This window comes from Helianthus annuus, chromosome 7, assembly GCF_002127325.2.
Source record: "Helianthus annuus cultivar XRQ/B chromosome 7, HanXRQr2.0-SUNRISE, whole genome shotgun sequence".
NCBI classification, from domain to species: domain Eukaryota; kingdom Viridiplantae; phylum Streptophyta; class Magnoliopsida; order Asterales; family Asteraceae; genus Helianthus; species Helianthus annuus.
In genome coordinates, this window is record NC_035439.2 from 105822167 (window position 1) to 105894255 (window position 72089).

Here is a 72089-nt window from a genome sequence, read left to right on the forward strand (position 1 = left end):
AGGACGGATCGATGCGGTTGTGCATCGACTATCGAGAACTAAATAAAGTTACCATAAAGAATAGATATCCTTTACCAAGGATCGATGATCTATTCGATCAGCTGCAAGGAGCAAGCTACTTCTCCAAGATCGACTTGAGGTCGGGTTATCATCAGCTAAGGGTCAGAGATGAAGATGTACATAAGACAGCATTTAGGACTCGCTATGGTCATTACGAGTTCCTAGTGATGCCTTTTGGGCTCACAAATGCACCGGCTGCGTTCATGGATCTCATGAATCGCGTCTGCAAGCCGTACTTGGACAAATTTGTCATAGTCTTCATCGACGATATCCTTATATATTCCAAGAACCAAGCAGACCACGAGAAGCACCTTCGTTGCATTCTCGAATTATTACAGCGTGAGAAACTCTACGCCAAATTCTCGAAATGTGAATTCTGGCTAAGAGAGGTTCAGTTTTTAGGTCACGTTGTGAGTGAGCGTGGTATCCAAGTAGATCCCGCTAAGGTAGAGGCAGTCATGAACTGGCAAGAGCCAAAGACGCCTACCGAAATCCGTAGTTTCCTGGGGTTAGCAGGATACTACCGGAGGTTTATTGAAAATTTTTCAAGGATTGCTGCGCCCTTGACTTCCTTGACCAAGAAGAAAGAAAAATATATTTGGGGCCCAAAGCAGCAAGAGTCCTTCGAAATACTGAAGCAAAAGCTAAGCAACGCACCTGTGCTGACACTACCTGAAGGTACAGATGAATTCATAGTTTACTGCGATGCATCACACACGGGCATGGGGTGTGTGCTTATGCAGAAGGGCAAGGTGATTGCCTATGCTTCAAGGCAATTAAAGGTGCATGAAAAGAATTACACCACCCATGATTTGGAGTTGGGTGCCGTTGTATTTGCACTGAAATTATGGAGGCACTACCTTTATGGTATTAAATTTGTGATTTATTCTGATCACAAAAGCCTCCAGCACCTGTTCAACCAGAAGGAGTTGAACATGAGGCAGCGCCGTTGGATGGAAACCCTGAATGATTATGACTGCGAAATCAGGTACCATCCCGGCAAGGCGAATGTAGTCGCCGATGCCTTGAGCAGAAAGGAAAGGGTAAAACCCATTCGAATCAATGCCAAGAGCATTGAAGTCAAGAACAATCTAATTGAAAGGATATTAGCTGCACAGCGAGAGGCTGTGTTGGAAGCTAATTACCCTAATGAAAAGCTAGGAGTAACTGAGGAGCAGTTGACTCTTAGCAAGGATGGAATCTTGAGGCTGAACGGACGTATATGGGTTCCGATTTATGGAGGACTACGAGATGTTGTTCTCCAGGAAGCCCATAGTTCCAAATACTCAGTCCATCCTGGTGCGGACAAAATGTACCAAGATTTGAAGGCGAATTATTGGTGGATAGGCTTGAAAAAGTCTGTAGCCGCCCACGTAGCAAAGTGCTTGACTTGTGCTCAAGTCAAAGCCGAGCACCAAAAGCCGTCTGGCTTGCTACAACAGCCTGAACTTCCCGAGTGGAAGTGGGAATGCGTAACTATGGACTTCATAACCAAGTTACCCAAAACCAGGAAAGGAAACGATACAATATGGGTCATAGTCGATAGGCTGACTAAATCAGCTCATTTTCTACCCATCAAGGAGACGTATAGCTCCGATATGTTAGCCCAACTTTATGTCGATAAGATTGTAGCCTTACACGGCATACCTGTGTCTATTATCTCCGACAGGGATACTAGATACACATCTCACTTCTGGAAAAGTTTCCAGCAATCTCTGGGCACGCGTTTAAACTTTAGTACGGCTTACCATCCACAGACGGACGGTCAAAGTGAGCGTACTATCCAAACGCTAGAAGACATGCTTCGTGCATGTGCGATCGATTTAGGTGGTAACTGGGATAAAAACCTACCCCTGATCGAATTCTCCTACAATAATAGCTACCACACCAGCATAAAGGCTGCGCCTTTTGAGGCACTATACGGTAGGAAATGTAGATCGCCTGTTTGTTGGGCGGAAGTAGGAGAGGTCCAATTATCCGGACCAGAGATTGTTTTCCAGACAACGGACAAGATTGTCCAGATCCGGGAACGTCTCAAGGCTGCCCGCGATAGGCAGAAGAGCTACGCTGATCCAAAGCGTAAGGATTTTCACTTCGAAGTGGTGAAAAGGTATTACTTAAGGTGTCACCCTGGAAGGGGGTGATGCGTTTCGGCAAGAAAGGCAAACTGAGTCCAAGATACATAGGACCTTTTGAGGTCATTGAACGTGTCGGATCAGTTGCCTATAAATTAAACTTGCCTGAAGAGCTCAATGGAATTCACAATGTGTTCCACATCTGCAATCTCAAAAAGTGCTTCGCCGATTAATCATTGGTGATTCCACACACAGATGTGCACATAGATGAGAGCTTAAAGTTCATAGAAAAACCTTTGTCGGTTGAAGATCGACAGGTAAAGAAACTTCGAAGAAAGCACGTACCGATTGTAAAAGTCAAATGGGATGCTCGTAGAGGTCCCGAATATACGTGGGAAGTCGAAGACACAATGAAAGAAAAATACCCCTATTTATTTGAGTAAATCTCGGGTCGAGATTTATTTTAAGGGGGTGAGGATGTAACACCTCGAATTTTTGCGTCCAATAATGTGTTAACACGTGTCATTTGATTACACGTGGCGTTTATATTAAATAAAGGACAAATTTTGACAAACCTTGAAAGTATATAAATTCGAGGGTTATAAATGTCAAACAAGGGTAAATATACTGTATAGTAACCCTAAATGGTGCTTGTACCTTCAAACGAATAAATGATGGATCGTACGGAAGCGAGACACGAAAGGAAGTGAGAGATTACAAGCTACAGGGGTTAACTGTGTCAACATGTTTAATTATACCTCTGAGTGACCCTTTAACGTTCCCAAAGCTTTGTAACAGTGTTATACACTCACTAAAATATAATATATAAATTTCGCGAAGTTTCGTTATGAAACAGGAAAGTTACGATCAAATTCGTATAAGAAGGGTTAAAAGCGTCAATCATGAAAGTTAAGACTTTCTGAATAAATTAATAAACTAACCGGGGACTTAACAACGCGGATAAATAACACGAGGTCCTTGGTTGTAATTAACCGAGGGCCAAACCGCAAAGTTACCCCTTCAAACCCGAAAGGTCAGGTAAATCATTACGAAAGATTTCGTTATTAATTACCAGGATTTCGTAATCATTTCAAAAGATTTTAAAAATCTGAAAAACAGGCCCCACGCGACCCGCATTGCATTTGTGGTTAAGTTGAGGCGGGCCGCGAGCCTCCTCTTTTACTCGCCTGGTATTTAAATCCCAGGCGGCCCGCATTAGAAACGCATGGAACTCCCATGCGGGCCGCATTAGACGCCCAGATGCAGAAAGTTGTAACTACTTGCCTTTTGGAGCATTTGAACGACCAAACATCAATCAATGAGGCATGGGTGCCCCCTACTCGACCCATACACCTTAGGGACACCTGCCCATGATCCATGATCAAATGTAGGCTGAGTTGTGATGATCTTGAGGTCCTTTGAGCACTATAAATAGCAATGTTGAGGTTACAACATTCACACAACTCAAACACTTCCATCTGATCATTCCAAGAGCTCCCTAGCATTCTCTTCTGTTCCATAATCAAGATACAACTTCTGTAAGTCGTTCATAACCATTTTGGTCATACACTTCCATAGTTTTAGCCTATAAACACAACCGTCGTAACTAACGGTTGTCATTACAATAACTCAGTGATGGTTCAGTCTTATGACGAATCAAAAGTGGTTATAAATTGGTATCAATGAGGGTAATAAACCCCTAAAAGGGTTCCCCCTGATCACCACTCTAACTATGTCAAATATCGAGTCAAACGTGCGGTTAAAAAGTCAACAGAAAGCTATTTTAGCGATTTATGCATAATCTATAATGTATATGCTATGGAACCTGTTTTGACAATCATAAAACATGATAATAAGTATATAAACTTGTTTGCGCTCATTTGAATCGACCATTTGCTATATTGACCCGGTTCGGAGCCGAATGTCGCAAAAGTTTGACTTTTGCTTTGACTTCAGTTCTGACCCGTTTTAGTGAGGTATAGATATACCTTAGGACTCTCTTAGGACCAGGTCACATGTCGGTATAAACCTCTGTGATCGGTTCATGAATTATACGAGTCTTTTGCGCATTTCCGTTAATCGCCTAAAAGTTGACCGTAACGCCACTTTAAAAAAATAAAACGAACATTTCGGACACATGAACGGACCAGAACCTTGCTTATTAAATTATAAGCATGTCCTTAAAGTTTCACGTCAATCCGAGGTCTAGAATGAGAGTTATGCTAAATGGCGCATTTAAAATAAACTTTAGTAATTAACGGCGCAATTAGCATAACACCTATCTAAACCAAGATTTCGTCACCAAAACTTTTACCCACTGTATTAAGATAATATTTTGGGAATTTTAAAGATTTTTAATAATTTTTACCTCGCTCATAACCTGCGGTAATGGCTACGGTTCGGTAAATACCGAATATGCCCTTTTCGGCCAAAACGTGAGTTCTACAAGGTCTTTTGACCCGATTCCAGTTGCTACTGATTTTAAATAATAAATAAAGTATTTTAAGCTTTATAAGCTGTTCGGGAAACTCAGATTTCCTGTAGAACTCGAAAAGCCCTTTTAAAGCCTTTAAAATGACCGAAAAGCCCCTACGGGGCATAATATTAACTTAAACTCGTTACGGGCGTCACGGAAGGTATCCTACTGATACCACAACCCATTTAAGGCATATTGACTTAGGAAATAAGCGTACGACTCTCATGGTTAACCGTTTCGCCTATTGCGCGCACGGTTCGGCTTATGAAACTAGTTTTCATAAATTAGCCGATACGGGTCAAATTATATTATTTGAACCCCAAAATCCAGAGTGTGAACCATTAACCCATGTAAAACAAAGTCTCTGAACTTGTTGGGTCAGAATCACGCTCCATTCTCGGTTTTCGCCTTTCGCGCGATTAAACCATATCTATATATATCGGAACCAACCAGTCTAGGCTACGGCCATTATAAAGACTCGTTAGGATTCTAAGAGGTTAATTAAAACCTTCGTTCCAGATTAGGAGCCCCAGTAAAAGCTATCGGTGACTTAATCCAAATTAAGGAAATATACTTGCAAAGGTAAATACTTTAACTTATTTCCCCTATATGGGCTTGGGTTACGGTATATTAATACCGCTTGATTGAGCATTATATTCTTCCATCGCTTAGGTGGTTAATTAAATAATATGATCGGCTCATTTAAACAGTTTTGTTGCTTAAAAGCCTTTGGGGGGTTTAATGACCGTTGTCCCGGATATCCTTGGCATCATTTTACGAAATGGCCACGACCATCGACATCCCGGTGTAGGCGTACACCCGGTATAAAGTGTCGACATTAAATTAAAAGACGTAGCCGTTGGTTTTTATACTACGGTTTTACGCAATGTGGTGTGTCTATAAATCTTTAACCCGGCACGACCCGGGCTACTGAACGCATAAAAGAACATGTAAAACGTTCACAAGATTTTATTATAATTTTCCCAAGTTATAAAAGAGTTTGTGCCTTGTGCATTCAAATCAATTTTAACAAACATTTTCAAATGTGTCAGTTGAATGTATTTACCAGTGTAAACTGACGTATTTTCCCCAAAAAGATTAAGTGCAGGTACTGTACGAAATTGGCTGGTATTAGCTGCCTAAGCATCATGAATAGTCTCGCAAACTCGATGCCGTATCTGAATGAACAACATTTTATTATTTTGATCCGCTGTGGATATATTCAACTTCTGTAATACATTTGATATTACAACCAGAGGTTGAAGTTTATATATTTATCTTAAGCTTCCGCTGTGCATTATATAATTATGTGGTTTGACTATATTGTTGCCAACATCGTCACGGTAATCCCCCACCGGGCCCACCGGTGAGACACGTGGAAATCGGGGTGTGACACTTTATTTACAAAATATCGGAGGTGGGATTTTCACAAAATAAAACGGGGTAAATGTATATTTTATATATATATTTTTCATGGCGTCACTTGTATAAATGTTTATGATTATTTTGTGAACTATACAAATATTATTTTTAGGGTAAAAATAATATTACCAAATGTTAACGATTCCAAAATAACACGAACGCCTTTACGATAAATATTTAAGTTACAACGGTATAGTTAATACCACCCGACCTTTAAAACGTAACTTACGCATTTTAAGGAAATATTTATGAACGCGTATTTTTGTCAAGGTATTATTTTAGGAAAATAATATGTATTAAAATATAATATTTTTGGGAAAAATATTTATATTTTGGAGTTAGAAATAAAATATATTTTAAGTGAGACTTAATGATATATTTCAAATTTTACGAACGCACATGTATTAAATCCCCCATCCTTGGGAAGGAGTCTATTTACCAAATAATTACAAAGTGTAATTACGAAATAGTTGTCTAAGTATTTCCCAAAAACTTAAACCTTAAAGCACGGCCGTCCGTCTAATAGATTTAGTACGTGTAGGTCGTCGCTCAGCGGTTTGATCAGGAGATCTTCTTATTAGAGACGCACCACTGTGAGTTCATGTCCCCCTTTTCTCTTAACTGTTTTCAGTTTTCTAAACTGCGGGGGTGAAATACATGTTACTATATTTATGAGTACATTATACATGGTATGGTTAGCGTAAGGAGGTTTACTACTTAGATCATGTGAGTGGGTAGGCGGAAACTTGAGGCCATTAATCCTCAGGGTAGGACCGAGGGACAGGAGCGGTAGATCTATCTGGGTGTAGCGAGCCCAGCCCCAGGCCCAGCATAACGGACCTCGGGGTGACTTTGTGCCCAACGCATAAATCCGCTAGGTTTGAGTCTTCCTACTTGCACTTCACACATATCAATGGCCTTGCAAACCATTGGTGATCTCTTTTTCCTTATTTGCTACATACCAGGATTTTATACATCGAACGGTTTTTATTACTCACTTACACATGAACTCGCTCAACATTATTGTTGATTTTTCCAACTTACATGTATTTCAGGAAATTAAAGATCTGGCGCGGTATGTTATGTTTTCCCGCTGCGTAGGAGTTACGAGGTCATCCGGGTTTAGGGGATGTGACTTTTTCCTGGACGAGTCACAGTCCTTAAACTGTGTTTGTTTCATGTCGATGTTTGTGTTTTCTGAACAATGATATATGTTATCAGGTTGTAGTTTCTGTTGCTTGAGTCAACGTCCTAAGACAATGTTGTTGTATTTGGTTTTTAAAACTTAATTTAATCGATGATCTTGCATGGTTTTTATTTCATATAGCTTGTTATGGTTAAGCTATGGTATTAAGAAGTCACACCAAAATTAACCACGCCTCCGCAAAGCCAGGGTGTGACATGGTAACCCACTCTCGGTACAATATTATGACTCATTTCAACCATCCACTTCATACACCTATTATGAGGAGCCTAGGTACGATCCATCAACTTCATACACATCCTATGAAGACCAAAGGTATGAACCTTCTCCCTCATACTCATATTTTGATGAACCAAGGTATGAGCCTTCATACTCATACTTTGAGGAACCAAGATATGAGCCACCACCTTCATATGCTTATTATGAGGAACCATGGCGTGAACAACCCACCTCATATGAATATTATGACGAACAAAATTACGACCCTTATCCATCATATACTTACAATGAAGAACAATGGTGCGAACCATCTACTTCATATGAGTACTATGAGGAACCAAGGATCGAACATCCGGATTCAAGCTTTGAAAATCCTGATCCTTACTCTATCACCGAAGTAACCGATAGGATACTAGAACACCTTAAAACAATCGAGCGCTATATAAAAGAATCTCGCGCAAGGGAAGAGGAGTCCCGCGCAAGAGAAGATTTAACTAAAAAAGAAATAGTTGAAAGTGTAAAAATGGAAGAACAAATAAGTGAAAAACCGACACATGAGTTAAACAACGAAAAAGGTGAGTCCGACAACGTTATAATTCAGGAAGAGTCTAATTTTGAAGAAATTAACCTCTTGTCACATTCGTTTGAAAATCATTGTTTAGTACCCACTCATGCTAAGTTTTTAAAAGAGTAAAACACTAACACTAAAATTGACGAAACGGTAAGTATTAAGTTAACAAACGATCAAACTTCGCTAATAAAAGAAGACCCATTTGAAATCGACATTACACCGGTTCAATGTTTTTTTTTCAAAACTCCTTTTTTAGTAATATAACAATTGACAAAGATCTTTGTGTTAATATAATGCTGAACTACATTTTCGAAAAATTAAGTATTAGTGATTTTTCTCCACTTCAAATACCCATTTTTCTATCCAATCAGAAAATAATAAAATCAGTCGGTATAGTTGAGGATGTCTTGGTTCAAAGAAATCAAATTGTAGTCCCGACCGACTTTGTCATCCTCGATGACGCTCCTCTAGGGTTGAGACGACCTTTTGTAAAAACCCACGAAGCTTTGAAAAATCGGAAGTACAACAATCTATCTATTCAATTAGGGGCATTTAAAAGAGTGTCAATCTTGAGCGTTCAATGAAATATCCATTCGGCAATAATGACCCCCTAATTAAAGATGAGCCAAAACCACCCGATAAGGTGGGTCTAGCCAAGGACCCTTATAAACATGGCGCACCATGGAGGCATTCCACGGAACTATCCTTTGTTTTAGTTTAGATTAACTTTTATGTTTTCTAGTTTAGTTTTACCTTTCAGGAATAAAACACACTCGAAATGGTGGAGGTTACTAAGGGAAACTTGAACCCACACCCTATGCACAAAAACAGAGCCTCCCGACAATTTTTCTTCATTACAGCAAGTTCAGCACGGGGCCGTGCTCACCCCAATACGCCCCCGTGCCCGAGGTTCTACAGAAAACGCCCAGTTCAGGTAACTGGACACGGTGCCATGCTCACTGAACACGCCCCCGTGCCCAGCCTTCTGTTTAAATTTGACACTGGCAGTTTGACCACGGGGTCGTGCTGAGCCCAACACACCCCGTGTTCAGCTACCCAGTAACATAAAATCTTGTTTTTAACCCACTTTTACACATTTTAATCAACCGAAAAACTTATTTTTGGGACACATTGAGGACAATGTGTAATTTAAGTGTGTGGGGTGGGGGGGGGAATGCTAAAACCTTGAATTTTGCAAGTCCTAATAACAAGCCTTACACAAAACTCTATTGGAACCGCTAATCACCCCAAATTTTTTCAAAAACTTTTCATTTTTTTACTTGTCTTGGTTTAATTTGAGAATAACAAGTTCTAAAAATGTTATATTTTTACAAATTTACAACCGATAACGTCATGATAAAAAAACCAACATAAGAAAATTATGAAACGGCATGACAAATCTAGTTAAAATTTGATTATATATATACTTGATCACATTAAAAACTGATGTGCGTTAGGTGTAATATATTTTAGGTGTATATTTTAAGCCCTTTTTACACTTTTTAGCCAAGTTTTAAATTTATAAACACGATATTTACTAACACTAAACACACAAGTGCACCCATCGTGGACGTAGTATAGTGTTGGTAAGATACCGAGGTCGTCTAAGGACACAAGAGCTTTTAATACCGGTTTATCCTCAACGTCTAATCAAATCAAAATGTTAGAAAAAGGTTTTTAAACTAGAAAAATAAAACTAACTAAAATGCTGAAAAGTAAAATAAAAGTAAAAACAGATAGACAAGATGAATCACTTGGATCCGACTCGTGTGTAGTGTAACCTTTGATTATTTTCGCACTTTTGCACTTGTTTAAGAGATTATCTTAGTTATTGTAGTAGGCCGCTCTTTTGAAGGTGACGTTACCCTCAACCCAGTAGTTTGAGTCAGCAAGGATACAATCCTAAAGGGTCGGATTATTGAAAGATAATTAATTAAGTTATTAATGCATAATGTGGTAGGCCCCTCTTTTGAAGGCGACGTTACCCTCGGCTAAGTAGTCTGAGTCAGCAAGGATACAGTCCTAAGTAGCCGGGTTAAAGTTTTAATAGTAGTTTAACTTATGAGGGGATCAAAGAGTTTGGACCCCCGCCATCCAATACCGTTGGGTATTGAAGGAGGTCCTACTAAATTTGACCCAGGTCCTTTGCAGGATCTATACACTGAACAATGGCAAGACTCTTACCAAACCGTTCCCTTAACCCCCGACTAGGTAGCCAGCATACCTCCATATAGACCGTGGAGATATGAATGGTGAAAATCTTTTATTTTATATAGACAGTAAAATAATGCCAAGACACCACAGACAAACGATAAGGAAGAATCACCTTCAACATAAGAAACTAGTAATTAAAGTCATTAATACAAAACCAATTAAAAAGTGCAAAAGATTAAAAATAAAAAGTATTACACTAAACACTTGTCTTCACCAAGTGATGTAAGAGACTTAGGCAAACATGGCCTTTGATTGTCAAGAACTCTTACGATCAATCTTGGATCCCGAGACGACTCACACACTCTATGATGGACAATGGATGATGGTGGTGGATGATGGTGTTGTGATGGTGGTGGGTGGTGGGTGAAGTGTGAGAGAGGTGGTGTGCCAAGGGATGAGTTGCAAGAGCTCCAAGCACTCCTATTTATAGGCTGAACAGAAGCTCGGGCATGGCCCCGTGTCCGCTGGACACGACCTTGTGTCCATCCTCCTCTCTTTCTTCATTAAATGCAGTTTGTCTGCATTAGTTGACCACGCCCCCGTGTCCGCTGAGCACGACCCCGTGTGTAGAAGCATATCTGTACTATCAAGATTTGCCTGGATTCCGCGAATCTTATAGTTGACCACGGCCCCGTGTCCACTGAGCACGGCCCCGTGGTGGGCAACGGAAGCTTCTACCACTTTGTCTTTTCAGCTGACACTTGGGCACGCCCCCATTCTCACTGAGCGCGGGGCGTGTTCAGTATTCTGTCTTCTTGTTTTGCTTGGGAAGATGCTGTCGGAAGGTCGGGCATGCCACGTCTGTTCCTTTTCTTGTATTTATGTTAGATTTTGCTGCCTTTTTGTTTCTTTTGTTTATTTGAGCTCATTTAATCCTGAAAATACAAAAGGAAGACAAAAGCACACTTTTTTCCAACATTAGTCCTAAAAAAGGTTAGTTTTATGCCACAATTGATGTAATTTATATGTTGCATTTTGTGCACATCAAATACCCCCACATTTGAATCTTTGCTTGTCCTCAAGCAAAACTCTTTATAATGTGGCTTTTTTCACTCCCAAATGGAATAGGTAGAAGAGAAGGTTTTTTTTTTTGGGCTTGTCATAGAGTGTCGGGATTTCCAAGATTCTTTATTAAGTTTTACTTTTATTTATTTACAAACCTATTCGTCATGATTTATTAAAAACATTTCATAAGATAAATTGCTTATTAGGGCATAACATGCCTTTTTAAAATTCCATTTATATACAAGTTCACATACCTCACGGGGAATCACTCAACACTCTGCCGAAGGTGTATTTTTAGTGAATCACTCGAGAGCGCCATGTAACTTACTTCTACCATAAGTTTGCCAAGCAATCAATCATCCTCCTTTTTAACTATATACCTTTGTAAATATCAAGAGGACTTTTTGGGTGAAAGGTTAGGCTTGGGCTAAAGGTGGGTGGTTGGGTTAGTGGTTAGTGAAAGGGCGAAAAGCGTAAAAAGCGTCGGTTTTTGAAAGACTTTTTATTTTTCAAAATTTATTTTATTTTGATGAATCATTTCTTTCAAACGAAGTTATTTTTGATGAACTTGCTGTTTATTTGGTTTCATCATCATTTTTTTTCAAGTCATAAGAAAAACCGAGCTTTGTTACTAAAAAAGGGTTAAAATAAAAAAAAAGTTTTTGTGGGTAAAAAGGGTGTTTGTTTTTTGGTTAAGAAATGAAAAGGTTTAGGCTAAAAGGGGTTAACTAGGGGGATTTTGGGTAGGTGGTAAAAAATGAAAAATAATGGTGTAGAAAGAAAAAGGGGTTAGTTCTAATGTCTCCATCATTTACTTACTCGGGTTTAAGTTGGTAAGGACCAGGAATGTATTGTCGTGGCAAGTTCTAGAGTCGTAAGAACCAAGCGGCTATTCACACAAGAAACGAAAAATGAGCATTTAGTGTAAAGATATGTATTTGTATGCTCAATAAAGGCTCAAAACTCACTTTTGTGGGAATGAGTTTTTATGTGATCAAATATATATAATCAAATTTTAACTAAGCTTGTCATGCCGTTTCATAATTTTCTTATGTTGGTTCTTTTTATCACGACGCTATCGGTTGTAAATTTGTAAAAATATAACCTTGTTAGAACTTGAAATTCCCAACTTAAACCTAGACAAGTTAAAAGAAAATGAAAATTTTTGAAAAAAATTTGGGGTGATTAGCGGTTCCAATAGAGTTTTGTGTAAGGCTTGTTAATTAGGACTTGCAAGATTCAAATTTTTAGCACCCCCCCCCCCACACTTAAATTACACATTGTCCTCAATATGTCCCAAAAATAAGTTTTTAGGTTGATTGAATGTGTAAAAGGGTGTTAAAAGCAAAATTTTATATTACTGGTACTCTGGACACGGCCCCGTGGTGACCGGGCACGGCCCCGTGTTCAAGTGCCAGTAACAAAAGTTTGTAAAAAGAAACAGAAGCCTGGACACGGGGGCGTGTTCAGTGAACACGGCCCGTGTCCAGTTACCTGAACTAGGCGTTTTCTGCAGATTGTGCAGCACGGTTCCGTGTCGGGTGGACACGGGCCGTGCCGAACTTGCTGTAATGAAGAAATTTTTTTCGGATGGCCCTGTTTTCGTGCATGGGGTGATGTTTCTCGTTTTCCTTGTTGTCCTTCACCATCCCGAGTGTGTTTTATTCCTGAAAATTAAAATTAAACTAAAATTAATCTAAGCTAAACTAAGGATAGTTCCTCGGAATGCCTTCGTGGTGCGCCACGTTTATAAGGGTCCTTGGCTAGACCCAAAGTCAGGTCACATGTTATCCGAGCGGGACGTTTTGCATCCCATGTTGCACCGTCGGAGAGCATCATCCAAACTCGAATCAATGACCTTCATGTAATTGACCGGGTCATCGTCCTGTACTTTCTCCCCAACCCCAAACTTCACTTCCTCATCCCCAAACTTCAAAGTAAGTGTTCCATCATTCGGTGTCTTCTTCCATATCTAATATGACAAAGTCGGCCGGGTAGACGAAATTGTCGACTTTGACCAATAGATTTTCAGCGACACCTTGCGGGTATTTGACGGATCTATCGCCAAGTTGTATACTCATCTTTGTAGGGCTAGTTTTTCCTAGGCCGAGTCGTTTGAACATTGATGCAGGCATGAGGTTAATGCTAGCCCCAAGGTCGGCTAGTGCATTACGAATGGGGGATTCCCCGATCGAGCAAGGAATCGTGAAGCTTCCAAGATCAATCTTCTTTTGTGGGAGTTTCTTGAGTACAAGGGCGGAGCATTCTTCGCCTAAGTTAACTAATTGCAATGATTCGATTTTCCTTTTATGAGTGAGGAAGTCTCTCATGAATTTTGAGTATTTAGGCATTTGAGTTAGGACTTCGATAAATGGAATATTAACATGCAATTGTTTTAGTAAATTTTCGAATTTTGAGAATTGCTCATTGGCCTTTTGGCGAATTAACCTACCGGGGTATGGAACCAGAGGAGCCTTGATAGGCTCTTGAATTGGAGGAGAAGCCTTCTCTTGTTGGGGTGATGTTGTGCTTCCCTCAGTGGGCGGTGGCAGAGCCTCTTCGGAACCCACGGTGCAATTTCTCAATGTTATGAGATGGACTTATGCTTTTGGGTTTGTTTCGGTATTACTAGGTAACGCGCCTTGTGGTCTCTCAGAGAAATTTTGAGCTAATTGATTTATCTGTTTTTCAATGTTTTGTATACTAGCTTGTTGATTTCTAAAATTCGATTCCAATTGTTGAAATCGATTCGAGTTTTTCTTTTCAGTATCGGAGATGAGGCGAGATACAGTATCTTCAAGCCTTTCTCGTCCACCTTGTTGTTGAGAGAAATTTTGTGACTCATTTCTTGGTTGTTGAAAGTTTGTTCATTGGTTTAGGTTTTGTTGGTTACTACTATTGTCGGGTTCTCTCCAACCAAGGTTAGGGTGGTTATGCCATCCTTGGTTGTAGGTACCCATAGGAGGACCCGGCGGCCTAGGTCTGTTATCAATGTAGTTTACCGACTCTTGTTGATCATCTGTTTCTTTCATACAACTCCAACTTTCATGTGGCCCACCACACCCTTCACAAGCCATAACCGAGACCGTTTTTGTCATTTCTAGCTTTTTGATTTTTGAAGAAAGGGCCTCGATTTGGGCTTGTAAAGAAGTGCTTTCATCAAGCTTATGGGTGCCCGGGGCAATAGATTTACTGCCTCGGGGAGTGTGCCACTAAATTGGTTTGAGCAATTTCCTCAATTTGATTGTATATTTCATGTGGGCGGTGATTACCTAAAAGTCCCCCGGAGCTAGAGTCAAGTGTTTGTCTTGTGTGTGGCAACAACCCATTGTAGAAAGTGGATACTTGTTTCCATACCGCAAGACCGTGATGAGGACACTTTTGCAATAGCTCCTTTAACCTTTCCCAAGTTTCATACAAGGATTCCCCATCCTCTTGTGAATATGTATTAATTTCAGTCATTAATTTAGCCGTTTTAGCGGGAGGGAAATACTTATATAGGAACTTATGGGCTAGTTCATCCCAGGTGTTTACCGAGCCAACTGGGAGGGCATTGAGCCAAGCCTTTGCTCGGTCTTTTAGTGAAAATGGAAACATCCGAAGGCGGATGGCATCGTTTGATGCTCCATTGATCCGGAAGGTATCACATATTTCTAAGAAATTAGTAATATGTAGATGGGGATCCTCGTCCGCAAGCCCATGGAAGGTTGCGGAGTTCTGAAGCATCTGTATCAAATGTGGCCGAAGATCGAAGTTGTTGGCTTCGACATTCGGTGCATTGATAGCGGCGCCGAGATTACCCACGGTGGGTCGTAGGTAATCCATGAGGGTACGTTGGTCCGCCATTGGAAGTGGGTCCCCTGAAACTTTCTCTTGGTTTTTAGCTTTAAGTCTTTTTCTGAGAAAGCGTTCGGGTTCTTTTAGAGGTTCTTTTATGTCTCTACTAGAACTGGAGCTCATACACTACGTAGAAAGTTCAGATGTGGTGCCTGGGTTCCAAGTCCTGCAACAAAAACAGAAAAGAATGTTGGTCAGAAAGTTCACCACGGCCCCGTGCTCAGTGAACACGGCCAGTGGTCAGAGATACAGTGATTGTTTTTCGGATCCCTTTTACTGGGAAGTTGGACACGGCCCCGTGTTGCACCGACACGGCCCAGTGCTCAGCTCTCTGTAACTCGGAAAATAAAAACTGCCAGTAACACTGCTGGGCACGGCCCGTGTCCGACCAGGCACGGCCCGTGCTGAGCTCTGCAGAAGCTGAAAAATTTAGAAAATCCTAAAAAATAAAAATAAAATAGAAAAAAATGATTAGGCCGCTGATTCCTAACTTTCTTAAAATCCTTGTGTCCCCGTCAACGGCGCCAAAAACTTGATGTGCGTTAGGTGTAATATATTTTAGGTAAATATTTTAAGCCCTCTTTACACTTTTTAGCCAAGTTTTAAATTTATAAACACGATATTTACTAACACTAAACACACATATGGGCAAGTGCACCCATCGTGGACGTAGTATAGTGTTGGTATGATACCGAGGTCGTCCAAGGACACAAGAGCTTTTAATACCGGTTTATCCTCAACATCTAATAAAATCAAAATGTTAGAAAAAGGTTTTTAAACTAGAAAAATAAAACTAACTAAAATGCTGAAAAATAAAATAAAAGTAAAAACAGATATACAAGATGAATCACTTGGATCTGACTCGTGTGTAGTGTAACTTTTGATTATTTTCACACTTTTGCACTTGTTTAAGAGATTATCTTAGTTATTGTAGTAGGCCGCTCTTTTGAAGGTGACGTTACCCTCAACCTAGTAGTTTGAGTCAGCAAGGATACAATCCTAAAGGGTTGGATTATTGAAAGATAATTAATTAAGTTATTAATGCATAATGTGGTAGGCCGCTCTTTTGAAGGCGATGTTACCCTCGGCTAAGTAGTCTGAGTCAGCAAGGATACAGTCCTACGCAGCCGGGTTAAAGTTTTAATAGTAGTTTAACTTATGAGGGGATCAAAGAGTTTGGACCCCCGCCATCCAATACCGTTGGGTATTGAAGGAGGTCCTACTAAATTTGACCCAGGTCCTTTGCAGGATCTAATACACTGAACAATGGCAAGACTCTTACCAAACCATTCCCTTAAACCCCGACCAGGTATCCAACATACCTCCATATAGACTGTGGAGATATGAATGGTGAAAATCTTTTATTTTATATAGACAGTAAAATAATGCCAAGACACCACGGACAAACGATAAGGAGGAATCACCTTCAACATATGAAACTAGTAATTAAAGTCATTAATACAAAACCAATTAAAAAGTGCAAAAGATTAAAAATAAAAAGTATTACACTAAACACTTGTCTTCACCAAGTGATGTAAGAGACTTAGGCAAACATGGCCTTTGATTGTCAAGAACTCTTACGATCAATCTTGGATCCCGAGACGACTCACACACTCTATGATGGACAATGGATGATGGTGGTGGATGATGGTGTTGTGATGGTGGTGGATGGTGGGTGAAGTGTGAGAGAGGTGGTGTGCCAAGGGATGAGTTGCAAGAGCTCCAAGCACTCCTATTTATGGGCTGAACAGAAGCTCGGGCACGACCCCGTGTCCATCCTCCTCTCTTTCTTCATTAAATGCAGTTTGTATGTATTAGTTAACCACGCCCCCGTGTCCGCTGAGCATGACCCCGTGTGCGGAAGCATATCTGTACTATCAAGATTTGCCTGGATTCCGCGAATCTTATAGTTGACCACGGCCCCGTGTCCGCTGAGCACGGCCCCGTGGTGGGCGATGGAAGCTTCTACCACTTTGTCTTTTCTACTGACACATGGGCACGCCCCTGTGGTGTTCAGTCTTCTATCTTCGTGTTTTGCTTGGGAAGATGCTGTCGGGAGGTCGGAAGGTGGGTGGTTGGGTTAGTGGTTAGTGAAAGGGGAAAAGCGTAAAAAGCGTCGGTTTTTGAAAGACTTTTTATTTTTCAAAATTTATTTTATTTTGATGAACCAAGTAAGTAACTTAAACCCAACTAAGTAAATGATGGAGGCATTAGGACTAACCCTTTTTATTTCTACACCATTATTTTTCTTTTTTTAACACCTACCCAAAATCCCCCTAGTTAACCCCTTTGAGCCTAAACCTTTTCATTTCTTAACCGAAAACAAACACCTTTTTACGCACCAAAACCTTTTTATTTTAAACCCTTTGTTTTAGTAACAAGCTCAGTTTTTCTTATGACTTCCCTATAAAAAATGATTCATCAAAATAAAAAGTTATGAAAAATAAAAAGTATTACAAAAACCGATGCTTTTTACGACTTTCGCCCTTTTTCTACTAACCACTAACCCAACCACCTACCTAACCCAAGGCTAACCCTTCACCCCAAAAGTCCTCTTAATATTTACAAAGGTATATAGTTAAAAATGAGGAGGATTGATTACTTGGCAAACTTATGGTAGGAGTAAGTTCCATGCCACTCTCGAGTGATTCACTAAAATACATCTTCGGCCGAGTGTTGAGTGATCCCCCGTGAGGTATGTGGTATATAAATGGAATTTTAAAAAGGCACGTTATGCCTTAATAAGTAATTTATCTTATATAATGTTTTAAATAAATCATGACGAATAGGATTGTAAACAAAATAAAAACAAAACCTAATAAAAATCTTGGAATCCCGACACTCTATGACAAGCCCAAAAACCTTCTCTTCTACCCATTCCATTTGGGAGTGAAAAGCCACATTATAAAGAGTTTTGCTTGTGGACAAGCAAATATTCAAGTGTGGGGGTATTTGATGTGCACAAAATGCAACATATAAATTACATCAAATGTGGCATAAAACTAACCCTTTTTTAGTACTAATGTTGGGAAAAGTGTGTTTTTGTCTTCCTTTTGTATTTTAAGGATTAAATGAGTTCAAATGAAAAAAAAGAAGCAAAAAGGCAGCTAAATCTAACATAAATACAAGAAAAGGAACAAACGTGGCATGGCCGACCCCCCGACAGCATCTTCCCAAGAAAAAACAAGAGAACAGAAGGCTGAACACGCCCCGTGCTCAATGAGCACGGGGGCGTGCCCAAGTGTCAGCAGAAAAGACAAAGTTGTAGAAGCTTCTATCACCCACCACGGGGCATGCCCACTGGACACGAGGCCGTGGTCAACTCTAAGATTCGCAGAATCCAAGCAAATCTTGATAGTACAGATACGCTTCTGCACACGGGGCCGTGCCCAGCGGAAACTGGGGCGTGCGGAGCTAATGCAGACAAATTGCAATTAATGAAGAAAGAGAAAGTGGATGGACACGAGGTCGTGCCCAATTAACAGGGGGCCGTGTCCGGGCTTCTGTGCAGGCTATAAATAGGGGTGCTTGGTTCACTTCAAAGGCATCCCTTGGAAAACCACATCTCTCCCGCTTCACCCACACTCCGCCACCATTAAAACACCCACATCCACCACCATCATCCATCATCCATCTTAGAGTGTGTGTAGTAGTCTCACAATCCAAGATTGATAGTAAGAGTTCTTGAAAATCAAATGTCATGTTTGCCTAAGTCTCTTACATCACTTGGTGAAGACAAGAATTTAGTGTAATACTTTTGTTTTTTAATCTTTTCGCACTTTTTATTTGGTTTTGTATTAATGACTTTAATAACTAGTTTCTTATGTTGAACGTGAAACTTCCTTATCATTTGTCCGTGGTGTCTTGGCATTATTTTATTGTCTATATAAAATAAAAGATTTACACCATTCATATCTCTACGGTCTATATAGAGATATGTTGGCTACCTGGTCGGGGGTTTAGGGAATGGTTTGGTAAGGTTCTTGCATCGTTCAGTGTATAGATCCTGTAAGGACCTGGGTCAAGTTTACTAGGACCTCCTTCAATACCCACTGGTGTTGGATGGCGGGGGTGCGAATAGCTTGATCCCCTCATATGTAAACTACTATTAATACATTAACCCGGCTACCTGGGATTGTATCCCTGCTGACTCAAACCACTTAACTGAGGGTAACGTCACCTTTAAAAGAGGGGTGTACCACATTACGCATTAATAACTTAATTAATTATCTTTCAATATTCCGGCCCTTTAGGATTGTATCTTTGCGGACTCAAACTACTGGGTTGAGGGTAACGTCACCTTCAAAAGAGGGGCCTACTACTATAACTAAGATAATCTCTTAAAACGTGCAAAAGTGCGGAAATCATCAAAGGTTACACTAAAGGCGAGTCGGATCCAAGTGATTCATCTTGTTTATCTGTTTTATTTTTATTTTATTTTTCAGCATTTTTAGTTTTTATTTTCATGTTTAAAACTTTTTCTAAACTTTTTGATTTGATTAGACGTTGAGGATAAACCGGTACTAAAAGCTCTTGTATCCTTGGACGACCTCGGTATCTTACCAATGCTATACTACGCTCACGATGGGTGCACTTGCCCATATGTGTGTTTTGTGTTAGTAAAATATCGTGTTTTATAGATTTAAAACTTGACTAAAGTGTTAAAAAAGGGCTTAAACATAACTAAAAATATATTCACACCGACACACATCACTCACTTCACCATGTTCCCATTGTAGATCAGCTAGCAGATGTATTCACAAAAGCCTTGGATATTTTTTTACTATTGAAAACCTGATCTCCAGAATTGGGATGCTAAACATGGATTAGTGATATGCACAAAATGCAACATATAAATTACATCAATTGTGGTATAAAACTAACCCTTTTTTAGTACTAATGTTGGAAAAAGTGTGTTTTTGTCTTCCTTTTGTATTTTCAGGATTAAATAAGTTCAAATGAACAAAAGAAGCAAAAAGGCAGCTAAATCTAACATAAATACAAGAAAAGGAACAAACGTGGCATGCCCGACCCCCCGATAGCATCTTCCCAAGCAAAATAAGAGAACAGAAGGCTGAACACGCCCCGTGCTCAGTGAGCACGGGGGTGTGCCCAAGTGTCAGCAGAAAAGACAAAGTTGTAGAAGCTTCCATCGCCCACCACGGGGCCGTGCTCAGCGGACATGGGGCCGTGGTCAACTATAAGATTCGCGAAATCCAGGCAAATCTTGATAGTACAGATATGCTTCTGCACACGGGGTCGTGCTCAGCGGACATAGGGGCGTGGTCAACTAATGCAGATAAACTTCAATTAATGAAGAAAGAGAGAAGGATGGACACGGGGTAGTGCCCAACAGACACGGGGCCGTGCCCGAGCTTTTATTCAGCCTATAAATAGGAGTGCTTGGCTCACTTGCAACTCATCCCTTGACACACCACCTCTCTCACACTTCACCTACCACCCACCACCATCACAACACCATCATCCACCACCATTATCCATTGTCCATCATAGAGTGTGCGAGTCGTCTCGGGATCCAAGATTGATCGTAAGAGTTCTTGACAATCAAAGGCCATGTTTGCCTAAGTCTCTTACATCACTTGGTGAAGACAAGTGTTTAGTGTAATACTTTTTATTTTTAATCTTTTCGCACTTTTTATTTGATTATGTATTAATGACTTTAATAACTAGTTTCTTATGTTGAAGGTGACTCTTCCTTATCGTTTGTCCGTGGTGTCTTGGCATTATTTTACTGTCTATATAAAATAAAAGATTTTCACCATTCATATCTCCACGGTCTATATGGAGATATGTTGGCTACCTGGTCGGGGGTTAAGGAACGGTTTGGTAAGAGTCTTGTCATTGTTTAGTGTATAGATCCTGCAAAGGACCTGGGTCAAATTTAGTAGGACCTCCTTCAATACCACCGGTATTGGATGGCGGGGGTCCAAACTCTTTGACCCCCTCATAAGTTAAACTACTATTAAAACTTTAACCCGGCTACTTAGGACTGTATCCCTGCTGACTCAGACTACTTAGCCGAGGGTAACGTCGCCTTCAAAAGAGGGGCCTACCACATTATGCACTAATAACTTAATTAATTATCTTTCAATAATCTGACCCTTTAGGATTGTATCCTTGTTGACTCAAACTACTGGGTTGAGGGTAACGTCACCTTCAAAAGAGGGGCCTACTACAATAACTAAGATAATCTCTTAAAATGTGCAAAAGTGCGGAAATAATCAAAGGTTACACTACACACGAGTCGGATCCAAGTGATTCATCTTGTCTATCTGTTTTTATTTTTATTTTATTTTTCAGCATTTTAGTTAGTTTTATTTTTCTAGTTTAAAAACCTTTTTCTAAACTTTTTGATTTGGTTAGACGTTGAGGATAAACCGGTATTAAAAGCTCTTGTGTCCTTGGACGACCTCGGTATCTTACCAACACAATACTACGTCCACGATGGGTGCACTTGCCCATATGTGTGTTTAGTGTTAGTAAATATCGTGTTTTATAAATTTAAAACTTGGCTAAAAAGTGTAAAACGGGCTTAAAATATATTACACCTAACGCACATCAATTAGGATTCAAAATTCTTGGTCCCAATAATAAAACATTAAAATTTTCCTTGTAAAACCACAAATTTTCGCACAAAACAGTAAAAAGTTGTTTAAAATTCTTGAAAAATCAAAACTCTGTTCTATAGAATAAACCACCGTTTTAGTGATCCTAACATCTGTTTAATCAAATTAAATTATTTGCTTATAGGTAACCATTGTATTTTTAACATCTGTTTTAAACCAATGTGTGACATACAACAGTGGTTTTCATACCTCAAACAATGGTTCCTCATATGCAAAAGTTGTTAGCAAACAAATTTTTCAATAAATGGATGTTTTCTCAAAACTTTAAAACCTTTATCTACAAAAGATCTTGGTATGGAAATCTTTTCAAATAAAACCTCTACATGCATAATGACCAATAAAGGTCAAGAAAATGTTTTACAAAACCAATCAACAGAGGTTACAACCTCTGTTGTAGAGCCCACTGCTCCTGATGTTCACAGTGACCAACCCCTCACTGTGGAACCCACATCAACAATTCTAACAAGGTCCTCCGTAATCCGAAAAGCCAAACGAGCCAAAAAAGAAGGTAACTCTAGATGTGGAGGTGCCAGAGGATCCTGCTGCAAGATAAGAGCCACATGCATCTGCTATTACTTCCTCACAACCGATGCAAACATCTCACCCATCCAAAATCCTCACAAATCCTCACAAAAGGATAGTGTTGTAAGCACAACGGAACCAAATCAAGAGATAGTTGATTCACTTGAACTTCTATTCTCAAGCCCTTCTCCTAAGGCTACTTCTCTTTCCTCTCCACCATCCACAAATAAAATTTCCTCCATATTCTCCACCATAAAACCATTGCTTGATGCAATTAACCAAAGTGACTTGGATATACCAATTTCCTCCCAACCACCTATCACTGAGAGCATGCCACAACAAGTGATTGGGCCAAGTCATGTCATTGCTAGCCCACAAGTAGAGGATGGTACACCTCTTATGTCACAAGTGGCACTTGAAGGTTTTTCAAGTGAGGCAACTACTACAACTGTAGAGACAATAGTCTCACAGTTGGAAAGTGGTTACATAACTAAGACCTCCTTGAAGGCAACAATTGTTGAGTCTACAATAGTACACTCTATAAGAGTTGGAAGTCCCTAGAACCAAGAACAAGGGGCACTTGGTTCAAAACCATGTACAACCACCTCAGTTGGGAACTCAAATGATCCTATTCACTTAGGTGATGGGTTAAGATACCAAGCATTGACGGAGTATGTATCCAAGATAGAGTCTTTAGTTGATGGAATCAAAGAAATGGTGAAGACCTTGGTGCAAAACTTAAGAACTCTACCAACCAATGTAGAAATAACAAAAAAATATGGGTGCATGCACAAATGTACCTTCAACTTCAAAAGCAATCTACAGATACAACCCACAACATGCACATGAAGCTGATAAGAAACTTGGTGGATGCTAGGTACAATGATACCCAAGCAGAGATTAGGGGAGAATGATAGCATGAGAAAGCTTCCTCTTTAGTAAAAAAGGTTCAAAAGAGACCTGACACCTCTACAACCAAAAATGCCTAACAAGATGGAGTTGAAAAGAAAAAGAAGAGACACAAGGGAAGCTGAAAATGCAATAGCAGTTTAAAAAATCCTGGAAAGAATAAGGATTGAACAAAATTTGGGCCCTTCAACAACCTTAACATATACTACTCCCACAACAAGGAAACCTCCAAGACAAGCCAAGCCTACTCAAACATCTGTTGCAGGAACCAGTGTTCCATCCAACCAAACCACTGTCACCACCCAAACCACTGCTCTCACTATCCAACATCTATTGCCACCACAAACGTGACAACATATGTTACATCTACCACAACATCACCAACCACAAAACCACAACAGACCTTGCAGATTTACCAAAGTACCCCTATAGGGGTACTCAAAAGAAAACTACCCACCCACAACCTCTCTCCACCAACAAAGACACCTACACCATATACAAGGGGAAGAATAACAAAATTCATCATCAAAGAAGATGATGAAGAAACTCCCCAAGCCTCACCCATCTCATCACTTCCACCATCAACCACCATAGCCATAACTGCGTTTTCACATCCCCTGGAAATAGAAACGGGTCGGGTTCGGGTTGACCCGTATTAAAAACGGGCCAGGTTCAGGTTGACCCGTATAAATACGGGTTGACCCATTAATCCGTTTAACTATTTAGATAAAAAAAACTTTTATATTTTTGTTTTTGTTTTTCGGTTTCTATTTTACATGGTTAGTTATAATAATGTTAATTTTGACATATTATATTATTTATTTATCACACTCATACTCATCATTAAACATTTTATCAATAACTCGCTTAAAATCGAATAACTCGTTTATAAATCGTCAACTTATATCACTCATTTCATTTAAAAATATGGGTTAAACGGGCCAGGTTCGGGTTGAACATTTCAACCCACCAACCCGTCAACCCGTAATCCGTTAACTCGCCAACCCATCAACCCGACACGATTGCCACCCCTAGTCAGAACTTCCTATAGTAAAGAACATTTCTTCAGCTGTAATTGGCTACCTCAAAAGGCAAAAGGAAATGTCTGCAGAAAATATGAAGAAGTACCAAGATGAAGTGAGAAAAGAAGGGATCAAATGTGAACTACTGTATGAACATCCAGATCAAAATCCAGAAGACCTGATTTGCCAAATTTTAGGAAGACCCGTCTCACCAAATTCATCTGCAATAACTCTAGTCCCATCATACTCTCCTGGTCATAAAATTCTGAAATGGAAGTCTGACAAGTCAACCCATGAGTTGACTATGCTTAGGGCCAGTGGGGAAAGGCAAAAGATCTCTATGAATAGTGCCTTTGAGCTCAAAGATGCAGATCTACAAGACTTAATAAGTCTTCCACTCGAAAGGGATCCAGAAGATAGCTACTCCGTGAACTATGAATTATAGTTCAAGGGCCGAATCAGGGAGAAGCTGATGAGGAATAAAAGTAGATCAAATAATACTAAGTTTTGGCATCATCTGTTCTAGGGGGAAATTGTTGGACCTACAAAAGAATAGACGACTTCTGAAAGCCAAAACATGCCAATCAAATCAAGAAGGTAAATAATTGATTGAACTTATTCCCCCCCCCCCAAGATATTGAATCTTGAACACTAATCAGAACATTTGTTGAAGACATTCAAAGATCTGTCCAGAGTCTTGGAACCACTCTTTAATAACCAAAGTCAAGCTGAAGCAAAGCATTGATCATGAAGACTAAACATCTTTTTGGCAAAACAGATGTTTGAAACAAAGCAACAGGGGTTTGAAGAACAGAGATTTATTCAATGTAAAAGCATTTAGCCTAGAACAGAGTTTGTATGTAATAGATCAAATGTTAGATTCACGCAGATGTTTGCTCACACCTAAGGAATATTTTCTACTAGGAATGTTAGATGCCACTATTAAGGTAACACCAGCTGATTGCCAACGTAGCTTTAGTACTTGTATAAATATATCTAACCTATTCGAGATCTATTTAATCACATCACTTATATTCATTTGGTACGAAAAACAAAGTTGAGTGATCAAGCTGAGGGGGAGTTAGTATAATCTTTCTGTATTTGTAATTTTTTTATTATCAATGTAAAACAGTTTGATATAACTTTCTACTCTTGTATGCTCATTTAAATCTGCAATTTTCATTGTTTATATAAAACTGATTCATACTTGTTATCAAAGCATGCTAAAAGCATCTCATATCCTAACAAATACAAATGCATATATTTCTCATCATTACATACTTAAAATTGGTTATGTAAATATTCTTAAAAAAAACTTAATATTCAAACGTTCTAACTTTATTTCGATTTAATATTTAAACACTATACCAACCAATTTAGCGTTCATCAATTGAACCACTTGAATAGGTTTAAGTCGTAAGACTAGTATTATAAACCAACTGACTAGTAAAGTGCAAATTTTTACTGGTTTTTCGGGTAGGTTTTACTGGTTTTAGTAGTTCATCAACTCAGCTAATTAAACAAGTTGGATCGGTACCGGAAGTGACCCACTTCATATAAAATGTTTTTATCAGGGGCGGACCCAAGGTCAGCCCAGGGTGGGCGGGCGCACCCCCGGGGAAAAAAATATTTAGTGCTAAGTTCCGTCGAAAATCCCGTCCGCACCCCTTGGAATTTTTCGTCCGCACCCCTTGAATTTTTCAACCGCACCCTTTGGAATTTTTCGACCGCACCCCTTGAAATTTTTCGTCCGCACCCCTTAGGTAAAAAGTGTTATCAATTTATATTTTAATTTTTTTAGTAAACTCTTATTTAAAAAAAATACTACCTAAATTATATAACTTTTAATACCTAACTAACTAAACCCAAAAACTTTTTATTCTTTTTCTTTTTTTCATGACTCATGTGATTTTGAAAAGTTTCAAAATATATAAAAAGTTCATTGCAAACTTTATAACAAATTGTGCTGCTGACTCTTATTTTAACAGATATTCTGTTTCATAGAAAATATTTTTTATTCTTTTTTTCTCTCTCTTTTTGTCACGACTCATGCAATTGAGTAGTTGAAAAGGTATAACATACATAAACAATCTAATAACAAACATTATAACGAATTACGCCGTTGGTTCCGCTTTATAAAAATTATTTTCACTCCTTTTTCTTTTTCCTTTGTCATGACTATTGAGTTGTTGAAAAGGTATATCATATATGAAAAGTCAATAACAAACTTTATAACTTTTTGATTACGGTACATGGCGTTACATGCAGTGACGGACCCAGTAATTTTTCTATGGGGTGCGGAACATTTATAAAAATTTTAGGCCCCTAGGCATATAAGTAAAAAAATCGGTTCGTATCGGGTCGGGTCAGGCCGGGTCGGGTCATGTAAAACAAACGAACATCAAACTAAAGTTATATAATAATAAAAAACGTCGACGCCTTGCGAGTTTTCATTTTTTGAAATCTATTCAAAACATCATCTAAAACTAATTTCTTAAGCAATTCTTTCTCTATTTAGTTTTCAACTATTGAAGCCCTAGAAATCATAACGTAAGTTGTAATCACCCTAAAAATATATAAGCAACATAATTACCCTAAAAATCATCTAAACAACCATAAACAACGTCAAAACACACAAAATTTCAAACCTATTTAACAACTTTATTATCCTTTTTTTCTCCTATAATATCAACCAAAATCATCAAAATAACAAAGAAACTTACCCGTGTTCGGATTCTGGTTAGATTTGGTGTCGAACGACGGTGGTATGGTGGCTAATTACGGTGGTCGCCGGCTGTTGGACTGTTGTCGCTGGGTGATGTTATTCGTTGGCAGTGCATGACGAAAGAGAGAGAGAGAGAGAGCGGGAGAGAATTTCTAAAGCTTTTGGGCTTTAATTATTTTATTATAGTTTGAAATATTGTTAGGTTTGGTTAATGGGCTAAGACTTAATGGGCTAGCTAGTTATGAATTATAAGTTGGTAAAGGTATGAGTATTTGGGTTTAGTTAGTTAGGTATTAAAAGTTATATAATTTAGGTAGTATTTTTTTTAAATAAGAGTTTACTAAAAAAATTAAAATATAAATTGATAACACTTTTTACCTAAGGGGTGCGGACGAAAAATTTCAAGGGGTGCGGTCGAAAAATTCCAAAGGGTGCGGTTGAAAAATTCAAGGGGTGCGGACGAAAAATTCCAACGGGTGCGCACGGGATTTTCGACGGAACTTAGCACTAAATATTTTTTTCCCCGGGGGTGCGCCCGCCCACCCTAGGCTGACCTTGGGTCCGCCCCTAGTTACATGTCATGTGATTAAATGAAGAGTAAGATACAAGTGTGGCAGTCAACATTAATTGTCAACTTAAAATGTTTAATTCTTATCTAGGGTAGTAGGTTTTTTTTTTTTTTTTTTTTTTTTTTTTTTTTTATGGCTAAACTTGCATACCATGGGGATTGAACCCATAACCTCCTACTATTCTACACCTTATCTAACTCACCAATACCATTGGGCTATTCCCAATGGATCTTTTTTTAACGGTAAATTTGGATCACTGGCGGACTACTGGAGTATCATCGTGCCACCAGCAGAACCATCCGATTATATCCATCTCCACTAGGCAATAATGCCTATACACCAATTTAGAAGTAAATCCAATAAATCTGGGAAAACCCTCTTTGTGAGAATCGAACCTATAACCTAATGGTCATAAGTCTTATCTCACCCTTAAAATACCATTAGGCTATAATGCCATGGGTATCTAGGGTAGTTGTTTGGTGAGGATAAAGCAGTATAAAATGGAAGGAATCCCGGTATGCTTTTTGACCTTTAAGATTTAACGGTTGTCTTGTACGGTGGATCTAACAACTAACTGCACGTGGTATCTTTGCATTATTCCCTTTTGTTTTATTTTTAGTTTAGCTGTTTACAGTTGGAAATATTAAATATTTTGATTAGCAGTCCAAATAATTATTTGATATTATGTAGAATTTTTGTTACATTTTTTTTTAACTCAGTAACAGTAGAGAAAAAATAGTTGAAATGTGGGACTGATAAGATGAATGAAAAAAATGTGAAACTACCAATGGTCAATGATGTCTAGTAAGAATTATTAGAGAGCAATATCCCTTAAATTAATGAACGAGTTGTGTGGCTTGATAAATGATATCTTATATGGTACAAACAACATTTACAATTATTTGTTATGTATTCTAAGTTATAGACCCATGCATTATATGAGTTGAATAAATAAAAAATCTTACATAAATTATAGATGATAAATATGATACAAAAATTGCTAAAATTAAACCACCCATAATCAAGAAAATGTCAGTTTTTTCTTTGAAATTTAAAGAAAATACAATAATTTTGAAATAAATTTACACATATTAACATATTAAGAGGCCAATATATAACGGATAATTATTGCTAATTATCATTAAATACATAAGTTAAACCTTGCAATTTAAACAACTTGAATTATAAATAATTTGGAATGGAACACTAATAAAGTTTAAACATTTTTTTAAAATGACCATAAAACTTTTATACTATGAAGTTTAACGACTTCATTTCTTTGGTTTTTTTATTTCGTTTGTTATACTAAGTGTCATCACCGTAGTGAACAAAACTGACATCGATTGAAATTGAATTCGCGCATCGCGCCGAATCGCACAGGGGATTTCAGTAATTATTACTTCAAATTATATATTAGTAATTGTTAATAACTAAAGCAAATCAAACATGTCCAGTTAGTTTATCCCACTGCTCAAATGTCAACTGAAGATGCTATATAAATATCCTCTACAATAATTATAAAATAACTTAATTATTATTGATCATCAATTAAAATAAAAGTTAAGGATTATATAAAATTAAATTTAAATACTCATTTAATTATTTATCAATTTAATTTAAGTACTCATTTAATTATTCATCAGTTTATAATTTAAATATATTAATGGAAAAAATAAAACAAAGACAAAATTCATGTAATCTTTAAAAAAATAACGTAAAGATAAATTGGATAATGTATAACAGTTATTTATATTTATATATTATTAGATAGATCAATAATTAATAATATTAGAAATTAATCTACTATGCTAATATTGTATTAATTTCATATATAAATAAATTAAATGAGAGAATGACACATGACATTATACAAGTAAAAATTAAATTAGAGAATGACACATGACATTAGATGAAATCTTTTATTAGTAAAATAGATATATATATTTTATGTGTATCACGTTAGGGACTGTAATTTCTGACACGACTCGAAACACATTCGAACACGATAAGAAAAAAACAGGTTTTAGGTTGCTGAAACAACCCCATTTTTAAACAAGTTAACCCGAACACGGCTCATTTATTCATTTAAAATAATTGTTAGCCGTAGCACGACCTACTTAATAAGCAAGTTGACTTATTAACCCGTTTAAAGGTCTTCCTAAATGACATGTTTTCTGAAAATAGACTGCATAACGTGTATGTGTTTTTTTGAAAACTTTAATTATAAGGGGACTCGGGGCGGTCCGTGATGGAGGTGCCACCACTCGTGAAATTATAACGCACACCGCCGTCGGTCACCACCATCACGCGTTAACTTGACAACGTGTGGCCACTATCACGCGTTGTATATTCAACTTGTTTGTTGCTTTGTGAATGATTTTGATGATGGAGATGACTGTGTAGTGAGTGATGAACATTTCCATTAAAATCCACCACTAGTGATGATAAAGCTCGATGACATGGCGGAAATTGATTGGATGTTGTGAGTGAGTGACGAGTGATGAGTGATGACCACCCCTACCCCTAATGCTTGTAAGTTTATAGTAAGAATACTCCGAAGCTCCAAAACCCCTACCCCTAATGCTTGTAAGTTTATAGTAAGAATACTCCGAAGCTCCAAAACAGTTGATCATAGATTTTATCAAGTCGTTTTATACAAAAATGTGTTAGTCAGATAGAAAGAATATATCTTAGTGGAGGTCCCGATTTGTTAAGTCACTATCACAGTTAGTTTGAGCAGTCAACTGTTCCTTTAAATATAAAAATTTTTACATGTGTCGATTTGAGAGTCTAGGAAACAATACATTACGAAAATAAATGTAGGGTAATAATGCGTACATCAGACTAAACTAGCTCGACACCCCATCCTGTTAGGGATGTTCAGAATTCGTTTCAAATTCGAAAAATTCGAAATTCGTTTAAATTCGATTCGGTTGTTAAGAGTTCGTTTCGATTAAAAGAATTCGAATTCGATTCAATTCGAGTCAAGTAAATCGAATACGAATAGAATACGAATTTATAATTTCAAATCGACTCGAAATTCGAATAAAAATCATACATTTTTATTTATTATTTTTATATAATGCATATATAAATTTTATTAAGCTATACTATAAATTATTTTCAATGTTTTTCCAAGTATTAAAATTAACCATTACCAAACCCACTACATGACCTATAACTAAAATATAAGTGATAAATCTATTAATAGATTTATAACCCTAAAAATATTGGCTTGTAATGTGGAGTGGTTATTCCTGACTTCTCGTTTTGAATTTTAGACTTATGGTACTTTATTTGGAACTTTTTAATCTGATATCGTGCTTTGTGGCTGCTTTAAAATTTATGTTTCATTTTGATAGTTTTTTACTAGGTTTTAAAGAATCTGAATTAAATCGAATTTATTTGAATTCGATTCGAATTCGAAGTTTAAATCGAATACGAAGTGGGTTTTTTATTCGAATACGAATTTGAATCGAATCGGTAAGTTTTAATCGAATCCGAATCGAATACGAATTCAAGAGAAAATAAAAATTATTCGAATAATTCGAAAATTAGATGTTCGATTCGATGAACACCCCTATATCCCGTCCCCGGCATATGGAGGAGCTTTGCACACCAGCACTTTTTAGTATAAAATTTGTTATTGCAAAGGCTTACTACAAGAACAAACACTTGTAGGGACAAAATCTATAGGGAGAACAAAAGTCGTCTCTATAGAACAATCTATTGGGAGGATATTTCCTTCATATAGACTTTTCCTCTATTTAAAATTAGTTTTTTCTATAGGGACCAAATATCATTCCTATAACTCGAAGATAAATTGTTTTTATTTTTTTTAATTCTAATATCATACATAAGAAACTTAAAAAAATGTTTCAACTTGTAGAGAACACAAGTGAAATTAATTTTTTATCAAAGTTTTTAGAAACCATCTCTCGTTTCAGTACATCGAATGCTCGAAAAATATTTTGGACCTATTGGGACGACAAAACGTCCCCATATATGATTAAAGAAAAAACTAGAAAAAAATGATTTTGAACTTGGTAAAACAACATATCGTCCCTATACATTTAAACCATTTTTTTTTAATTTAACTCTATACAGACGACTTTTGATCTCTAAAAGTTGATCTATTAGAACAACACCAATAAGGGCCACCTTGCCAACCTGTAGGGACGGGCCGATAGGAAAAAAAGATGTTGATATCATATGTTGTCCCTATAGGTTTAAAAGACCTATAGTGACGATATGTCGTCCCTAAAAGTTAAAAAAAAATTGATTTCAACATATGTTTTTCTTTGTAGTTTGTAGTGCCTACAACGTTTCTCCAATTAGTGCATTGATTCAATCCTTTTACAAACGATTCATTTGGTCTATTTAACGCTTTTTTTTTTTGAACGGCAAATTTGGATCACTGACGGACCACTAGAGTATCATCGTGCCACCAGCAGAACCACCCGATCATATCTATCTCCACTAGTCAATAATGCCTATACACCAATTCAGGAGGAAACCCAATAAATATGGGAAAAACCCCATTTGTGAGAATCGAACCCATAACCTAATGGTCATAACCCTTATCCCACCACCAAGATACCACTAGGCTATAATGCTATGGGTGGTCTATTTAACACTTAATCTGATCAATTTGTTTTTCATATAAAAGTGCGTCACGTTCTTGAGAAATCTTTTATGTCTTGTCCAATTAAGATTTTGTATACTCACGAAACACTTTTCTTAAAACAAGATTATGTGTTTTAAAAAGTTATCCAAGTCATAAAAATCACACAACCTACCCTTTTCACAGACATCACAAAATATTCAGGACACGGGTATTTGAGTATGGTACCGGGTATGTGCGTGAAACATAAATATTTCCCGGGTGTTATATAGGTATGAGATTAGTTGATGCCCAATCAGCTCGGTTACACGAAATCATATACCCATTTATCTGAACCATATACCCTTATCATATATCCAAACATCTGTCTCGGTACAAGGTATGGGATTGAAACATAATTTTCGTAAGTATTAAATGAGCATGAGATTAAGTGATACCCAACTGGATTACCCAAAACCACATACCCATTTACCGAAACCATTTACCTTAAACCTTAAACTTATAAAACTTAAAACATAATTAAAACTACTATTTTATGTATATACAATTTATTCTTTTTCCTTTATCAAACAAACATTCTTCGTACTCACTTCACTACTCACCCTTGCTGATTCCGGCACCGTTCACCACCACTCCGCCACCCATAAAACCACTGCACATTCCGCCACGCGCTTGCTCTATCCCCGCCATGTACTTCCACACCTCCTCCTTGATCGTCTCCTGCATTACTGCCATAAACTCCGCGCTCAAATCCACCGGAGGGTTCTCCTTCGGTTTCAGGTTTGACCCCTCACCCTCCGACGATTTAACCGCCTTCTTCTTCTTCTGGTTCAGGCGGTTAACATGATTCATTTCTTGATTCAACTCCAATGGAACCATCTGTAGCGGTACCGCAGGAATGGGTACACGCGATGCAGATGCAGACAATCCGGGTGGCGAGAGGCTCAACGCTGTAGCAGGGTCGTTATCCTGCTCGCCACCCGGATTAAAAATAATACTCGAATCCAAAACCGGAACTGTAACTGAGATCTGGACGGTTGGGCCCGCGCTAACTGACCGTTTCAACTTCGGCTGTTGCATCATGGGCGAACACTTACGTTTCAACGTGGAGTTCCAGTGGTTCTTAACCGCGTTATCGGTTCGACGGGTTAAAATGCGGGCAATGGTGGCCCATTTGTTACCGAACTGGGCATGGGCCCGGATGATGGTGTCGTCTTCTTCCGGCGTGAAAGCACGGTGTTGGACTAGCGGTGAGAGCTGGTTGCACCACCGTAATCTGCATGACTTGCTGGATCTACCGGCTATTGATCGGCTGATGTAAGACCAGTGCCTGGCCCCATGTTTTTCAACGAGTTGTTGCAGCAATGCATCTTCTTGTGGGCTCCATGTGCCTCTGATCCGATCATCTGAATTGTTATTGTTATTAGCCATATTAGTTAACAAAGGTTTTATAAGTTTGATGGGTTTTGTTATATGATCATGATGTGAAAACGTGATATTTTATGTGAGTAGTAGTAGTGTGTGTGTGTGTGAAGAAGTGAAGGTGTTAGAAAAAGGGTGAATGGGTTTTATAGAGTGGGGCCGGTGAGGAAATATTAAAGTTGGGGTGGGTGGTGTAACTGGATGAAGGTATGTGAGATGAGCAAGCGGTTGCATTTGGAATACAGCTGGCTAACGGACACGCGTCATATCAAGCCTTGCATTCATACATACTCTCACTGTCTAACTAGATGGGTGAATACGAAGGTTGTGACTGAATATACCTCTCTATTTAACTTTGAGGTGGGGTATGTTTAGAAGTACCTGTAATTCAAAGTTTTTAGATAACTAAATGATATGATTATGTTATATTTAAAAAAATAAAAACTACTCTCTCCAGTGTTTTGTTTTGAATTTTCAAAATTTTATTTTGAGTAAACTGCAATTTTACCCTCTGATGTTTAGGCCAATTGGCACTCTGACCCATCTAACGAAATAATTGCAATTTACCCCCCAACGTTTGGTGCTATGTCGCAAGTTTACCTCCCGACGTCAATTTTATTAACAGATCTGCTAACTATAACTTGAAATGACTATATTACCCTTCAATTTTAACCCACAACATTCCTGTTATGTCGCACAATTACCCCCCACTGGTAAATTACTAATTTGTCCTTTGTTATTATCCCCTATACTTTGTGTTAAGAAACAACACTACCCCCTGCAACTTCCAAAACCCATCCTGCCAAAATCAGAAACCTGTTCTATGTTTCTATACTCCAAAATCAGAACCTTTTCTATGTTTCTATACTCCAAAATCAGAACCTGTTCTATGTTTCTATACTAAAAAATCAGAAACCTATAAGTTTACTCAAAATCAAACCTGTTCTATGTTTCTATACTCAAACCTGTTTCTGATTCAATGTTGGAAATATCAATTGCATTGCATTATACTCATCTATCTATAACCTGCTGCTGCTGTTGGAAATGGGATCATGGGTACTGAATCAGAAACAAAATACAAGTATGCAACTTAGATGAGTAGATAAACAACATGAGTAACAACATAACTGAATCAAGTTCCAACATGAGTTATTCAACATGAGTAATATCCACCTATAACTGAATCATGTAACTGTCATCAACATTTTGATCCTAACCTGTATGATCATGTAACTGTATAAATCAGCAGCATTCAGAACATGTATGTATGATCATGTAACTGTATGATCAGCAGCATACCTGCTAAGTTTACAATTATACCCTTCAGTCTAAAAAGGTACATACCTGCTGCACTATCACCATTATCAGTTTACCATAAACTGCTTGGCTGATCAGCAGCATCAGAACATGTATGCTTGATTACCACTATCAGTTTAAGCACAAAATAACACATTAGCACAAAAGAAGACATTAGCTGTAAACATTGGTCATATTTCATCCTTGTGATTGTATAAGAAAGGCTTATCAAGAACACCAATATACCATCATGAGAGTATAAAAAGGCTTATCAAGAACACATTAGCTGTAAACATTGGTCATATAGCATCCTTGTGAGCTCAAACACATACCTGTTGCACATTATAACTAGGCACATTATAACATTTATGCAAATGCACATTATAACTATATCGGTATCAAAACATTAATATATACAACTAGATCAGTATTAAACCAAAAGATCCAAATATATTAAACATCAAAAAATCCTAATATATTAAACAAAAAGATCCTAATATATTAAACATCAACTACACAACCATTTCCTGCTGAGGGGGAAACTGGAAGTGTAGGAAAGGGCGGCCCCATATTTTCACAACCAAGGAAACCACAATCGATCGGAGTGAAACATGAATCCTCATGTCCACTGCAAACACAGAAATATCGATGTTCAGTAACCCCTGTTTTTACTTGTTCAACCTGACATTACTATACTTGTTCGATTATACCTAACAAGTGAGAGAACAGGGAGGATCGCTGGTGGACAGGGGCATCGCCGGTGGATAGGTGCATCGCCGTAGGTGTGGTCGCCGTTGTGGTCGCCGGAGGTGGAAGTGGAAGCATTGTGTTCTCTTATTCGCTCATGATGAAGAAGAAGGAGTGAAGGTGGAAGCACTGTGGTCGCCGGTGGGTCTGTTGTTGTTAGTCGCCGGTGGGTTTGATGATGAAGAAGGAGTGGAATAGGGGGAGTGAAGCTTAGGGGGTAAGGATGAAGTAGGAAGAAGAAGTACAGGGGTAATATTAATATATAAAGTAAAATTACATTTCTGCCCTTTGACCGTTTAAAGATAACTAGGGACTTTGACGCAGGGGGTAAAAGTGCGACATAACCCCAACGTTGGGGGGTAAAATTGCAATTATTTCGTTAGGGGGGTCAGAGTGCCAATTGGCCTAAACCCCAGGGGGTAAAATTGCACTTTACTCTTTTATTTATAAACTTTCACCTTAAATAATTTTGTTTGTGTTAGATATATAATACTTGATGAAAGTTATATGATTTGAGTGTGTTTTACAAGTGTTTTTATCGTGTTAATTTTCATCAAGTTTTATATAACACAAAAAATATATAATTAAAGTCCAAGTTTATAAATAATGGACTTTGAAAATTCAAAATATGACACTTTTAATGGGACGGATGAAGTATATACATGGGTGGACTTTGATTATGGGTATGCATCGAGTAACTTGCACATGTCCCTGTCCGATCTTGATCTTGATAGTTTTGCTAATAAGGACACCCCTGTCCCCACTCCTCAAATCTCAAAGTACTTTGGTGAGTATCTTGTATAGGAAAATTGTCTAGAGTTAGAAAGAGAAGTTTGACCTATCGTCGCGCCTGAAGCGGTGTTAGAGTGTTTACAGGGCCCTCATGCTCAAGATTTCCTGACCATTATCTCCATTGAAAGGCTAGGCCAACACATGTCAACGGTGGAATACCGGCCCACCCTTAAATACAGGATAATGATCCATTTGTTTCTGGTTAATAAGCTTTGCCTGGTTTGTCGTAAGGTTTGCTTGGATAATTTTGGGGAACATGTGGTTCACTGCAAGGAGTAGCCAAGATTTAAATACAGATATGACTTGGTTATGGACGTCATGTGTGATGTGTTTAAGCGGGCAAGAATCTTCGCAAAAAAACAAATGATCCCGTGAATTTCCTAACAGACTCGCATGATGGGAGGTCCACTCTTCGCCCAAGGGATTTCTCGTGTTCGGTTGGGCAAGTGTGATACACGCCTATATAGACTTTACCGAAGTCTCCCGCTTGTTAGCACTAGGGAAAACAGGTGTGTAGCTGGCCAGGCTGTGTTGAAGACGAAATCAAGGAAAATTGTTAAGCATGAAAAAGCTTGTGCTAAGAACCATCATATCTTCATTCCCTGTGCCTTTGATACATCGGTTACCTTGCTCCGGAAGTTATCAGTTTCATGAACAGAGCACAAAGGGTCGTGCACAATAATATCTCGACATTAAGAAACAAAAGTTTTGATTTTGATAGGATCATATTTGCTATTGAGAATGGGGTTGCGAGAACTTATTCCTCGTTTACCTACCATTCTAAATTTGATATGGTACTAAAACTGAAAAACTAAATAGACATGTTATACCGCAATATGTGTGTTTCTTTAAAAAAAAAAAAAAGAGGATAAAGAAATAAAATATATATATATATATATAATGATTATGGATAGATATATAACTAATCTAACTAACTTATAATAAAAGACGTCAAATAATGCCACATGGCATTCTCTCATTCAATCTCATAAATCTTATTTACTAGTTGATGCCCCGCCCGCGTTGCGGGGCGATAGCCGAATAATTCTCAATCAATTAAAAAAACACTACTATAATTCTGCTAGAAAAAAAACTAAAACGATATTTTTCGGATCAGGGCAAAACTGTAATTTTTCAGGACTAATGAGCGAGTGTTAGGCGGCTCCTTGACACGGAAAAAAAAATTAAATTAAGTCAACCAATTAAAAAAAATGTTTTCTACTTTTGCTAAAAAACTAAAACGATTTGGAAAACGTAACTTTTAACTAAGGGCGAAATCATAATTTTAATTCAGAGATAAAATCGTATACTTAATGGACAAATGAGGGAGTGCCAGGAATCTGCCAGCATGACTGTAATTTTACATTGGGGGTAAAATTGTAGTTTCACCGGGAAAACAAACAAAAACGATGGAGAAAATGTAAATATAAGTTGAGGGCAAAATCGTAACTTGGATGTGAGATAAAAACTAATGGCAAAACTATAAATTTCTACGGGGCAAAATCGTAATTTTGTACCGAGGGCAAAATTGGAATTTTTAGCTGCGAGCAAAAGCGTTAATTTATTTTTAAGTGGGGGTAAAAACATAACTTTGGACTGATGGCAAAATCGTAATTATAAGTGAAAAAACTAATGGCAAAACTGTAAATTGAAACGGGGCAAAGTCGTAATCTTTATCCGGAGGCAAAATTGAATTTTTTAGATAGGAGTAAAAGCGTAAATTTATTTTTAAATGGGGGCAAAAACATAATTTTGAACTTATGGCAAAATCATAAATTTAAAGCGGAATAAAACCATAAATTTGTTGGGCCAATAAAGGAGTGTCAGACAGCTGCCTGGCACTATTCCCCTGCCGCCCATTTTACCCAATAGAAGGCAATCACTATTGCCCCAATTGGGTTTTGTAGATATTGAATATTTGTTTAATAAATTTCTTTTAATATTAATGTTAACTAATAATTAATAACCAATATATAGATATCACTTATTTTTATCCTTATCTTTATCTAAAATTAATAAATAACTTCAATTTTGCAATTTAGACCCTTTGTTTTTTTTTTTTTTTACTTTTAACTCAAAGTTTTTCATCTTTTATGATTTAATCATAGCTCTTTTTTATTTTCAATTTTGGCCCACCATACTTTTTATCTTTCCCAAGTTTTTTGTTTCGTTGTAAATTTTGTGAGTTAACGCACCGCAACGTGCGTGTGGGGTTCAACATTTTTCGTATATTTTTTCCCGTTTAACTGGCCCGTCACGTCACATCTATTTTTCTGCGTTTGAAAAGTTCGTCCAACACGCGGGTCCCGTATGGATTTAGTTATTTTTTTCTATGTTTTATGTTTCGGTTTAATTTCTCAACAACGAGCTTGCGTGATTCAAAGATTTTATGTCTGCTTTTCGCTTGGCGTTATTTTTTTCCCATTTTTATTTATTTTGTTTTTACGAGCTTTTCCGTGTTGGTGGTCAATGACAATGGTATAGTATTGCTACTACTTGACACAGTTTTATGACAACCGCTGCAACGCAGGGGCTTAATACTAGTATATAATAGATGAGTTGACCGAGCCGAGCTTAATATCTAAAAACAACTCCCAAAAGAAACTCAAAAGTATTCTCTTAAGACTAGCGGGTATGGGGCGTTGGTTGGGCTGGGGGATGCCAGACAACGCTGGCTAACCCACACCGTGTCAGCGTTGGTCACGGCGTTGCCCCGCTAGCGTGGCTTTGAAGCCCCGACGTTGGGAGAGGGGCGGTCCGAGGTGGCTGGCTAGGATTAGGTGGTGGCAATGGACCGTTTCGGGTAGCCGTTAGCGTTAGCCGTTGGGAATGGCGGTTTGAAGTAAAAAATCAAATTTAAAAAAAAATCACAAATTTTTAAATAACCATCCCAAACTTAATTTTTTCCACAATTATTTACAAATCTTCTTCAACCAATCCCACACCAAATAACAATTCTTTTTCAACCAAACCAACATAAAAAAGCCGAACATGGTGCATTGGACGGAGGAGTAGGAGATCGCACATGTCACCTCGATCGTCGATGCACAATGTACGTTACAACGCGGTCAAACCGCATATTGGGGACAAGCATTCCAGCAAGACCAACAATATGTTGGGAACGCTCATCACAATTTAAGCGCCTGCCAACACAAGTGGCGTGAACTCAAACTGAAGCTGGATCAGTTTAAAGTTTGTTTTGACCGTGTCTCTGCGGGCGACCTGGCGACCTGATCCATGACGATCGAATGGAGTTCGCCAAGATCGAGTGGAGGCACGATGGGAATTCGGAATTTAAGTGGGTCCCCACTTTAACATTTATCGAACTCTGTAATATGTTTTAGGAATTAGTAACTACAATTTTTTTTAATTTCTTAGGATTTAATAAGTACTTTTTTTAATTTTTAGGATGTTATGTAATTTTTTTTTAAATTAATGTAAGTTTTGTTTTATTTTATAAATCTCAACTATATAATAAAAAACCAACATGGACCACCAACGCCGCAGGGCCACGCCGCTTCCACACCCCACTTTTTTTGGGGTGGTATAGTGGAGCCCACAATCGCCACGTGTCGAGCAATGGCCCAAACCCAAGCCCCCCACCCCCCCCACACACCCCATAGTCTAAAGTATTCACACGCCTTTCATTTTTTATCCTATAATTTCACTAAAAACAACTACATTGTCTCTCTCCTTTCAATTAAATTATATTCTTTATACTTTTATCATTATTTTTTCTCTCTATTCAACTCACAACAACTTTCAAAATATATTAAAAAATATAGAAGGTGGATAGTGTCGTCTCAAATTTACAGATGACCAATAACATTTTCTTTTTCCTTTACTCACAACCACTTTCAACCACCTACAATCACTTTTCATAACATAAAAGTTAGAAACAGGACAAATTGAAACAATAGGATCCTTGATCCTTCTCCCTCTTTGGGTTCCCATTATATAGAAAGATTACAATCCCATAAATTAGGGATGATTACAAAGAATATGGAAACAATATTAATTACAAAATAACCTCTACCAATATATATATCTATTACATCCCCGCGTCGAAGCCGGAGGTGACCGAAGGCTGAGACTGGATCTAAAATCTTCAAACAGCACCCGTGGCAAGCCCTTGGTAAATATATCAGCGATCTGGTATCTAGAAGGAACATGCAGAACACGCACTTGACCTTGTTGAACTTTTTCCCAAATAAAATGTATATCTAATTCGATGTGTTTGGTGCATTGATATTGAACTGGATTTCCGGATAGATAGATCGCGCTAACGTTGTCACAATAAACAAGGGTGGCAATTGTGAGTGGTCGCTGAAGTTCGAGAAGAAGGTTGCGGAGCCAACAAATTTCAGCGACAACGTTGGCAACACCGTGATACTCAGCCTCCGCACTAGAACGGGAAATAGTCGCCTGCCGTTTAGACGACCAAGAAATCAGATTGTCACCGTAATAAACACAAAACCCACTAGTGGAGCGACGTGTGTCCGGGCAACCTGCCCAATCAGCGTCGGAATAGGCAATTAAACGCGGATCCTTAGACGGACCGAGTGTGAGCCCGAAACTAGTAGTGCCACGAATGTACCGAATGATGCGCTTCAGGGCATTCCAGTGATCCGTCTTAGGAGCATGCATGTGAATACAGATTTGTTGAACAGCATAGCTAATGTCCGACCTGGTAAAAGTTAGGTACTGAAGAGCACCCGCAAGACTGCGATACAAAGTTGGGTCGTGAAAATCAGTGCCAGAGTCCGAACCAAGCTTGGAGTGAGTGTCGACAGGGGTTTGCACTGGGTTACACGAAGACATGCCAGCTCGTTCAATGATTTCCTGTGCGTATTCTTGTTGTGAGAGAAACATGGTGTCTTTATGTCGTTTGACAGAAAGGCCGAGGAAGAAGCTGAGCGGCCCGAGATCTTTCATAGCAAACTGGCGAGGTGAGACATGAGAGTGGTTCGTAAAGTTTCTGAAGAAGTAACAAGAATGATGTCGTCGACGTAGAGAAGAAGATATGCTACCTGAGGACCCTTGTGAAGCGTGAAGAGAGACGCATCACATTTACTTTGTACAAACCCCAAATGTCAAGACAAAATCAGTGAACCTTTGATACCATGCCCCCGGAGCCTGTTTGAGCCCGTATAAGGACTTCTTTAGATGACAAACGTGATCCGGATAGTCGTTGCTACGAAACCCCATAGGTTGATACATGTATACCGTCTCATGCAAATGACCATGCAAGAATGCATTTGTAACATCCAGCTGACATACTTGCCAATTCTGTGATAAGGCAATTGAAAGAATCGTGCATATGGTGGCAGGCTTAACAACAGGACTAAAGGTTTCCCCACAATCAACACCAACCTGTTGAAGGCGGCCGTCATAAACCAACCTCTCCTTGTACCGTTCGAAGGACCCATCGGATTTAAACTTGTGTTTCAATAACCACATGCTTCTAATGACATTCATGTTTGGCAGCCTCGGTGTTAATTCCCATGTCTCGTTCTTAATAAAAGCATGGTATTCGTCAGTCATGGCTTTATGCCAAACCGGTATGGACAAGGCATCGATCAGGGTTTTGGGAATGGGTATAATGGTGGAGGCATTAAGGTTAAGACGGGTCTTGGGTTTGGTAATGCCATCCATGGCGCGTATGCGCATGGTGCGGGTGGTGGGTTGGACGCTTTGGAGACGAGTGGGAGGTGTTTGTGGGCTGGGTTGGGGGTGCGGCTGGTGGGGTTAGCGGCTGACGTTGGGCTGAAGTGGCGGGTGTGGTAGGGGTAGCCGAGTGGGCCGGTTGGGTTGTGTGAGGAGTGTGGGCCGAGAGGGGATCAGGTAGGCTGGTCTGGGCCGGGGGTGACGCTGGGGTGGGTATTTGATTCTGGGCCGTGGGGTTGGGTGGACAAGTAGTGTGAGTAGTTGGGTCGACGTGGGGCCAAAGAACAGGAAGGAATATGGAGAGAAATTCATAAGAAGGAGTGGGGTGAATGGTGTTAGCAAATGCGAAGGTGGTTTCGTCAAACGCGACATGTCGAGATATGATAATTTGTTTTGTTTTTAAATTAAAACATTTGTAGCCACGATGTGTAGAGGGATAGCCCAAGAATACGCATGGTGCGGATCGAGGGTCTAGTTTGTGAATGGTAGTGGCGGGGGTCAAGGGATAACAAAGGCACCCGAAGACCCGTAGGTGGTCGTATGATGGTGTGCGATGGTAAAGAAGTTTAGTAGGTGTTTTGTTGTGAAGGTGTTTAACGGGTAGGATGTTTAGTATGTAAGTGGCGATTTCAAGGGCGTGATGCCAAAAGATATTGGGTAGGGAGGCATGGGTGAGGATGGCTCGGATCATACTATTGATGGTTCGAATCATGCGTTCCGCTTTACCGTTTTGAGACGACGTGTGTGGACACGAGCGTCGAAAAAGAATACCATGGGAAGAAAAGAAGGTTTGAAACCGAGTTGATGTATTCGGTGCCGTTATCACATTGGAAGATTTTGATAGGTCGTTCAAATTGGGTGGTGGTCTGTTTATGGAATTGAAAAAAAATGGTATATACTTGTGATTTATTTGACAACGGGTATGTCCATAAAAAATTGTAACATCATCAACAAACAATATGTAATATCTATGACCATTAGAACTCAAAATTGGAGAAGTCCATAAATCACTATGAATAAGATCAAACGAAAAAAAATTCGAGTATCCGATTTAGCAAATGGTAGTCTAATACTTTTGCCAATTACACAAGATTGACAAAGGTCTTTATGAAAACATGGAAATTGAACAAAATTAGAAGATTTTAATGACTGTAACGGTGCACGGCCAGGATGTCCAAGGCGTTGGTGCCATAGGCTAGCGGTGATAGCAGGAAAGGTTGATGGAAAAGTGGTGGTTCCTGGTCCGAGCATGAGTGGGTAGAGGTCACCGGTGCTGTTGCACCGGAGGATAGGGATCCGGCTCTTGTAGTCCTTCATAAGAAAACCAAAAGGGTCAAATTCGTCAGAAACAGAATTGTCGGTTGTGAACTGACGAACAGAGATTAAGTTTTTAAGTAATTTTGGTGTGTATAGGACATTTTTAAGAACAAGGGGTGGGAAGGGTGGTGGGAGTGTTTGGTTGCCATGTCCAACTACCGGGATGGTTGAGCCATCCCCGACGATTATTTGTTGTCCCATGCTATTATTAGAAAAAGAATCGAAATTAACAGAGGTGTTAGACATGTTACCTGTCGCACCGGTGTCCATGTAGCCGGTGGGTTCCTGTGGCGGATTGAGAGCCCTTGCTTGAAGGGCCTGGTCGATGTCGGTGGGTATGTAAGCCGTATGGTGAGCTTGGCTTGGTGCGGACCCGAGAATTCCTGCCCCGCTGGAATTGTTAGTGGGCCGAGGATTGGACGTGGGGTAAGGGCAAGGGGGAGGGGCCCAATGGGTCTGATATGAAGGCTGGTTAGGCGGGTTGGGCCATGGGCCATAGGGAGGTGGCCAGTAGGAGTGAGGGTGGTTGGGCCATGGGTGGTAAGTGGGCTGTCCGCGACCCCATGCTTGGCGTCCGCGAACCCTGCCTTGGCCGCGAGAGCGACCACCGCGTCCCCTACCGCGGTCATAAGTGTGCTCGGTTGGTTGCTGAGAAGAGGACGGGCGAGAGGAGGTTGTTAGGGCGGTACCGGCGGTTTTGGCAGCTTGAAAAGCTTGTTCTTGTTTCCGTGACTCGATAAGGCAAAGCTTTGAGCGAGCCGTGGCGAACTATGGCAGTGGGTCCTGACCTTGAAGCACAATCCCGATACCTTCATATTGCTCCGTAAGGCCTGCGATTAATTGGAGAACAAGGGCGTCATTATCCACCAGATGCCCCACGTTGGCCAACTGATCCGACAAAACTTTTAGTTCTTGACAATAAGCAGAGACGTTGGCGAAGTTTTCAAGTCTGGTGTTTGTGAATCGGTGGCGAAGATGAAGGGCCCGAGCACTCTTGTTGTCTTGGAACAGGTTTTCGAGAGTGGTCCATGCTTGATGTGCCATAGTACCGGGTTTAATGATGGTGTGAACAAGATCCTGAGAGATTGTTCCATAAATCCGTTGAAGGACAATGGAGTCAAGTCGCTCGCAAACTTCTTTAGTTGTGGATGAATCAGCAGCCTTGTCTTTAACGGTTGAAGAAGCTTCGACAAGTGGGGTGCGTGGCAGAAGGTGATCATAAACCTGAAACGCTTTGCAGTGAAGTTTGAAGAGTTCCGACCAGGTGGACCAGTGGCCGGTTTCCATCTCAAGGGTGACCGGGATGGCGGTCTTGATATTAGAAACCGAGACGGTCGGGTGTAATTTGGTTTCCATGGGGGAGAACAGGTGGAAGAAACAGCAGATGAGAGGAGGTGTAGGGAGGGAGAAGGTGGGCAGCCGAAAACTTCAAGAAGAAGAAGAGGGAGATCGGCGGCTTTAGGAGAGGTGAAGTTCCTGGTCTCTCTTGATACCATGAAACAATAGGATCCTTGATCCTTCTCCCTCTTAGGGTTCCCATTATATAGAAAGATTACAATCCCATAAATTAGGGATGATTACAAAGAATATGGAAATAATATTAATTACAAAATAACCTCTACAAATATATATCTATTACAAATCTGTTGTTAAAAAAAAGAATCTAGACAAATTTCGATTGATTTGACTCATTTCAAATTCAAACTCTCATTTTCATAACTTTTCTTTCAACACCGTTGTCTGCAATGTTGCATGTTACACTTCTTTTGTCATCTCCAGTAGTTCCAACATTTATCCATATCTGTATCAATTAAAATCGGCCCGGGCTATTTCCACACTCCCTTGGTTTATTCGCACATCTCAAAATGCTCCGCTTTGGCCAAAGTGGGGCACTTTAGGTTAAAGTCAACAGACAAGGGCTGAGCATGTCAGTCCTTGTCTGGTGACCTCGTACCGAAGCACCCCGCTTTGGCCAAAGCGGGGTGTTTTCGGCTGGCTATTTATTTTTGGGGGAAAAAGTGAGGTTTTGGTGAAAAAAACTGGTTGTTGGTTTGTTGTTTGATTGTATTTGGTTATTGTTTTTTGTTAAAAAGTTGTAGATTTTTGTTTTATTTTTATAAAACATATATAAGTTAAAGTTGATTTAAAGTTATTTTATTTTTACAAAACATATATAGTTTTTTATTTTTGTAAATCAATTTAGTTCAATATATATATATATATATATATAGATATATTGCAAACAGAAAATCCCGAAAAAGTTTAACAGAGATCACGGGAAGCAATGTTGAACAACAATGTCATGTTAATTGTTTTAGATGACATGTTTGGTAACAAAGAGGAACACTTTCTTCTTTTGTTCTCAATCTTTGTGTGTTGTTAATGTTTTATTTTTTTCTACTTTTAGAAAGGTTTGAGAGAGAAAGTTATACCCAAATCACAGTTAGTTTTAAATGGTACAAAAATATGATGTTACCAAAAGAAGCTTGCAAAGCACACTGAAGATATATGGAGAGAGACAAAGCTTGTGGCCTCGGCTTGTGGGCCCATATTGCTAGTTTTCAGTTTTGTTATTTTTAACAAAGTGGCATCGGCTGCAAGAAGCTTTGCATTCTCTTTGGTGTCAGAAGAGTGGGATGCGATAAGTGTACCATCCATATAGACACTTGCAATGGCTCTGTCACCTGCAAGTTTATATGGATTAGAACAACATTTAATCAAATCCAAAGTTGCATTGTGAAACACTCGCCATTCCTCCGGTATTGTATATCAAGTTGCTTTCTGTCCTTCTGACACGCCTCATACAATATTAAATATAATTACGGAATCTTATTGAACGTGAACAAACTTTCCATGTATGTTGCAAGTTAAATCCACAATCAACGTATAGAGCTGTAGCAACAGATTCAACAATATCGCATTCGATATTAAATATACTTTTCAAAAAAGCCTTATAAATATTCCCATCACAATCTATAACAAAACGGAACATAATCCCAGATTGTCTAGAGAAGCACTTTTATCATGTGTCATATGTTGGACCGAATATAGTTCAACTAGAGGAGTTCTGCCACTGCAAAAAATGCGAAAACGTTGCATAATTCATTTAGTTTCTGTTTGGCACCTTCAATCTTCGTCGCTTCATTAAAATTGCGAAGCGGATTCTGTATCGGTTATTTAGATCCCTATTCGGTCATCTTTCCAAACTGCAACACATGAATGTACAGAAAATCCCGAAGAAGTTTAACAGAGATCACCGGAAGTAAATCCTGTTGAACAACAATGTCCTGTTAATTGTTTAAGATGACATGCTTGGTAACAAAGAGGAACACTTTCTTATTTTGTTCTTCAATCTTTGTTAGTTGTTAATGTTTTATTTTTTTCTACTTTTAGAAAGGCATGAGAGAGAAAGTTGTACTCAAATTACAGTTAGTCTTAAATGGTACAAAAATGTGATGATACCAAAAGAAGCTTGCAAACACTCAGAAAATCACCAAAATTATATTGAAATTTATGAGCCTTCAAATTATTTTGGGAAACATGAAAGAAGACCACCTCATGAAACGAGGTTTCATAATCATGGGAAACGAAGAAATTTGATTTTGAAGAGATCGAAGATTTGGGTACAACTTCAAGTCATGACAAAACGGAACATAATCCCACATTGTCTAGAGAAGCGCTTTTATCATGTTCATACGTTGGACGGAATATAGTGCAAGTAGAGGAGTTCTGCCAGTGCAAAAAATGCGGAAACGTTGCATAATTCATTTAGTTTCTGTTTGGCACCTTCAATCTCCGTTGCTTCATTAAAATAACAAAGCGGTTTCTGTATCGGTTATTCAGATCTCTATTCGGTTATCTTTCTAAACTGCAACACATGAATGCGTGGTTTCAACGAATTGGTGTGATTCGATAGTTATATAATTATAAGTTTAAACTTTATATTAAATACAGGCCTACAAAGCCCATCAACGACTACGTGTTGCGGGCATTGAGACAACAACAGACAATGAATGAATTGTTGGACTTCTTGTTCCAAATGCAGATGCAGGATCCGTACTTAAAGGTCTCTCTTTAAAAGATGCAACTTTACGGCACGCTTACCTTAATCACATCTTCCATGGAGTCACAGATTTGACAATAGGGCCCACGGACCATATGCCCACCAAGAGCACGACACATGATTTCAAAATGAGAAACTTTCAAATCATTCACCACCTGGACCTTGAATGGCGGTTTCCATCACCGAGTACAAACTGGTGTACCGGTGCCTGACAAACGACACGTGGTAGACCTGCACCGTCGTTCTCGACGACGGCAAACACCACCTCCGTGTCAACTTCCGCGATTTTGTTAAAAGTTTCAACGACAAAATTTTCTCCGAACCCAAAGGACTTCACTTTCCGAACAAGTTAAAAGCACCAGCAGCAGCAACAACACACCCACTTTTCCGACCACCCCATCATCGGTATGCGATCACTAATGTTCAATTTGTTTTTCAATTTCACCAACATTTTTTTTATAATTTTACAGATGATTTAGAGAAACAGGGAATACGTTACGAGATTCTTTGAGAATGTGAAAAAGAGAAAATACGGAACGGGATACTGGCGGAGGAACTGGAATGCAGGAGAGTATTGGAATATGAAGTTCGTAGAGAATTGGGGTTAGTGATGGGCTAACCGATGCTTACTGACCGGTACCGGTTTGAACCAGAGATGTTGTCGCAAGGTGGACCATTTTTGTTTGAGAGGAGAAGAGTCGCATTGTCAGTGCCGGAGAGATACGATGTTGTTGGGTTTGAGGCGCCTCTGGTCCAAGTTCAACGATCGACAATCAAATCGATCGTTGTTAAGCAAACAAATGAGGAAAAACATGAAATGATCAGTTTGGTGAGACAACAACATATAATGAACGAATTGTTAGACTATCTGTCCCGGGAACGGGCGGCCACGAGATTCAGTATTGGTGGTATCGGTGTTTATCAATTTGGCAGTGGAAATTACATCAGGACCGTAGTTAGGAAATATTTTATCAGAGTAAAACACCACATTTTATATAAATAAATATCTTGGGATAAAACCCAAGTTTTTATTACAAACTGATTTATAGGAGTAAATCTCATTTTATTGAAATAAAACATCTTTTTTATTTAGGTAACTTTTATAGCCACTTTTCCAAGCCTTCAGTGCTCTCCAGCTGGCTTTTAGTTGGCTTTCACATTTTGTTACCTGAAACGCGTTTAAAAACATTTTGTCAGTGGGAAATACTGGTGAGTGAATCCTAGTTTAATCAAGAAGAGTTTTATCTTTTAACAGTATTGAGAGCGATTACAATGTTTACATCTACACAATTACTCATTCAGTACTGTCAATCCTGACTGGTGGGTCATCTTACCCATTGGCTAACTGTTTGTCCAATGGTAACGTGTTTCACATTTTGTATACAAAACCCCAACATACCGGCAATAATTGAAGAATTACAAAGACTCAATCACTGCTAATTGTAATTTAAAATAGATAAAGGTTTTGTAAAAACAGTTTACAAAAAGATTTACAAAAAGGAGATTACTCACATTGCTGTCTTAGGGTTTTCCTTAAGGATTTCCGTGTGATTATCTATAAATTACACAAATGCACACGCGTTAGTATAATAACCCAATATTTACATTAGTAATACCCTCCCCGAGATGGCATTCCAACGACTACGTCGGGCAGAACCTCGACAGCCGTTACGGAACCCTGGATCAATCGGGCATCGTATCAAAATTGTAACCGGGGTTATGATACTTACAACAAGGCAGAACTTCATTATTTAGGGGGGTATTATACCCGAGTATAACTTATACTATATGAGAATTCGAGAGAAAGAAAGATTTGTGAGCGACTGGAACTGAGGGCCGATTGCATCTATTTATAGTTGTGATCGTCGACCTTGTCGCGGCCCGCGTAGGTAGTAGCCAAGGGCTACGCGGCCCGCGAGACCAGCTAGGGTAGGTCCTAGCTTGGCTGATTCGACTCGTAGCCTCCACACGCGTCCTGACACGTGGCGCCCTAGGGTGCGACCTGATCTCCCATCTGTCGCGGCCCGCGTAAGATTCCTAAGGGGTCTTCGCGCCCTGCGACAGCCCAATAAAATTTGTTTTTATTTAATTTTAATAAAAATAAAGGTATTCGGGTCCTGTTTTTGCATATGGGGTGTATTTTAAGACATATTGGTGTACTTTAGTTATTTTTAGGATGTCAAAATATTTTAGGAGGGTCGTTATATCCTCCCCACCTTGTTTTTAGAGCTCGTCCTCGAGCTCTATTGGAATAAATGCGGGTATTTCCTTTTCATTTCTGATTAAAGCTCCCATGTGTATTCGGGTCCTCTTTTGGAGTCCCATTTCACTTTGACCAGAACTAATCTATTGTGTTTAAGGTTCTTAACTTTCCTGTCTTCAACCTGTAGAAGCCTCTTTACAAACTTTAACTGTTCATTTACCTCTATATCCTTAAGAGGCACTACTAGTGATTCATCAGCTAAGCATTTCTTGAGATTAGATACATGGGATACATCATGTATTCCTGCCATTTCCTCTGGCAGTTGTAGCTGATAGGCTTCAGGTCCTATTCTTCTAATAATCTCAAAAGGTCCAACATACCTGGGGCTTAGCTTTCCCTTGTAGATGAACCTTACCACTCCCTTCCAAGGAGAAACTTTTAATAACATTTTGTCTCCTACTTGAAATTCCAATGGCTTTCGTCTGTTATCAGCATAACTCTTTTGTCGCTCACGTGCTGCTTTCAGTATTTCCTTGACTTGAATGATTTTGTCGGTTGTTTCTTGCAATATTTCAGGTCCAGATAGTTGCTTTTCTCCAATTTCTGCCCAACAAACTGGGGTTCGGCACTTTCGTCCATATAGTGCTTCGCAGGGTGCAGCATTGATACTTATGTGATAACTGTTATTATAAGAAAAGTCTATCAGTAGTAAGTGCTCATCCCAATTACCTCCGAAATCAATTACACAAGCTCTCAGCATGTCCTCCATTGTCTGAATTGTCCTTTCGCTTTGTCCGTCCATTTGAGGATGATAAGCGGTGCTTTGATTCAACTTGGTTCCCATTGCTTTTTGGAAACTTGTCCAAAAATGAGAGGTAAAACGGCTATCCCTATCAGAAACAATTGATAAAGGAATTCCATGTAATGAAACTATTTCATTTACATATAGCTTAGCTAATTGTTCCATACTGAAAATTTCCTTCATTGGTAGGAAATGAGCTGACTTAGTTAGCCTGTCTACAATCACCCAGATTGTATCATTACCTTTCCTTGTTTTGGGTAATTTGGTAACAAAATCCATTGTTATTAATTCCCATTTCCATACTGGTATTTCTAACTGTTGCAATAAACCTGAGGGGTTCTGATGTTCAGTTTTAACTTGTGAACAAGTTAAACACTTAGAAACATAGGCTGCTATGTCCTTCTTCATTCCTATATACCAGAAATTCTTTCTTAAATCCTTATACATTTTATCATTTCCGGGATGCATCGTATATTTAGACTTATGGGCTTCTTCTAATATACGATGGCGTAGGTTTCCTAATTCAGGTATCCACATTCTTTTCTTGTGGAATCTCCAAATTCCATCTGTTCCTTGTTCTAATTCCTTAATCATTCCTTTCGATTTTCAGTATCATCCTTGGTTACTGATTCCTGTGCTTTTCTAATTTGCTCATTTAAATCTACTTGTAGATTTAATTTAAGAGAACGTACTCTTTTTGGCTTTTCGTGATACTTTCGACTTAAAGCATCTGCTACTACGTTAGCCTTTCCTACATGATTCTGGATATTACAATCATAATCACTAAGTATCTCCATCCAGCGTCTTTCTCTCATATTCAATTCTTTTTGCCCAAAAACATACCTTAAACTCTTATGATCTGTAAAAATGGTAAACTTACTACCATAAAGGTAATGTATCCAAATTTTAAGGCAAAAATTATGGCTCCTAATTCCAAGTCATGGGTTGAATAATTCTCTTCATGATTCTTAAGTTGTCTAGATGCATAAGCTATAACCTTGTGGCATTGCATCAACACACATCCATAACCTAACTTAGAAGCGTCACAATAGACATGAAGTCTTCAGTTCCTTCTGGTAATGCTAGTATGGGTGCGTTAGTTAATCTTTACTTAAGGATTCTAAAGGCTTCTTCCTGTTTTGATCCCCATTCAAACTTAACAGATTTAAAGGTTAACTTATTTAAGGGAATGGCTATTCTAGAAAAATCTCGAATAAATCTTCTATAATAACCGGCCAATCCTAAGAAACTTCTAACCTCGGTGGGTGACTCAGGGGTTTTCCATTTGGTAATTGTGTCACACCCCCAAAATCCACAAGCGGAGTATCACCACAGGGAGCGTGACACGACCAGGATCAAGCCACCAATCATATTGAACAATGTATTAAAGTAAATATAAAACCAACCACAATATAATTGGTGTCCAAAAGAAATTAACCAAGTTCAAGTTATCAGCGGAAGCATAAAGTTTAAAACCAAAATATAAGTTTAAAAGTTCAAATGTTTAACATGGAACTCAACTGTCCATGCCCCACAACAACCTCTCCTTCTCGTGCAAGCTCCAAGTAAACACCTAACGACCTGCAAGGCATATAGTAACGAATCAACAACAAAGTTGAGTGAGTTCACAGTTGGTGTTCATTTTAAAGTGGTTCCAAAAACCATAAGTTCTTTCGAAAACCAGGAGTTAATCAGTTCTTTGATTCCCAAACCATAACTAGTGGGGGCTACCCCATGTTAACCACTAGACCCGTTACCATATCGACCACTGACTGAAGACATGTTTATGTGCCATGCGTCAATGTCTATCATCACTGACAAAGTGCCCAGATCCATTAGTCCACTCCCGTCCACTGCGGCATGGTATGAGGCTTATCAAACCTAATAGCACTATGTAACTAATGACCCGTTCGCCATTGGCCCGACGATTAAGTCGATATAAAAATGAGGGACTTCATGATAAAGTTTTGTCTAGTAAGTTAATGGTTGTCCTACCCAAGGAGGACCGAGGTACATATTCTACCCAAGGAGAATATGTAGGTTTCATTTTAGTTTCTTAACCCTTTCCCTAACCACCGGGAATCCCATGCCTTGTAGAAAGTGTGAACTCACCTTAGGTTAGCTCGGCAGATAAACGAAAAGGTCAATCGAGCTGCTAGAGGTCAACCACGTCCTAACATGGTTACCATACAAGTCAGGTCTAGGTTCAAGTAGTGCACATAGGTTTACACATAAGCTAACATGTTACAAACACATAATGATCATGGCAAACACGTTGAACATGTTAACACATTAACAGTAGCAGTCATGTACACATCATATCCAAACTTGTGCAACTCAGATGATTAGGCCGCTGAGCTTGTACGAGCCCAATCATCTTGTGCGATCCATTATATAAAGCCCACACAACCGGCCCAACCTGTTGTGCGTCCGACACAATCTTGTGCGACTCACAATGGATTGTGCGATTGGAAACATACCCGGCCCAAAACATGCAACCCAACACCCATTCGGCCCAAACAATTAAACACATTTAACTTGTGCGGTCAAAAGGACTTGTGCGATCCTGTGAAACTTGTGCGATTGGGTTTTGGGCTATTCGGCCCAACAACATAACATAACTTAATATATTAAGCAGCCCAACATCTTGTGCAATCCACAAGATGTTGTGCGACTGAGCTTTAAGAGGTTGAACATTGCGTTTTAACTGTTGTACCCTACCTACTCTAGCTTGTGCGACTGACTTGTGCGACCAGCTTGTGTGGCTAGCCTTGTGCGACCGGTTATATCTTTCCTAAATTCATGCAATCAGTTACAATCAATTCTAACAGTTTCCTATTTCCTATCCAGTCGATCAAATCAAACATTTATCATTAAATTCACATAAACCCTAACAATTCATCTAATCATAACAACCCATCTTAATCTTTATTGAATCAAATAGTTTGGTTAATCGTTAAGAAGCAACATTGAAAATAGAAATATAATGGCCGATTAACATCCACTCGGTTCTAGATCAATAACATGCAAACCCGAATCATATGAACATTATCACATAAACCCTAATTCCACATCAACACAAGTTTCACAATTATCCTATAGGTTCAGTCCGATCATCTACATGCATCAACCAAATATTCATCTCTTGTTCATATATTACCACAACATCAAGAATCATTCATCATTCATACAAACAACCCTAGCTATCACATAAAATCATGGCAACCATAATATCATCTAACAAAACAATAATCGTGAAACACTAACCAGTTAGAAGGTAGAACAAGGGTCAATCTGAACAAGAAAGTCTTTGAGGAAAAGGGTGTGTTGTCATCGGCTTCGAGAGGAGAGGGAGAGAGAGTAGGGTTTGGTGTGTTGTGTGATTTGCAAGTAATGAGGAGTATACACCCTCCTCATGGGGTTATGCGTGTAAAGGGAGTGGGCTGAACCCATCATGGGCTGCCCTTGATTACAAAAGGTGTGGGTCGAGAGTTGTGTGGAACCAAAGCCCAAAGGCTTGTGCGATTGGATTAATGTTGTGTGATCACAATTATTATACACTTATACACATAATATAATTTCACATAACATGTAACATTTAATCATCCATTAAAACCAACGTATCAATTAATCACATAGAGTTCATACAGGTTAAATCAAAATACAAAGGAAGGTTCTAAAATACGAGTTGTCACATCATCCCCAAGTTGAAAGAAATTTCGTCCCGAAATTTAGCACGTAGCTACTGAGGAAGCTAGTTAGGTTGTGTGGTTTCCTAGATTTCGTAGGGTGTCACAAATTGCCTCGATCTTGGTGGGATCCACATGAATTCCTTCATGATTAACTAGATGTCCAAGAAATTGTACCTGTTCTAACCAAAATTCGCACTTTGAAAACTTTGCATAAAGCTTTTCTTTTCTCAATAAACTTAGAAGTGCATGCAAATGCTTTGCATGTTCCTCTTTACTCTTAGAGTAAATGAGAATATCATCTACAAAGACAATTATGAATTTATCCAAATATGGCTTACATATTCGGTTCATCATGTCCATAAATGCGTCTGGGGCATTGGTTAAACCAAATGGCATGACAGTAAATTCATAATGGCCATACCTTGTTCTAAATGCGGTTTTAGGAATGTCCTCTTCCTGTACCTTCAATTGATGATATCCTGAGCGTAAATCGATTTTCGAGAAAAATCGAGCTCCTTGCAACTGATCGAACAGATCATCGATTCTTGGTAATGGATACCTATTTTTAATCGTGACCTTGTTCAATTTGCGGTAGTCAATGCACATACGTATTGATCCATCTTTCTTTTTAACGAATAAAATCGGCGCTCCCCATGGCGATGAACTTGGCTTTATGAATCCTTTCTCCAACAATTCGTCCAATTGTTTCTTCAATTCTTGCATTTCTGCAGGTGCCAAACGGTAAGGTGCTTTGGCAATTGGTGCTGTCCCTAGTAGTAGGTGAATTCTGAATTCAACTTCTCTATCTGGCGGTAGTCCTAGTAATTCTTCTGGAAACACATCTGGAAACTGAGATACTACTGGAATATCTTTTAATTCTTTTCCTTTAGTGTGAATGATTATAGAAATCAAATACACTAATGACCCTTTTCTTATATAACTTGTTGTTTTCATCACAGAGATGAATTTCATGGATCTAGATAGCTTATCTCCTTTAATTGTGATCTTTTCACCCTTTGGTGAATTTACTTGAATTGACTTTTGATCACATAAAATACTAGCTTTATTGGTTGCTAACTAATCCATTCCTAATACAACATCAAATCCTACCAGATTCATTGGGTAAAGGTTTGCAATAAGCTTTTGATTTAAAAATTTTATTCTTGCTCCCTGCAAGATTTCAGAAATCTTAACGGTTTCTTCATTTGTTGTTTCTACTGGACATTCTTGTGGGAGTTTAGTTAATGGTTGATTGAGAAGTTTGCAAAATGAAGTATCAATAAAACTTTGGTTCGCACCAGAGTCAAATAATACTTTAGCAAAAACATCATTAACTAAAAACGTACCGGCTATCACGTCCTGAATCATTTTGGCTTCATCTGCAGTCAGAACAAATGCTCTAGCTTTTTAGTATTCTTGTTGTTCGTAGCTGGAGCTAGTTTCGGACAAGTTGGCTTGATGTGGCCTTGTTCTCCACAGTTATAGCATATCCTGTTGTTAGGTTTCTTCCTGCAGTCTTCTTCCTTGTGTCCAGATATTTTGCAGAAGTTGCAATATATAGAGCATCTTCCGGAATGCTTCCTTTTGCAATACTTGCAATAAAGTGCAGAAGTAGAAACTACATTTTTCCCACGTTTGGAATTTCCATAGCGAAATTCTTGGGTAAGCCTTTGAGCTAGGTTCTTCCTTTGATCCTCTTCTCGTGTACGCACTAACTCATCTGTCAAGGTATTTGCTAGTTCTACAGCTTCTTCTATAGTTTGAGGTCTAGCGGCCTTGACTACATGCCTAATCTCACTGATTAATCCCCAGATGTAACGGGAGATTAATACAGGTTCAGGTGATGCAAGGGTTGGTACTATTCTAGCAAATTCAAAGAATAACGTAGTATAACTGAAGAAACACAGAACTAATTCTGGGGTTGATTAGTTTGGTTTATGTTTCTACCATAAGGGTTAATCTTCTTATCACTTTCTGAGCTCCTTAATGATCCGTTAATCCTGCAAAACAGAACACCGTTAGCTCGTTAAGAGGGGAATATGGGGGTTTCCCTCTTAACCAGACTTCGGCGTGAGAATAACTATCTGCTTTGAGGAGATTAAAGTGTGTAAAGAGTGAGAGTAGAGGGAATGGAATGGTTTAACCTGTGAATGAAGGGTCATATTTATAGCCGGAGAGGTGTAAGAGGATGTGGGCTGATGGGCCTTGGGCCAGAAGGTGACAACATAGCGGATATGCTCCTTGTCTCACTGGTGTCGACCGTTAGTGTCTTCTAGAAGTTCTCAGGTGCTGGCGCATCTTGATTGGAGCCACGTGTCACTCTTGTCGGCCTTGTTGTCCCTCTGCCATCAGCAAGTAAGTGGAGATCGTGGGACATGGGTCTCTGCCATGTGATTGGTGCCACATAGGCGTCCTTGTGTACTCTATGTCTCTTGCACGTCAAACGATCGTGGAGCACGATTGAGCACGGCACAGAGGACGTCGATTGGCTCTTTCCTTCTGCCACTTGTACCTTTCGTACCTTCTGAAGTGGCCCTGCGGCATAGCCCCGCGCGACCTCTGCTGGACATGTAACTAGCCCGCGCCGGGTATGTGTGGTTGAAGGCTCTTGTTCAGAACGCTAAGTGTTGAATATGTTGTTTTATCCTGTATAGACCTTGCGCGCGGTCAATGTGTGCTGACGGTAACCGCGCGAGGTTGGTTATAAGCAGATTGATGAATAAGGAGTATGGTCCTTCGCGCGACCTGGATGAAGGCCTGTGCGGCTTTTTGGGACCATACCCCTTCAAGTCCCCCCAGTCCAGTGCTGCATCATGCGCAAGGCAAGTGGTTGGAGCTCTGGACTTAGAAAAGGTGCTAAAAATGCTTGCTTTGTGTTGAGTAGACGCGCGCGTGTAAATGTTTGTCATTTGCTACGGCGCGACTACTATGCCTGGCTGTTGGTGATTCTTTGCTTCTGATTGTCGACGCGCAGGCTTGTTGCATAATATTAACATGCGCGGCTTGAGTAACTTCTACATGAAGTTTGTAGTAATTTTGGGCGGGAAAATCCTCGAGATTTAAATTCTGACGGGTTGGTGCAAATGTCGTTGATGGCGACATTAAGTTGACTGCTGACACGGCTGTTATCAAGTTGTCTCTGACGGTTTGGCTTTTCCGTCAGGAGAGTGAGATCCACGTGCGCGTGGTAACCATCACCCCGAGATTTGCGATCGACGTGGCAGTCGCTGATTGGGTACGCACGCGGTGAATTCGGCACGTCTACTCATCGTATTAAATGCGATGAGAATACATATCCGTGGAGATGAGAGAAGATCTCATTCCTTCTTCCATTGTTGCTATCTTCTCTCATATCTCTTCTTTCAGACCTTCAAATCTTCAGGTGATCTTTAGCAGATCTTTAAGATTCAGCACATCTTCAAACTTTTTCCGGAGTATTCAAAGCTTATACTTTGTATTCATGGCTGAAGAACATCAGGAAGAAAACCCCGGTGAAGAAGGTCCCGTTCCTGTCCTTAAGTGGGACTTAGGGTTATTTGAGCAGATTACACAAAGTTTCCAGTTTCCACCGGAATGGGATGCTCGGTACCCCAGCCAAAATCAGACGGTCGCCGATGCACCGCCGGGGTACATCACCCTTTTTGAAGACTTCTTCCTTCAAGGCAACTTCTGGTTGCCGGCGACGGAGTTCTTGGCCCACGTTCTTCAATTCTACGGGTTCCATATTTCGCAAATGAGTCCACCTGGAATGGTTTGGGTCCGACACTTCGAATTTCTCTGTCGATCCCATTATATTGAGCCGACTGTGGAAAGGTTTAGAGTCTTCTATCAACTGATCAGCAACATGGGCTTCTACTCCTTTGCCAGTCGAGGGGCTGCGAAGAAGATACTTCTGAACCCTCCTAAGAGCTTTCATGACTGGAAACCGAAGTTCTTTTTCATTCGCGAGGAGGTGATACCAGTTGCCATGATCTTCCGCCCATGGTCCGAACCGATCGCGAAGGAGGATTTGGCGATTCCCAAGAAGGAAGATTGGTATCTGAAGCTTACTGCTACTCCAAACCGAGTGTTTGGTGAAAATGTTCTGGTCGCGGCGTAGATGAGTGACCAGTGGCTGCATAATAGCGAAGAGGTGTCGGTTTTGAAGTTCAAGGATAGAGGTTAGTTGCTTCCTTAATTTTCTGCTTACTTTCGCTGCGCTTAACTGTTGAATTTTTAATGTAGAGGCGCAACTTTACCAAGCTGCCTTCCCCACTTTTGGTGGATCTATGGGCGTGCGCCCGTTGAGGTATGGGGAGCAGTATTGGTATGATAAGATCAAGCCGCTTTTCATGTATCCACTTCCTGGGGCTTTCGCCGACCCACCTACTGCAACCGATACCTAACCCTCGACCTCTGCACGCTTTGACTTCTGCTGGGAAAGAGATTGTCTATCTTTCCAGCGAGGAGACTGTGGGTCTTCCAATGGAGAGCTATGTTCGTGATCTAACATCTTTGCAGGTGTGTTGCGCGACCTGGGTATTGACCCCGAAGAGAAGAAGAAGAAGAAGAAGAAGGCGAAAAAGAAGAAGGTTATTACCATAGATGCTGATGTGACCAGTAAGAAGGGTGGGAGAAGTCGCACAACGCCCGGTGCTGCTGATAAAGGTATTTTACACTTTCGCTAGAGTAACTTGGAAGATTATGTGATTATCAGTGACTCACTTGAAGGTTTGTCGCGCGTAGGCGAGAAGAAGACAGGAGCTGCTGGTTCGAGGAGCTCAGGGAGCGCGGGTTCTCGCAACCCAGATGCTGGAGCCACTTCGTCTTCTCTCGCGCATGAAGAAGAAGAAGAGGAAGAGGAAGAAGAGGAACCTGCGGCAAAGTTGATCAGCAGGAAAAGGAGCAGGGAGACCACGGCAGGCGCTTCGGTAATGCAGAAGCCTGGTGGAGCCCCCCTTATTGGAAAAAAGAGCAACTTGCGCTCTCTTTACAGATTTTCTCCTTTTTAGTTTCTTGATTTCACTTTGCGTTCTTTTGTCATCTCTCTTTAACACTCTATTTCTATAGAGGCCAAAAAGAAGACCCCTGAAAAGAAGGGTGTTGTCATCACAGATCCCCCAGAGCCGGCGCAGAAGAGGCCTAAGGTTACTATCAAACCCCTCAAGGCTGCTTGGGTAGAGGCCGAGAAGGAGAAGAAGAAAGCTGCTGAGGAGAAAGAGAAGGAGAAAACCAAGGAAAAAAACTGTTAAAAAGCCTGTCGGAGCTGATCCGAAGGATACCGGGACCGCTGCTACAACTGCAAGCGACAAGGCGCAGGGTCCCAAAATTGTTTGTATCACGGGGCTTGACCAGCCCCATCATGAGAAGAGAAAAGAACCTGAGGTTGAGAAACCAACTAAACCCGCGCCAGCTAATGCCCCCGTTCAGACTGCTCAAGTAACTACTACTGGGGGGTCCGGCTCTGGTGTTCACAAAGGGAAAACTGCTGCAGCTGGTGGTGCAAGTCCTGGTGGTGCTAGAGGGTTTATGCCACAAAACATCAGCCCAAAGGATACCCTTGGTGATATTTATTACAAAACTTATACCGAGGAGTCGCGCGGCAATGCTCCACACCAAGCTCCTTGGGGTCTAAAGTAGAAGGATACGTTTAAGGAGTTCGGCCCGTGTCATGATTGGTTTTTGAACTCTTTTCCTCCTAGTGAGATTAACCGTCAAAGGGCGCGTACTCACGATGGGCTGTATCAAGCCTACGTGGTTGGAGAGGCAAATACTCGCGCCGCCAATCACCAATTGTTCGTGAGTGGCACACCATGGTTAAGGAGCGAGCTGACTGGGAGAATTATCGTGAGCGCCTTGTGAGGCAGGTGAAGGAGTTTGAGAAAGCTAATGCTAAATTTGATGAGGAGAAAGCCAAGTTCGAAGCTGATAGGAAGTCAGAGGAATGGGGCCGCGAGGGGCTTAGGGGAAAGCTTCGTGCTAATGAAGACCTCTTAGCAAAGGAGCGTGCTGAGTGGAAGAATATTTGTGCGAAGGAAAACGATCGCATGTATGCAGCTCGTGCCAAGATTACTGAGCTCGAGGGTAAAGTTGCTGAGATGGCCGGGAAGGTCGAAGATGTGCAAGCTGCTAAAGAGCAAGCTGGGGTGCGTAAAGCGTTAACCTTTTTTGTCCTCGTGTTTTTGCTTGTAGAATTATCTAAGTCCTTTATCCTTTGTAGGCTGAACTGAAAGCGCAGCTGTCTAGTAAGGACAAGGACTTTATGGCCAAGGACGTTGAAATAGCAGAGTTGAAGCGTCGCCTGCAAGAGCATGTTGACAAAAGTGAGTCCTTGGAGATCGACCTTGAAGCTGAGAAGGGTAAAGTTGCCTCTGCTGAGGAAGCCAAACAAAAGGCTGAGGAAGCGTGTGCAATAAGTTCAGCTGCCCTTCATGTGGCGCAAAATAACTACTCTGAAGCTCAAGGCATTGTTGACACGCTGGTCTCCGAAGCTGAATGGATGCGTGGCAGAGGAGTAGTCCTGGTATTGTTCTCTTTTCTTAACTTAGGCTTTATTTGTTACAACCAATTTCTCATTTGTTTCTTTTGTTAATAGATGGCCAACTCCATCTTAAATGTTGGAGAACTCGATGGAGCTGTTGCTGCTCTTATAGATGCTTCTCGCGCGGCTGGTCACCGTAGAGGTTATCTAGAGTGTGCGCAGCACGTTGAAGAGGTGTTTGGGCAAGAGTTTGGCACTAGCCATTGCTCGGGGACCAACGAAGCTGATGCCGAGTTGGCTCGCGCTGAAAATGCATATGACCATCTATCGCTGCCCGTGAAGGACTTGGTTGCAAAGGCTTTAGAGCATGACGATTGGTGTCAACGTTTAAAAGCCATTCTTGATCCACCGGAAACTGTTGAATTATCTGATGAGGAGGAACCGGCGGGCAATGAGGGTGATGGTGATGGTGGCAAGCATGATGATGGTGATGACGATGGCGAAGACGATGGTGGTGGCAATGAGTAGATAGCATTGGTAGGCTTTGTGCCTTGTAATTTTATTTTTGGATGTTAAATGTAACTGTTTGCACGGTTGCGCTTATTTTGCTTTGAACTGATGATGCTGTTATTTTATCATGTAATCATTGATTAGGAAACAGGCGCTTAGGCCAACATACAGCGCGTGAGTAACACAAAGGGCGTTTAGCAAACATAGGAAATTAAAAAAGGCGCGTAGCCAACGTGAGAAAGTAAAGGCGCAAGGCCGAGAGTAGTTACATATAGAACTTGCGCAGTTGTTGCGCGTTCCACGTGCGTGGGATGATGTATCCATCCAGAGTGCACAACTTGTATGCCCCTTTCCCTAGCACCCCGTGTATTAAGGATGGGCATTCCCATTTGGGTGCTAGCTTTCCTGGGCGTTCAACGTTTGAAGCTTCATTGTCTCTAAAGACATATTCTCCTGGAGTTAAGGTACAAATGCGCACTCTTGCATTGTAATACCTTAGAGTTGTGTCTTATACTTGGCTTCTTTAATTCGTGCGATTTCGCATCTCTCTTCTAGCAAATCCAAATCAAGACGACGCTCTGCCTCGTTATCGATCATGTTGACTGCTGTCAAGCGCGGCGAGGGCAGGCCAATTTTAGCTGGGATAACCACCTCTGAGCCATAGACTAGGCTGAAAGGGGTTTCGCCAGTGCTCGTTTTCGGCATGGTTCGATGAGCCCACAGGATGCTTGGAAGCTCATCTACCCAGCCTCTTCTCTTAGTGCCCAGGCGGGCTTTTATCCCTTCGACGATACTCTTGTTCACACTTTCGACATATCTGTTGCCCTGAGGGTGCGCAACATATGAGAAAGCGTGTTCGATATTCATCTCTTTCATCCACTTTTGGAGGTCTTCGGAAGCAAAGTTGGTTCCATTGTCAGTTACAATTTTGAGTAGGAGGCCAAACCTGCAAATGATGTGTTCCCAGATGAACTTGCGCACCATCATTGCAGTTGTTGATGCGAGTGCTTTGGCCTCCACCCACTTGGTGAAATAATCCACGGCAAAAATTATGAACTTCACAGCTCCCGGAGCATCAGGGAAAGGTCCCACCATATCAATTCCCCACTGCTGGAAAGGCCAAGCAACGGATACAGGGATGAGATCGTTCTTCGGGCCCAAGGTTTTCGCTGAGTGTCTTTGAGATGAGTCGCATTTGCGCAACTCCTCTAGAGCATGGACATGCATCCCTGGCCAGTAGTATCCAGCATTCATAATCTTCACGACAACCATGCGCGGGCCTGCATGGATGCCGTAGATTCCTTCATGAATCTCCCTGATCAAGTAGTTTGTATCTTGGGGGTCCACGCAGCGCAATAGTGGCCCTAAGAAGGATTTCCGGTACAACATACCGCCATTCAACTCATAGTGCAAGGCCTTGTTCTGAATCTTCCTTGCCTCTGCTTTGTTTTCAGGGAGTACTCCTTCTTGTAAATACTGGATTATGGAGGTCATCCAAGATGGCTGCCCTATCTCGATCACATTCACTTGGCGCAAGAGAGTTTTTGAGTACTTCAATCCTTACATCTTTGGCGAGATGTTGGAAAGAGGTTGAAGCAAGCTTGCTCAAGGCGTCTGTTGGTTTGTTTTCTGAACGATTGATGTGAACTACTTTGTATGACTTGAATTGTTGGAGTAATTCTTTCGCCTGGTCCAAATACAAGGCCATAACTTCGCCTTTTGCATCATAAATTCCGTTGATTTGACTGACGATCAAAAGCGAAACGACATGTGCTTGTAGATTTTGAGCTCCCAATTTTATGGCTAGGCGCAATCCTGCCAAGAATGCCTCATATTCCGCCTCATTGTTGGTGTTCTTGAAATCCATCTTGATGGCGTATGTAAATTCATGTTTCTCTGGGCTAACGAGGCGCAATCCAGCTCCTGCGCCATCCTCGTTTGAGGCCCCATCAGTGTACAGCAACCATAACTCATTTGACGTGTCTTTTATGGGAGTCTCAACAATCTCACAATCCTTGATTTTATCTGCTGGGACTTCTGTGACTAAGTCCGCTAGAACTTGAGCCTTGATGGCTGGGCGCGGTCTGTACAAGATGTTATAGCCCCCCAACTCGGTCGCCCACTTTGCTAACCGCCCAGATGTCTCCGGTTTTTGCAATATTGTGCTGATGTGAAAGTTGGTGAGTACCGTGATTACGTGCCCTGTAAAGTATCTGCGCAGCCTTCTAGAAGCATGGAGCAGCGCAAGTACCAACTTTTCCATTGTTGAATATCTCGTTTCTGGATCGGTAAGCACCCTACTGACGTAATAGATTGGAGTCTGCACTCCGTTTCTTTCCACAAGCAGTACCGACCCCACCGCCTTATCTGAAGAAGATAAGTACAGTATGAGTGTTTCTTTTTCGAACGACGCGGTCAGAGTAGGGAGCTTTATCAAGCATTCTTTCATCTGCTGAAATGCGGTTTCTGCTTCGGGGCTCCACTTGAACTCTTGCTTTTTTACGCAGTTGCGCATGGTGCTGATAAAAGGATATGACTTTGCGGCGTGGTTTGATAGAAACCTATTAAGCGCGGCTAGGCGGCCGGCCAATCGCTGCATTTCTTTGATTGTTCGTGGTGACGGCATCCGCTCTATGGCTTGTACTTTTTCTGGATTAACTTTAAAGCCGCCATTTGTGACCACGAAACCCAAGAACTTTCCCTCTTCCATACCAAAAGAACCTTTGATTGGATTTAATTTCATATTCACGCTTCGCAAGGAGTGAAAGTTCTTCTCTATATCCTTTAACATCTGATCTTCCTCAGGACTTTTGATTACGAGGTCATCGATGTAAACCTCGAAGTGTTTCCCAATATCTTCAGCGAAGATTTTATTCATCAGGCGCTGGTATGTTGCGCCAGCATTTTTGAGGCCGAACGGCATCTTTGTATAACAGAAAATCCCGAGATTGGTTCGAAAAGTTGTCTTGTCTTCATCCTCAAGCTTCATTTGAACTTGATGATACCCCTTGTAACAATCCAAGAAGCATTTCCATCTGTATGGTGCGAGAGAGTCTATCTCTTTGTCGATCTCAGGCAAAGAGTAGCAGTCTTTAGGGCATGCCTTGTTGAGATCGGTATAATCAACGCATATTCTCCATCCTCCGTTTGACTTCTCTACCATTACGGGGTTTGCCACCCAACTCTGATAGCGCACCTCTCTTAAAATTCCTACTTTTAACAGCTCACAGACTTGCTCATTCATTGCTTTGGTCTTATCCTCCCCTAAGCTGCGCCTTCTTTGTACTTTAGGTTCAACGGAGGGATAAGTGTTCAGACAGTGCTCGGTAACGTCGCGCGGGACACCGGTCATGTTTGCCGAAGTCCAGGCGAAAATGTCCATATTTTCTGAACAAAAGTTGCTTGAGATGCGTTCTGATGTTTGGTGAGATCGCGTGGCCTATCGTCACCGTTTGCTCTGGGTATTTGCGATTTAAAACCCACTTTTCTGGTTCGGTCATTGAAACCTTTGCTGCTTTGGTCGGGCGCAAATTATCTGCTGACATCACTTCCTTCTTTGCATATATAATTGCCACCCCCGCCTTGGTTGGGAACCCAATCGCTGAGTGGGGCGTGGAAGTTACCATGTTTAGCTCTCCTCGGGTTTCTCTCCCAATCAACACATCATGCCTTGATTTGACAGGCATTACCATGAAGTTGATAGTTGTTGTTCTCGAATGCTTCCCGTCAGACAGTGTGACGGGGAAGCTGATTTGGCCTAACGGGAAGACCATTTTATTGCGGAATCCTGACAGAGGTAGTCGACTGGCTCGAGTCTTGCTTTATCTTCGTCATCAAACTGATTAAAACATAGCTCATAGATGATATCTGATGTGCTTCCCGGGTCAATGAATACGTATTCTGTCTCGTAATGACCGATAATATCGGCAATAACGACAGGGCGCGTGGCGCGTGGACCCCCGCGCACTACCGGGAAGATAACCTGTTGCTCTTGCCATGCAGGTTCGAAGGGTCTCTTGCCTTTATCTCTCGCGCTATATCTTGGTCCGTTGACCATATGCATCTCCAAGCGTCTGACCTTTTTGTCTCTTCCATCATCATTGCGCTGAATCTGGCGCCTTTCTTTGCGTACGTTCTTTACCAGATGACTCAGCTTTCCGCTTTTCAATGCCTTTTCAATTTCTTGCCTTAAGATGATACAGTCATCTGTCAGATGACCTGTATCTTTGTGGAAATCACAGTACAGGTTGGGGTCTTGCCCCTTCTTGTTCGTTATAGGCCTGTCAATTTTAAAATCATGGTTCTCCGTCATGAGCACCTCTTTTGGTGTCTTTATGAGCGGAGTCCAGTACTTTTCCCGATTCTCATTTCTCACTGCCTTTCGATAACCAATGCGATCAATAGTGTCTCGCGCGTCTTCTCTGTATCGAGGTCGTTCGTCATAACCGTTGTAATGGCTGGCTTTCCATCTAGGGTTTTTGCCTTTGTTCCGCCTATTGTTATCGCGCGAGGTCCCTTTTGAAAATCTGTCTTCAGAGTAAGAGTTCTTGTGACCGGCCAATGACTCTTCCGTTTGCGCGACTATCTTCGCTGCTTCCATGAGTTTATCCCATTCCTTGGGCATTCCTTATTTTCCTGTGATAATCCTGATGAGGCTATCATAGCGAATGGCTTTCTTAAAGTGAGCGCGCATGAGCTGTTCGCTTACACCACCAATTTCCAAACACTCCTAGTTAAAGCAAGTGATGAAATCTTCTAGACCTTCGTTCTCTCTTCGCCAAATGTCTGTTACTTCAGCTATGTCGCGCTGGTAACGTCTTTGCTGACTGAAATGGTTTACAAACTGTGTTCTGAAATCAACCCATGACTTGATCTTTCCTGGTGGGAGGCTGTCGAACCAAGAGCGTGCAGCTCCTATGAAAGTTTGGATAAACAGATGGCACCACATGGGCATGTTCCATCCTCCCATGTAACCAACACTTGTGGGAGGCAACCCATTAAACATTCCAACTATGGGAGGCAATTTTTCCTTTGATAGTGGCGCCAGAGCAATCTTTGAGATGAACTTTGAATGTTCTGCAGCTTTGGCTGGACGGTAGGCGAGGCGGAAATCTCGCTCTGCTTCTACGCTGGACCCAACATGTTGCCTTGGTTTGTAATATTCGTGGTTCCTCTGTAAGTGGTTGAAAACCGAAGATCCTTCATTATCTTGCCAAGTTGGGCCGTTTGGGTCCGTGTCGTCCCATTCGTTGTTCAAGTTGCGTGGCCCGAGACGGCTCTGAACTGGATCTCTCTGCACATTTGACGGATAATCATAATAGCTTTCTAGTGTGTCACTGATGTGTGTAAAATGCAACATATAAATTACATCAAATAAGGCATAAAACTAACCCTTTTTAAGTACTAATGTTGGAAAAAGAGTGTTTTTGTCTTCCTTTTGTATTTTCAGGATGAAATGAGCTCAAATTCACAAAAGAAGCAAAAAGACAGCTAATTCTAACATAAATACAAGAAAAGGAATAAAAGTAGACTGCCCGAACCCTCAACGGCATCCTCCCAAGCAAAGAAGAGAAAACAGAAGCCTGAACACGCCCCGTGCTCAGCCAGCACGGGGCCGTGCCCAAGAAGCAGCAGAAAAGACAAACCTGTAGAAGCTTCTATTGCCCACCACGGGGCTGTGTCCAGTGAGCACGGGGGCGTGGCGAAAGTACAGCAGGCGCATTAATTTTAATTGCGAATTACAATTAATGAAGAGAGAGAGTATCAGACGGGCACGGGGGCGTGTCCAGCGAACACGGGGCCATGCCCAACCTTCTGTTCAGCCTATAAATAGGAGTGCTTGGTTTCATTCCAACTCATCCCTTGGCACACCACCTCTCTCACACTTCATCCACCACCCACCACCACCATAACACCATCATCCACCACCATCATCCATTGTCCATCGTAGAGTGTGTGAGTCGTCTCGGGATTCAAGATTGATAGTAAGAGTTCTTGACAATCAAGGCCATGTTTGCCTAAGTCTCTTACATCACTTGGTGAAGACAAGTGTTTAGTATAATACTTTTTATTTTTAATCTTTTGCACTTTTTATTTGGTTTTGTATTAATGACTTTAATAACTAGTTGCTTATGTTGAAGGTGATCTTTCCTTATCGTTTGTCCGTGGTGTCTTGGCATTATTTTACTGTCTATATAAAATAAAAGATTTTCACCATTCATATCTCCACGGTCTATATGGAGGTATGTTGGCTACCTGGTCGGGGGTTAAGGGAACGGTTTGGTAAGGGTCTTGCCCTTGTTCATCGTTTAGAGGTCCTGCAAGGGACCTGGGTCAAATTTAGTAGGATCTCCTTCAATGCCCATAGGTATTGGCACTACGTGAAAAAGGGGCTACGGCCACACTTTTGGCAAAACTGCCCTGCCACACATTTGTAAAAATGTGTGGCTGAAGATTATTCATAACATTTTAAAACATCTTTAGCCACACATTTTTATTATTAATGTGACCATTTATACTAGTTCAGAACCTTTAGCCACACTTTTAGAAAATAATGTGACATTTATTAGCCACAAATCGAAATGTGTGGCCAAATGTGATCTATGGCCACATATTTTTGTTTCATGTGACGAAAAAACATATATTTGACACCTTTAGCCACACTTTTAGAAAAAAAAACTGTGACATATATTTGCTACACTAGCAAAGTGTGGCTAAATGTTATCCACAATCCCATTATATATTTTCCTGTGACAAATAACATGTGTATTCAAAACGTTTAGCCATACTTTAAGAAAAAACTGTGACATTTATTAGTCACACTAAAAAAGTGTGGCCAAATTTGATCTACGGTTACTGTATTTGTTTCGCATGACTAAACACAAAACTATTCCAAACATTTAGCCACACGCTAAGATAAAACATCCACATTAGAAAAGTATGGCCAAATGTGTTCTTTGACCACATTATATGTTTGATAATGTGTCTAAAATCTTATACATATGGCCACATATATTATTTCATATAACCAGATGTTAGATAATAGTCACACTTAAAATTACAAAAATTAATGCGGTTTTACATTAACGTTCGTCACACAATTATCATTTTGTTTATTTTGTGTGACGACATATTATCAAATGTCATTAAAAAAATGCATGACAAAATGTTAAACTTACTACATCTTTAAAAATTTCCCCCAAAATATTTAATTCTAAAACTTAAACTTCCACCTAAAATATTTCATCATAAAACTTCCCCTCAAAATATTCCATTCTAAAACTTAAATTTCCCCAAAATATTTCATCCTAAAACTTAAACTTCCCCCCAAAATATTTAATCCTAAAACTTAAATTTCCCTCAAAATATTTCATCCTAAAACTTGAACTTCCCCCCAAAATATTTGATTCAAAAATTTCCTCTCAAATAATATTCTTACTTAAAAAGTTACATTATTTAATATTAAAAACTAAAAAAATCTTACTAGATATTTAATAAGTCAAACTATTATTAAATATTATATATTTTAAATCATATTTGTTTTCTTCTAAATAATATATTAATGTATGCATATTAATAATGGTACCAAATTTCTCGTAGTTAATTGTTTTAAATCATACATGTCTTAATGAACTATATTGTGTCTTAATGGATCATAATTGCCAATAGTAGATCATAGATGACTTAATCGACAATATTAGACCTAAATAGATCACAATGGTCAATAGTGAATCTTACATATCATAGTGGACCATATTAGACCTCAATGGATCACAATCGTCAGTAGTAGTTCAGTTATGTCTGAAACGACCATATTGGGCCTAGATGGATTACAATGGACAATAGTAGATAATACATGTCTTACTGGATCATATTGGCCAAAATGGATCACAATGGACAATAGTAGATCTTAAATGTCCTAATGGATCGTATTAGGCCTAAAAGGATCTTAATAGCCGATAGTAGATCATACATGTCTTAATTGACCATATTCGGCCTTAACGGATCACAGTGGATAGTAATAGATCGTACACGTTTTAATAGACCATATTGGGCCTTAATAGATCACGATGGACAATATAGATCATACATGTCTTATTGGACCATATGGGGCCTTAATTGATCACAATGGACTACAGTAGATCATACATGTGTTATTGGACTATATTGAGTTTTAATGGATCATGATGGCCAATAGTAGATCATACATGTCTTAATGGATCATGTTGGGCCTTAATGGATCACGATGGCCAATAGTAGATTATATATATCTTAATCGACCATATTGGGTCTAAATGGATCACAATAGTCAATAGTGGATCACACATGTCATAATCGCCCATATTGGGCCTTAATGGATCGCAATGACCAATAGTAGCTCGTATATGTCTTAATCGACCATACTGTGCCTAAATGGATTACAATGGACCATAGTAGATCGTACATGTCTTAATGGACAAAAATGAGCCTTAATGGATAAAAATGGTCAACAATAGACCATACACATATTAACGGACCATATTATGTCTTAGTGAATCACAATTGCCAATGGTAGATCATACACGTTTTAATAGATCATATTAGGGCTTAATGGATAATAACGGCCAATACATGTCATAATGGATCATATTGGGTCTTAATGGATCACAATGACCATTTATGTTATATTTTATTTTTTAAAATGTGTTTATATATATTGGTATTTTTTGGTGTAAATTTTTATTTTTAAATATTAATATGCGACAAAATAACAAAATAAATAAAATCGGGTCAAATGGGTCGTATTCGGGTTATGTGTTTGACATGAGTTTGGAGTTTGGGTTCGTATAAAATATTCGGATTCAGATCGGGTTGAAACCACCATCCCACGAATACGAGTCATTTAACTAGGGATGAGCTTGATACCAACCGATATAGGTACCAAAATACCAGTACTAAGAATCCCAAAAAATAGGTACTGATACCAAAGATACCTGATACGGTACGGTTCTTTTGTGCAGCACTAAGATGTGGTTTCAAAAATTTTAGTTTTCACACTCCCTCACTCCCTCCTAATTCACCCCGCCTAATTTTGTCTTCCTCAAAACCCCCAAAATTCCCCACATTCCTGAAACAAATTCAACCCCACCAACTCACCAAGTTCAGTGCGAATCCCTTCTGAGCCCTGGTTCCGATCTACACAGTATCTCCACCACAACAACTACCAATTCCAACTTCCACAAAACCATAACAAGTTTTGGTTACCATCAAACCCAAACTATTGTTTCGTTTGATTGCGATTATGGCTGGTTTCCGTCAGATGATGAGGTATCGAAGCAGTAAACGAATCGCTAAGGTAATTAATTGTTAGGGTTTGTTGATATCTTGCTGTGATTTTCATCATATGTTTGTTAATTTGATTGCTAGGGTTTATTTTGCTACTGATTTTGAACGGGTTCTCTAGGGTTGAGAATTTTGAACGGGTTCTCTAGGGTTAGTGAAGACAACACCCTCGACTTCATCATCAATTCATCACTCACATCAGCGAAGCGACGTCATCATCCTGAAGACAACACCCTCGACTTCATCTGGCCGCTACCACCGTCAATCATCAGGTTAGTTGGGGATTTCTTTTCTTTTCAATTGAGTTATAAGGCTCTTGAATTAGGGTCTAACCTAAACAACCCACTTCTTGATTCGTGATTTGAACAATTAATTGATGTTAATTGGATCAAGATTTGTGTGATTTGAACAATTAATTACTACCTGCTTCTGGATTTGTTGTTAACGGAACGTTGTTATTTTGTGTATTGATTTTGTTTTTGTAGCTTTTGAAAGGTTATGTTAAGCTGAATTGAGCATTAGGTTATGCTAATTTTGTGTATTTTGATTGTTAGTTTATGAATCCGAGTAGTTAGGTGTTTAATTTTGGAGTTAAGCTTATTTGATGTGATAAGCTGTGTATATGTGGCAGTTTATTTGTTTTTTGAGCTTCAAAACATGAAAGCAAATAGAACAGATATATTTGTGTTGGATTATAATAGTTTACAGCTATTAAATGATAATTTAAAGCTGAAACACTATCACTATATATTTATAATTTCTATTTGATTGCTTTATATGTTACAATTGGGGCAGTGGAGTCTTTGGACAAAAAAATAAAGATCATGAGCTATAGTTTATGATTATTTCTAACCTTCTGCAATAGCTAGCTTGTTATGTATGGCAAAATAATGCAATTTATGCTTGTATCTAACTCTAATTATTCAACTGCAATATTTAGCTTGCTACAATAGTCTCTTATGAATTGAACAAACAAATGTCTCTTTAGATTATAACTTTAGTTTAAACTTTAGTGAATCTGCAATGATTTGGTGAGTGTGCTTGATTTGTTTTTTTCTTAGTTTAAAATTATGATTTGGTGAGTGTGCTTGATTTGTTTCTTATTTTTTTTTTGTTACCACTAGAGGTATGATATCAAGTTGAACAATGCTATCCTTGCTGAAGACAAGCATTTGCCCATGTAAGTGTTCTTCACCCTAATCAATCAAATTGGCAACATTGTCTTATTGCATTATAGAATTTATCTGGATTAAGATTAACATATTAATGTTTTATACATCATAAATTAGGGATTATCATCTTGAGTTATCTGGGCATGGTATATAATGGCATGTCTGATCATAACTTTCTTGTAACACCCTAACAAGGGTTTACGAGGATCTAGCAATTTATGATCACATGCTGCATCATATTGTTATGTTATTGATTATAATGATCTTGTTTTAGTTTGGCTTCTTTTTAGGTATGAAGAAATGTCTTCTAAATACAATGTAGAGTACATTGCTAGAGGTGCTACTCAAAACTCAATCCGAGTTGCCCAAGTAAGTAGTTGAATGATTTTTTTTTTCATTTTAATCTATGTAAGTGAAAATACTGATTACCCTTTTTATGGTGGTTTTTAGTGGATGCTTCAAATCCCTGGTGCAACGAGTTAAATGGGTTGTGTTGGAAAGGACAAGTATGGTGAGGAGATGGA

At 39.7% G+C, this 72089-nt stretch overlaps 3 protein-coding genes, 1 long non-coding RNA gene and 1 other non-coding gene across 10 annotated transcripts in view; 3 read left to right on the forward strand and 2 right to left on the reverse strand.

Annotated features, from left to right (window-relative positions):
- The first annotated feature begins 14607 nt into the window (after nucleotides 1–14607).
- On the forward strand, nucleotides 14608–14714 carry LOC118480627. The gene has a single exon (XR_004863607.1). It is a non-coding gene; the product is annotated as a small nucleolar RNA R71 (small nucleolar RNA).
- A 17804-nt stretch (nucleotides 14715–32518) lies between these two features.
- LOC110866362 (transcription factor MYB73) lies at nucleotides 32519–33623 on the reverse strand. Its single transcript, XM_022115530.2, has one exon. The coding sequence runs from the start codon at nucleotides 33530–33532 to the stop codon at nucleotides 32696–32698; it is 837 nt and encodes a 278-aa protein (XP_021971222.1). The 5' UTR covers nucleotides 33533–33623; the 3' UTR covers nucleotides 32519–32695.
- Nucleotides 33624–44110: 10487 nt separating this feature from the next.
- Nucleotides 44111–44698, reverse strand: LOC110866718. Its single transcript, XM_022115861.1, has one exon. The coding sequence runs from the start codon at nucleotides 44696–44698 to the stop codon at nucleotides 44111–44113; it is 588 nt and encodes a 195-aa protein (XP_021971553.1).
- Nucleotides 44699–58201: 13503 nt separating this feature from the next.
- Nucleotides 58202–59721, forward strand: LOC118480221 (eukaryotic translation initiation factor 5B-like). Its single transcript, XM_035974953.1, has 5 exons — nucleotides 58202–58262; nucleotides 58603–58749; nucleotides 58813–59004; nucleotides 59152–59228; nucleotides 59338–59721. The coding sequence occupies exons 1-5, from the start codon at nucleotides 58202–58204 to the stop codon at nucleotides 59719–59721; spliced, it is 861 nt and encodes a 286-aa protein (XP_035830846.1).
- Nucleotides 59722–70106: 10385 nt separating this feature from the next.
- Nucleotides 70107–72089, forward strand: part of LOC110868138 — a 2869-nt gene continuing 886 nt past the window's right edge. For 2 of the 6 annotated variants that reach the window (XR_004862315.1, XR_002552234.2), the window contains exons 1-5: nucleotides 70107–70406; nucleotides 70478–70665; nucleotides 71518–71573; nucleotides 71840–71934; nucleotides 72016–72089. The exon at nucleotides 72016–72089 is cut by the window's right edge and continues 82 nt beyond it. This is a non-coding gene — a long non-coding RNA (uncharacterized LOC110868138). The remainder of the gene's footprint in view (nucleotides 70407–70477; nucleotides 70666–71517; nucleotides 71574–71839; nucleotides 71935–72015) is intronic. The other 4 variants (XR_004862313.1, XR_002552231.2, XR_002552233.2 and 1 more) reach the window with 3 other exon arrangements.

Coding starts and splice junctions, on each gene's coding strand:
- LOC110866362 (XM_022115530.2), bottom strand. CDS start 33,532: ATGGCTAATAACAATAACAATTCAGATGATCGGATCAGAGGCACATGG.
- LOC110866718 (XM_022115861.1), bottom strand. CDS start 44,698: ATGGAAACCAAATTACACCCGACCGTCTCGGTTTCTAATATCAAGACC.
- LOC118480221 (XM_035974953.1), top strand. CDS start 58,202: ATGAGTGACCAGTGGCTGCATAATAGCGAAGAGGTGTCGGTTTTGAAG. Junction 58,263..58,602: donor TTTGAAGTTCAAGGATAGAG/GTTAGTTGCTTC, acceptor ACATCTTTGCAG/GTGTGTTGCGCGACCTGGGT. Junction 59,229..59,337: donor CGGCGCAGAAGAGGCCTAAG/GTTACTATCAAA, acceptor ACTGTTAAAAAG/CCTGTCGGAGCTGATCCGAA.